Raw genomic sequence first — 64550 nt, forward strand, 5'->3', positions numbered from 1 at the left:
ATTATCCCTGACAGGCAAAGAGGCTGCTCAAATCAAGTCCCAGGCCTGCACCCATGCTGGTTCCACGCGGACTCTTTATCCCAATCTGACGTTAACTCAGCAAGCTGCAAATCCGGCCTTAATCGGGGCCTCGTTAGAGCGCCCCTCGAGCATCGGCTCAGGGAGCGCTTCCAGTAAATTGTCCTCTGGAGAAAAACAAGGGAGAGCGGAAAACAGAGGCCCTCTTAAAGGTGGTCAGACTTTGAACGTTTCTATCCTCAGTAATTGACCCTGATTAGAGTGGAGTCTCTGGGTGATGGTGCACCCATGGGCCCTCTGGATTTCACAGATTTGAAGTTATTTTAATAATACATAATATAGATGTTTATCTTTCATTTTTACTTACTACTGTCATGGTGAAAGGTTTGAGAAACAAGGAACAGGGCCCAACTGATGTGGGACTTTCGAGGCAGATGTGTGAAATAAACACGAACCAAAAGCAAATTTGAAGCTATAAAATACTGGCTCACATTGATCTTTTAGCCAAAGACATTTGGGCAGTGATGTTTGTGTGGAGGAAGAAGGTTGAGCACCAATGTTTTGCCTTTAAGGGTCTTGCTGATCCTGAATTGTGTTGTATAAAGGATGTCACCTCATGGGCTCGGGGACGCTTCAGAAGACTCTTCATCTTACTGTACGCAGAGTGCAGTCAAACAGTTCATACAGTCTAAACGCCTCAGTGGGAATCATAACTTCATTTTACAGATTATAACCTGATGCCACATACGTCTCAGCTCCCCTCCGTCCCCCCAGACAGACCCACAGAGATGTGGTCCGTCCTGTCTCTCGTCTGTGTCCCCCCTCTGTGTTCCCTCCTCTGTGTCCTCTGTGTCCCCCCTCTGTGTCCCCCCCTCTGTCTCCCTCCTCTGTGTCCCCTCTCTGTGTCCCTCCTGTGTCCCCTCTCTGTGTCCCCTTCTGTGTCCCCTCTCTGTGTCCCCCCCTCTGTCTCCCTCCTCTGTGTCCCCTTCTGTGTCCCCTCTCTGTGTCCCCCCCTCTGTCTCCCTCCTCTGTGTCCCCTCCTGTGTCCCCTCTCTGTGTCCCTCCTGTGTCCCCTCTCTGTGTCCCTCCTCTGTCTCCCCCCTCTGTGCCCCCCCCTCTGTGTTCTCTCTCTGTTCTGCTGTTGTTTCTCTGCTGTCTTGCGTGTCTGAGGACACTGCCATGTCAGCAGTGTTTCCACGCTGATCCCTGAGTGTCCACACTGAGCTGAGTGCAGCTGAGTGAGCGTTTTGACACACACACACACACACACACACACACACACACACACACACACACACACACACACACACACACACACACGTGTCACAGGAGGTCTACCTTGACCCTCTCATAAAGGGATCACAGGCCTGGTTACACTGATGGAAGAAGTGCAGGTTTGTGCTTATCACACTTTGTCAGCATTGAATCATTGAAATTAAATTTAAAATGAAATCCTAATATTATAATGATTTACTGATTACTTGTATTGTGTTCATGAACATTTTGCTAAGCCAAATATATTTTAGGTGTGTATTATTATTATTATTATTATTTGAATATATCAGAGCAGTCTGGCATCTAAACCCTCTTGTGAGCGACGGGTCGTTTCTTTAAGGTTTCTGACAGCTTGTCAAGTCAGCCATCAGTTCCCATTCAGGTTTTCTCAGCAATGTTTAATCTGTTATATTCATTTAAACACCGACACAGAAGCCACTTCAATAATTATCATTCATTATTACGTGTCACAAACAGAACAAAGTTTAGATTCAAAGACACCTGCCTTCCACCACTGGATGGCGCTGTTACACAAGATGTTGAATTTATTGCTGCATACGAGGGTAAGAACTTGAAAACGGGACATTATACTAAATAATAATTTCCACTACGGGAAAATTTGTGTACTTGTATTCTGTGGATTTCTTTGTATTTTTCATATTTTAAACTGTAAAACATGACCAAGTCATTGACACTGACTTCAAACTGAATAATGGCTGTCGAGTGAATTGGTTTTGTCGCATATGCAAATATATGTTGTCATATATTTTTAATATTTGCACAAATGGCTTCTGTGGTGTTCCAGTCCGCCCCTTCCTTCTTGTACTTGTTGTCATGTGTAAATTTCTGATAAGAACATAACTTATTAAAGCAATTTATTAGCTTTGTGAGTAAAATATTAGGTTTACATTCAGCATTACAATTCCAAGTTGTGAAATTATAATTACAGGATATTTCAGGGGATAATTTTAACATTCTAACGGATACTTTTGTGTTTTCTGGTGGTAAATCAGATGAGAAATTTGATAAACGCGAGTCAATCTTCTCATCTGAAAGTCGGACAAACCTGAAAACAAACTGGGAGACTGTAAACCACACATCAAGTTTATTTGCACGAATTTGCAAAAGACTATTTTCTTCTCTGACAGTCAAATAAGCACACTGTACAGTACACACTTCACACTGAGTCAATAACCAAGGCAAAGCACGCGAGAGCACAAGTTATCGCGCGCTCTTGACTCAAAACAAACATGACTGGAGTCCAGGATGCCGATGCAGAGCAATTTGCGCTCAAAGCTAAGAAAAAGGAGCAAAAACATCGCAGAGTTTGAGTCGTGTCCTCGGTGTCACTTGTCCAGTGCTGTCCAACACCACGAACGTATTCACTCGTCCCTTTTCTTCTTAGTTTGCTTATTTAACGACATGTTTCTCTCTAATCATCGCTTTGGGTTTTATATTTTGTGTAACTTGCTGCCTAATTCTGCCATCAGGAAATCAGCTTTTGAACAAGTGAAGACGTGCTTCTGCTGTGTGTCCTGCTGAAATACTGTGTGTCTTATCACACTTAGTAAATAAAACTCAGCTGAGCACTAACTCACTTTGGGTGTGTCTCAACCAGTCCTGAAAACGAAAGCTAACTCACTATGGTTTCGATCACAAACCAGGTGGTGATCTAGAATTTTCAGCAGTTTCAATCAGTTTCAGAAGTGTTGGTGATCTCCAGCGCGGTGATCGATCCGATTTCCAGCATCGATCTGTTCTTCTTGTCTGGAGACAATAAACCACAGGAACAACATGTCAGCAGCGAGGTACAAACTTTTGAGCCTATCAATCGCATTTATTTATTTATTTTCATTTATTTAAAGCTTCATTTCACACTCTCATAAGTGATCCTAATGAGTTTATATGTATTGTTTGTAGCATCAGATGAATGTCGAAGGAGGTAGCAGATATTATATTATATTGTTATAATATAATATTGTTATATTGTTGGATTATGTCATCTTCGCTGTAAAATCATTTGAGTTTAAAATATATTTGTAGTGTGAACTATTGTTATATAATATTCTAATATGTAGAATGTTGTCTCATGATGGCAAGAAGCAAGTTCTCTGAAACTCATTCAGGCGAATTACGGAAGTCCTCGAGTTTTCTTGTGCCCAGATACGATCAGCCTACTGCAGTGTTGAACAAGATATCACCTGAGAAAACTCAGATGGTCGGAAGAGACGACGAGCGGGTGGGAAAACCTTCTGCAGCTGATAAAAGAAATACAGCAGGCAGCTGAGAAATTTTTAAATTTAAAGTCCTGATTGCGCTGTAAACTACCAAAACTTCTGTGGTCACAGCTGTGACGATCTGGTTTTGTGCTTTTGTGGAGAAGGACTTTGTGCTGAAGTAAAGGAGAAGAAAATGTTTGGCGTTGATAGGACACATACAGGTGCTGACACACGTCGCCGTCAGCGTTAGTGATCGGGCTGAAGGTCGGTGGTCCCAGGGTTTCTACAGAACTGCGCTTACGCTGATTAAGCCTTATGTTTAAGCACACCATGTGTGATTTGGCGACATCTTCTGGTCAAACGGTGTCAATGCAATAAGAAATAAGCGATATACCCTGAATCATGTGAAACGGTGTCAAGTGATTGCAGTGAGCCATTTTTAAATCTCTTCATCCTGCTGATCTTCTCACAACCTCTTGTATCTCCTTGTCTTTTCAGTCATTTTGGTCGGCACTCACTGCATACCACGTAAAATATTACAGGGAAACGTCAAAGAAAGCCTGAGATGCAGATCATAAAAGTCGAGACTTTCTGCTGTTTTAAACTGTTTAACTGTTGTTTTGGGCCTTGAAATCTCAATAATTATGTCATGTGATTTTTGTGTTTCAGAAAGGAGCTACGGAAGGCCTTGCGCCGCTACGCCACAGATACCCTCATATATGTTGACACAGTGAGAGGATTCTGTGAGAGGATGTCTAAATGGATGCTTGGGAGGGAGTCAGAGTTGCACATGATGATGGACATCAAGGACAGGACAGACAACATCGACCTAAACATCAGCCATGTTACCCAGTCAGAGAACAAAGGTAAGGCCATGGGAGAATATATGAAGAGCAAGGTGAGCCAGGTGACTGCAGACAGCAGGCGAGCAGAGCTGGAGGGGGAGCTGGCTGCTGTCGTGAAGGACACCTTGAGAGGTCTGGAGGAGCTCGACCGCTTCCTGGATGCAGTGGAGAAGCTGGCAGTCACCTCACTTCCTGTGTTCATGGAGGAGAACCAGGCATTGCATCTACCGGAAGGGATCAGCCGTGAAAATGTTCAGGTTGTCATCACTGCTGCTCGACGAATCTGCCCCCTCCTCCTCGAGTTCAAAAGAGATGCAAGCGGCTTCTTCTGTCCCAGACTTCAGAATGTAGAAGTGCTGGCATATCAGCTGGACAAATACATACAGACCACTCAGATAATCTGCAACAAGCTGGAGAAAAGGTAACAGACACTTGTATTTACTTTCTAAAACAGATGTTTATTTTACAAAATGTGCATAAATGTTTCTTTTGCAGCTCTTTCAGTGACTTTTGCTCAAAGATGAATATGGAAAGTGAGGTAGACCTCGATGTGGATTTGTCTGAAGATGTTGTACAAACGATGCTTCATCATATTAATCAGCTTGATGATATCAGGTAAGCTTTGCTCTTTTTGGCCACAAACGTCATGACTTGATCTTCAAAAATCTGTCCAAATATTTCACTTTTCGGTGGAATTCTATGAACTTTGATACCAAAATCTTTTGGATGAATCCCAATGATTTTTCATCTGGTGCCACCATCAGGTTCAGTTTTTCTGCAATATCTCAGCTTCCGCTAGATGGACCAGAGGAAGATCTCAGAGGATAAATCCTAATCACTTTGGTGATCTCCTGGTCCATCAGATCAAAATTATATTTATTTCAATATTATCTTTAGGTTTACTTTTTGTTTTTTTTTGGTAATTAGCAAAAGTTAGCATGCTAACACTAACTAACTAGCTGAGATGATGACCATGGTAAATATTAAACCTGTCAGCTAAAGGAAATGGGAGGCAGCCTCGATCTTGTCTTTCTTTTAATGTAATTATTATTATTGGGGTTTTTTTTCATGGCTTCCCGTAGCCTCTAAATGTGTCCTTAAAAGCTTTCTTAATTTCGTCTTTCCTCTTTATCAGGATGAACCAGAACTTTCGGCTGGTGTCCTTGTTCCAAGAGGACTCGAGTTCGAGCTTCATCAGTGAATTCAGCGAGCGTCAGCCCAGGATGCTGCAGTTTCTGAAAGACATGGAGGAGTGTGCTGTTCAGCTAGACAAGATGAATAAAGGGGCAAAGATCTCCAGTGTGGCAGGCAGCTCAGTGGGGGTAGTTGGAGGTGTGCTTTCCATTGTTGGTTTGGCATTAATCCCTGTAACAGCAGGAGTGTCTCTGGCTCTGATGATGACCGGGTTTGGCCTGGGAATAACCAGTGGAGTCAACAGTGTTGTTACTACTGCCACAGAGATTGGAGTAAACCGAACACAACAGAAGAAAGCCAGTGAAGCCTTCCAGAGCTTCATGGAGGATGTGCAGATTCTGCAGGACTGTCTGGAAGAGGCCACCAACAAGGAAATAAACCAGATGGAGCTCGTTCTGGGCGTAGGCAAGCTGGTTTGTAAAACGGCTGCAATTGGAAAAACTATTGATTCTCTTGCTGATGCTGTCTCTGCTGTTAAGGTGTTAAAAAGTGAGGAGCTGGTTGCAAGTGCTGGCAAAGTGGTGGCCCAGGAAGGTAAAGCATTACGTAACGTCCCCAGACTGGCCTCAGACATCCCAGATGTTGGTCAGGTAGCACTCAAAGGGCCTCTTGCATTCAGCAAGTCAGCTAGAGCAGGTTTCATTGCAGTCAATGCTCTTTTCATTGGCATGGACATCTTCTTCATCTGTAAAGACAGCATCAGTCTGCACAAAGGCAGCGAGACTGTAGTCTCACAGTTCATCAGAGCCAGAGCTGCACTCTGGAGCTCAGAGATGGACTCATGGCAGAAGATCCATGACTCCCTGTGTGAAGGTCTTCAGACAAAAGGGAAAAACCAAGCCGTCCTGGACAAGCAATTTTATTCTGAGATGCAGATGAAGAAACATGAAGAAACTGAAACAGAAACTGACACAGAAACAGAAACAGAAAGTCCACCTGATGAAGTGGATGAAAAACCAGAAGAAAAACAATTTTGTGTGATTCAGTAGAGCTCAGTGAGCAGATTACTGTGGGGCTTTTTGCTAACTTTGACAAAGTGATCAGATATGAAATCATTTCATTTGATCTATGTATGAGAAATCCTAATATAATAATAAATATACTTACCACATTATTTCAGCATTGAGTCATTAAAATGTACATTTCTTAATAATGTAATGATTTCCTGATTTCTATTGTATTCATGAACCCTTTGCTAAGCCTGTTCCCAAACCAAATGTTTTATAGATGTTATTAAGATTTTATATGATAAATTGATAACTTAATCAATCTGCAAACTTTGTTGTCTGTGTTTGATATTTTTGTTAATACATTTTGCTCTTTTCATACATTATACAGCAGAATTCCGTTTTCCTAACACAGTGCTGATTGTAGCATCTGAATAACTCTGACTGGTGTTTTCACTGGACTCACCTGCTCTGCTCTCCAGTTGTCAAGAGAGCAGCTCAGTGGTTTTAGTAAAGTGAAAGCAGTGATGGAGAGTATTTCAGTACATTTCCTCCAGCACTGCACTTAAGTACAATTTTGAGGTACTTTATTTGAGTTTTACCATTTTATACTACTTCATTCTTCTACTTCACTGCAACTTGGAGGCAGATATTTCGTTATTTTACTCGACTACATTTATTTGACAGGATTAGTAGGTCGTGTAGCGTTAGTTTATTAATAGAAGATATTATCAATGAACAAATCATGATGTAATATCATACATCAAAATTAAACTACTGAAGACTCAGGATAAATTTACAAGCCACTCAGCAGAACAATCAGAATAAGTGATATGAAGAAGGTCTAGCATAAACTGCTTTTAAATGTTTTCATAATTTAAAGAGATGAACTCATTAATGCATCACTGGTAATCAATAAACAACAATAATTTAATATAACATACATCAGCACACTCTACAGTTCCCTGTTAGAAGACGTGAACCACTATCCCAGCCCGTGTGAAACCCACATACAGTGAAAAGTGTGACCAAAAGTGTCCATTTAATAAAAAAACAAAGAAACAAACAAAAAATAAATTAAGAAAGTGTGGTGATACGAGGTTACTGCTTGATAGCAACAACATTCAACTAAGCAACCCCTGACTTACTCCTCTCCCCTGGCAGGGGATGCTAGTTTAACCAGTTGGATCACTTCCTGATTCATCCAAATTGCTGTTTTTACATTATAAAAATTAGATTACTTAAATATTCTTTAATTAAAAAAACTGGTTTGTTCAACGGTTTGCTAAAGCAGCAGAGAGCTGGACGTTGCACTTCAGGTTTTATTATTTGCAAATGTTAACCTTTAGTTTACATTTAATTTCAGTTTTAGTTCATGTTTGTTTTGCAACCTTCATGTGTGGGCGTGTGGCAAACAGGTATTTTCTCAGGTAACTTTTCTATAACATAGCGAGTTTGTACCAACATCCTCCATGCAGGCAATGAACAAGACACAAAAAACTGACCAAACTGAGTTTTGGTCAGCCCTTTTAGTCATGTTGCTCAAGTTAAAAAGTTAAAAATCTCCAAGATTATCACATCGTACCAGCTTTTTAGAAATTGCAAATGTTAAACAAAACTAAAAGCGAAATTTAATCTGAAGATCATTTTAGCCGATACGTGTTGGCATATGGCAAAGAGGTATTCACTAATGAAACTGGGCATATCTTCAACATAACAACCTTATGTCAACAGACCAACCCGCATTCATCACACAAGAAAGTTAAAGTACGCCTGAGTGAGGGTGAATGCCTCCAGGTGTGTAACCACGCAGGTAGTTTCAGTTCAGTCCCTGATCACATGCAAACCTGTGAACTATCTTCCCCTGAAAACTGATGATTTTGATGCCTGTTTGCATGAAAATGCGACCCATTAAGGTGTCCTCAGGAGCACCTGAAGGTCAGTCTGAACCGAAGACTCTTAACACCATGGTCTGGTTGAATACTCCATTCTGACTGGCTGCAGGATGTCAGTTAATTCCTGATAATACATACCTACCAAGCATGTGCAGAGAAACTGTCTGAAACACATTGTAAATTAGTGTACGACTGCGGATGCCTCAACATTAGAGGAGTCAGACTGGGACGGCACGGTGGTGCACATTTTAGCACTGTCACCTCATGGCAAGAGGGTTCTGGGATCCTGGTCCTGGCCTGGACCTTTCTGTGTGGAGTTTGCACGGTCTGCCTGTCCGGCTTCCTCTTGCAGTCCCAAAGTCATGCACGTTCGGTTCTGTGGCTGCTCTGCATTGTCCCCAGGTGTGAAAGTGTGGGTGTCTGTCTTTGTGCCTTTGTCCTTTGACTGACCTGAGTGAACCTCTCACCTGTAGTCAGCTGGGACAGGCTTCAGTCCCCCCGTGACCCTGTCGGATAAAGTGCTATAGAAAACGAATGGATGGACTTACCACCACTGATCAATAGCTGTTCACACAGGCTGACTGACTTTCTTAAATTCACTGTTACACTTTGCAGTTACTTGTCCATAGCTAATATTTAAAATATAACCCACAACAAAATGAAAGTGAAAATAGACGTAGCCACCCAAGGTCATCACAACATGAAAGAAGAAGCGCTTACATAAAAGACATAGCAGACATATCAGAATGAAAATAATATGATCTCTGAGTGAAATCTCTGTTGGCAGGGGCAGCGATAAGAAACGGTCGAGGTGTTCACTAAATATGTGGTTAAGCCTGTTTGTTAAACAAACGAGACCATCATAAACATGAAAAGTGTTACCACACAGTCTCACTTTTCTCACGGTTTTTCAGTCTGTGTTAAAATTTCACAACAAACAAATATCGATGTTAAAAGGATTTTAATATCTTGACTTAAGTTTGTTTTTTATTCAACTAATAAAGAACAAACCACCAAGAAGTTATGTTTAATGAAAGCTATAACTTGTGATAATTTAACTGTAGCTTATAAAGATTTTGTTTCTCTGTATGTAATTTTTGAAATCTCCTCTACAAACTTGTAGATTTGTTAGATTTGTGTCCAGATGACACAATGAAAATTTAATGCATTCAATGTATGATTTATTTTTTATGTTTGGGGCAAAAGTTTTAACTATGTGTGTTGAGAAATTATTTATTTTCCCTGTATTCTTTAAGGTACCAAGCAGCACTTCCAGCACAGCAGGCAGCTGGTTTTTCCCAGTTAACGAGCTGTGAAAAGCAGCTGTAGCCTCCCTGCTCAGCAGCAGACTGACACACCTGTGTAAGACGTATGCTGGCTTCTGAATGAGTTTTGGTGTCACCAAAACCCTGATTCCAACAAGATGGGATGCTGTGTAAAACACACATAAAAAGAAAGAAGAAAGTGAGACTTTGCTGATCACTGACGCACATTCAATTGAAACAGTACAAAGAGAGTATATTTTTATATATTTAATGTTTGACCTCATCAACTTCATGGATTTACGTATGCTTATTTTGAATTTGACAGCAGTGACACAGCATATGGGACTGGGGCAACAAAAGACTAGCAAAGTTTTGTACTGATCAAAAACCACCAGTCTGGAATATTCCACAGGTAAACAGGTTAATTGGTAACAGGTGATATGATCAGGTATGAAAGAGGCATCTTTGAAAGGCTCTGTCGTTTGTAACACATGAGCGTATAAATGATGTTGCTGCGTGGTTCAGGAACAAAAGAAACGACACCCGATCTTCTGTCACCCTTCAGCTCCAAAGTTCTTGGCATGACAGGGTGTGGTTTAATGTTTAAAAGGCATGAAAACAAAACCAAGCCTCCCTGAATGAATTGCACAGACTTATGTTACGAGGTTCATCGTCCAGCGATATTTGATAGCAGTTTCATAGTCTGATCATTTTTTTTCTGTCACACCCTCAGTCACAGGCAAGCTGTATCAAGTGGAGACATACAGATGTCAGGTCAAAGGTAAAGTTTGAATATTTTTACAATTGTTTGGTTCAATTTATATTTAAATGTTATATAATTTATACTGATTTCCACTAATATTATTATTATTGAGTCAAGTTACTGTTTCAAATCTCAAGTGCAAGTGGGTGTAAAGTCCGTTAATTGTACATCATGTCCCATGGTGTCCTGTTCAACAAACAGTGGCAGAATGTGCACATTAAAGCTCAAAGGTCCAAGAACTGAACCCTGTGGGACTCCTGAGACTTGTTAGACAAAGTTAAAGTGAAATTTAGACTGAAATATTTTACGATGATCCATCACCTGTTGAAATTTCCATGTTTCCTGTTGTAATCACTTTTGCTATGGCCAAAAGCAACTGTTCAGTGGATTACTTTAATTTGTTTTGACAAGTCAGTGAGAGATGATAGATTTTAATCTACAGACGATGTTGTTGTACCTGACAGAAAGAAGCTACAAGAGGCCTTGTGCCGCTACACCACAGATACCCTCACTTACATTAAGATAGTGAGCGGATTCTGTCAGAGGATCTCTAAATGGATAGTTGCAAGGGAGACAGAGTTGACCAACATGAAGAACATTAAAGAAAATGCTGACAAAATTAAGCTAAACATCAGCCATGTTACCCAGTCAGAGAACAAAGGTAAGGCCATGGGGGAATTTTTGAAGAGCAAGGTGACCCAGGTGACTGCAGACAGCAGGCGAGCAAAGCTGGAGGGGGAGCTGGCTGCTGTGCTGGCGGACACTCTGGGAGGTCTGAAGAAACTTGACTGCTTCCTGGATGCAGTGGAGAAGTTGGCAGTCACCTCACTTCCTGTGTTCATGGAGGAGAACCAGGCGTTACATCTATCAGAAGGGATCAGCCTTAAACAAGTTTGGTCTGCCATCAGTGCTGCGCGAGAAATCTGCCCCCTCCTCCTCGAGTTCAAAAGAGATGCAAACGTCTTCTTCCTTGCCAGACTTCAGAATGTAGAAGTGCTGGCATATCAGCTGGCCAAATACATACAGACCACTCAGATAATCTGCGACAAGCTGGAGAAAAGGTATTTCGTACTTATTATTATTATGTTATTTGTACACTGGAGCCTGAGCTGTTAAATGTGAATTTGCAAATAATAAATAATTAATTTAACATATTTACATGCACATAGCATTTACGCACATAATGTGCTAACATACAGCACACTGTGAGCAATTTTTCCATTTTTAGGCAATGTTTCCAGAGAATAACTTCGGAAACTAAGGTAGACCTCGATGTGGATTTGTCTGAAGGTGATGTACAAAGAATTCTCTGTCACATTAATCAGCTGCAGGAAATCAGGTAGGCACTATCAATATGCACTATTGATTTGTGTTTTGTTTTTTATTATCATTATTACATCTATTTATACACTTACTAGCTTTATTAGACAATTGTATGCACATACAGCTTTGCCACGAATTCTATTTTGATAAAAATGCTAAATTTTTGTTTTGTGTTGACACTGTCGGAAAGGTGAGAATTCTACTTAATGTTTATTACTGAGGTGTTGTAATACACATTATTACTGAGGTGTTGGTGTTTTACTGGATTGCAGTCTGAGTGTTTCTAATGTGTTTCTCTTCTCATGCTTGTAAATATGATAAGCAAACACAGCAGTCCAAACCATCATCTGCTATTACAGCCCAAAAACTGAATGATAAAAAATGTTCAAAAAACCTAAATGTTGCCTCAATAAGCACACATAACTTTTACAATCAGAACCATCCATCCATCCATTTTCCTCAGCTTGGGATGTGATTCCTCCAGTGAGTTCTGATTATACCCCAGGGTGTCCTTCCAGTTGGATGTGTCCTGAAAAGCTCCAAAGGGTTGACTACTTTCAGAGAGAAGGAGCAGCAGCTCCACTCCAAACACTCCCCAGATGTCCTCCTCACCCTCCGCCCACCCTACAAAGGAAACTCATTTCTGTCCCACTTATCCATAGTTTCTTTTACTTTCGGTAACCGAGAACTCATGACCATATGTGAAGGTAGCTGGTAAATTGATAGTTTTGCTTTGTGGCTCTGCTCCCTCTTAGCCACAAATGTCTGGTACAGCAGCAACTGCAGCCCTTCTGGTCTCCTGGTACATGTCTGCTGCTTTAGAAGATCCCTGAGCCAGCCAAGCCCAAAAGACCTTCTTCTTCAGCTTGACCTTCCTTCCTTCACCATCAATGTCCACCTGTGGGTTCTTGGATTGCCACCATAACGAGCAGTCATGACCTTTTGACCACAGTTCTTGACAGCCACCTCTACAAAGGAGACTTTCGGTGTGGCTAACTCAGACTCCGTGTTCCTGACCTCCCCAGGATATGTAAAAAAAATCTTCCACAGGTGAGAGTTGAAAACCTTGCCAATGAGGCTTTTGCTAGATGTTCCCAGTTGACCCTCTCTACCCACCACCACCATCTGATTCAACTCACCACCAAGTTGTGATCATTTCAAAATTCTGCTCCTCTCGTCACCTCAAGTCACTATAGGTGGAACCCTTTCCAAGACACCACACAGAGACTTCAGGAAGGGCACCCTGGGCAATTCCACCTCCTCTTCAGGAGTCTGGTTCCAAAACCAGTGCTGTGTGTAGAGCTGAACTCAACTATATCTAGCTGGTTCCACTCTACCTCCTGCACCAGCTCCAGTTCCTTCCTTCACAGAGGATAGTTTCCACATTTACAAGACCAGCCTGTCATGCCAGGAGTCAGCATGTCCAGGCTCCTGTTTTTGCCTGCCACCCAGCATACAATTCACCTGACCCCAGCACCTCTCCCTGCAGGAAGTAGGTCCACAGGGCTGCGGACCTGAGCTCAGACATCTGTAGAGTAAAGCTACTGCTCCTTTGTGCCAAAAGGAGTCAGATGAGGTGGCTTGGGCATCTAATTAATATCATCCTGGGTGCCTTCCTTTGGAAGTTTTTCCGGAGATCCAGGGAAGCCCTGACAGACCCAGAACTCGCTCGAAGGATTGCATGTCCCATCTGGCCTGGGAAGGCTGTGGGATCCCCCTCGAGGAACTTGACAACTTTTGTTTGACTGGAAGATGCCTGCAGATATGGCGGCTAGTAGCTCCTTCAAACTTGCTATGTTTTTTTAATCAGTTATTTTTATTTATTTATCATGTTTATTTGCTTATTGGCTTTATTGTTTAACATGTATTGGTACAACTTTAATCCTTTGTGATATAATAAGTGTTAATTAGCAGATTCATTTTTTTTCCACTTTGTCAGGATGAACCAGCACTTCCGGATGGTGTTCTCATTCCAGAAGGTTTCATGTTCTGTCTTCATCAATCAGTTCAGTGAGTGTCGATCCAGGATGCTGCAGTTTCTAAAAGACATGGAGGAGTGTGCTGTTCGGCTAGACAGGATGAATAAAGGGGCAAAGATCTCCAGTGTGGCAGGCAGCTCAGTGGGGGCAGTTGGAGGTGTGCTTTCCATTGTTGGTTTGGCATTAATCCCTGTAACAGCAGGACTGTCTCTAGGTCTGACGATGACTGGTGTAGGGCTAGGAATAACCAGTGGAGTCAACAGTGCTGTCACTACTGCCACAGAGATTGGAGTAAACCGAAAACAACAGAAGAAAGCCAGTGAAGCCTTCCAGAGCTTCATGGAGGATGTGCAGGCTCTGCAGGACTGTCTGGAGGAGGTGACCAGTCAAACAAAAACCAAAATAGGGGGGAGTGATACAGCTCCTGGTGCTGCCGGAAAAGGCATTGGTGCATTCGCTAAATCTGTCTCTGCTGCTAAGCTGTTGAAAAGTGAAGTGCTCGCTCTCAGCAAGTCAGCCAGAGCAGGTTTCGTTGCAGTCAATGCTCTTTTCGTTGGCATGGACATCTTCTTCATCTGTAAAGACAGCATCAGTCTGTCCAAAGGCAGTGAGGCTGAAGTCTCACAGTTCATCAGAGCCAGAGCTGCACTCTGGAGCTCAGAGATGGACTCATGGCAGAAGATCCATGACTCCCTGTGTGAAGGTCAGCAGACATCAGAGGAAAACAAAGCCGTCCTGGACAAGCACTTTTATCCTGGGATCGAGAAGATCTGAGACATGTGACTTTTTGCACTGATTAATGTGAATAAACCACAAATCCTGTCTTGGTAATCATAATAAATCATTGATGAACATGAAACATTAATTAATTTGTCCAATCAGCATAGCCATCTAGTTGGCTATATCGATCTGTTGGTCTCTTTATGTGGCGTGGATCTGCTCAGCAATTAATTTATGTGAAGAATGGAACCAGGAGTAAAAGGGCATTAAATTTCATGATCTCTGTGATTATCCTGAAAAGTAGCCTGTAGATGCCTTCAAGACTAATAAGGATCCAATATTGTCAGCTTGTTGGGTCTTAAGCTATTTTAACTCTTTTATGGGCAGTAAGTCTGATTTATTTCTTGATTCAGTTTATCAGAGCACATGTCAATACGAAGCTTTTCACAATACAAAATGCTTTATGTGTCATTCAGTAATCCATTCCATAAGAGTAATTGCAAGCAAAAAGAAAAATGAAAAACAAAAACATGGGATTTAGAAGGACCATTTTCAACCTTATCTAATGAGTCACTGTGTGTTTAACAGTTATTGTATTATTATTATTAGGATCAGAGCACATTACTTTGATCAGATTGTATTTACATAATGCTTGTTTCCTCTTCTGCCTCATTCATTTGACTGAGAAACTAAACCACATCAGTACTGAAATGTTTGCTTCATACAATGACGACTAATTTTTGTTTTGTTTGTGGTGTCAATGGAGGTACCTGCTTGATCTGTCTTTCAGAATCAGAATTCCTTTATTTATCCCTGGAGGGAAATTCTTTCCACTGTTTTAATTTTGTAATTCTAATAAACTTTCTTGTTTTCACTGATTTTGCTATCTTAAGCGCTTCACTTCTTTCTTGTATTTACTGTTGTCTTGTCCTGGATTCTTTCCTGGTCCTGGCAGGATTTTTTAATTTTTTGCCTGTTTTAAATTGCTTTTTTTGTTTGGATCCTTGCTTGCACTGGGGCATACTAAGCCTTATTTTGTAAATCAGTCTTTGATCTGCATTAGTTCTGCTTCTATCATCTACGTTTGGGTCCAGTTCGTTGTTGCTTCATCCATATGAGCTGTGACAGATTCAGTAATACATGCTTTAACATACAATGACTGTATATGAGAATAAAATTATTTTGCCGGAGCTTTAATTCTGTTATGTAATCTTGCTTCATTAACAGCCTTAAAACATGTATTTAGCTCATTTCTGAATCATTGTAATGGTGGTAGAGCTGTATCACAGCAAGTAAATCCAAATAAATGTAAACTCTGAGCATATGTGTAAGCATTTACAGTAATAAACAGACTTCAAGTAATCTTTAGTAAAAATGTGGTGTGTTCATGATGCTTTCATGTTTCAAAGCCCATAGTTTTGAATTCAGAGTTAATGTAGGAGAAGTTATTGAAGGGGCAGGATAATGGAGACCTTCATTCACATTCATTAAATGGCTCAATGTTAAGATTCATTGTCACAACACAACACGTTTGCACAAAGGCAAATGACATGAAGTCAAATTGAAGTAAATATTTGTTATTCACAGATCAGTTAAATTATGTTAAATCTATTCAGCAAATGTGCTTAATCAATTATGTCAAAGGTGCAAACTGTTTAAAGGTTCACTCCCTCATTTAGCTTTTGTCTTGTGTGATTGTTGGCTTTAAATATTCAAACAGTATTTTAGGGTTTTAAAAAGAGGTCAGACATGCTTTCTTTTAATTTGTGGTTATCTTGAGAATTTTTTTTAACAAGCATTAACATATGCTGAGCTCCAAACACACTGCACAGCTGAGGCTGCTGCCTCACTAAATTAACTGTTTGGTTGTAATCCAAAGCCCTGGACACGTTTAAATTTAGACCAGAACATGACGCGATACGTACAGTGCATCCGGAAAGTATTCACACTGCTTTGCTTTTTGCACATTTTGTTATGTTACAGTCTCACTTCAAAATGGATCAAATTTCTCAAAATTCTACCCAAAATACCTCATAATGACAAAGTGAAACAAGTTTGCTTGAATTTTTTGCAAAGTTATTACAAATGAAAAACAAAAAATGTAACATGAACATAAGTATTCACACTGTTTGCCATGACACTCAAAATTGAGCTCAGGTGCCTCCTGTTTCCACTGATCATCCTTCAGAGGTTTCTACAACTTGAGTTGAGCCCACCTGTGGTAGATTCAGCTGATTGGGCATGAGTTGGAAAGGCACACCTGAGTCTATATAAGCCCTCACAGTTGACAGCGCGTGTCAGACCACAAGCTAAGCCATGAAGTCAAAGGGTTTGTCTCTAGACCTCTGAGTCGATCTGTCGAGGCACAGATCTGGGGAAGGGAACAGAAAGATTAAAAGTCCCAAAGAGCACAGTGGCCTCCATAATAAAAAAGTTTGGAACCTCCAGGATTCTTGTGGGCCCAACTAAACTGAGTGATCGGGGTAGAAGGGCCTTAGTCAGGGGGGTGACCAAGAACCCAGTGGTCACTGACTGAGCTCCAGTGTTGCTCTGGGGGAGGGGAGAACCTTCAAGAAGGACAGCCATTTCTGCAGCACTCCACCAAACAGGCCTATATGGTAGAGTGGCCAGGTGGAAGCCGCTCCTCAGTAAAATGCATATGAAAGTTTGCCAAAAGGCGCCTGAAGGACTCTCAGACCACAAGAAACAAAATTCTCTGGTCTGATGAAACAAAGATTGAACTTTTTGTCATGAATAACAAGCATCATGTCTAGAAGAAACCAGTCACTGCTCATCACCTGGCCAATACCATTCCTACTGTGAAGCATGGTGGTGGTAGCACCATGCTGTGGGGATGTTTTGTGGCAGCAGGAACTGGGAGACCAGTAAGGGTCCAGGGATGACTGCAGCAATGTACAGAGACATCCTTGCTGACAACCTGCTCCAGAGCGCACTGGACCTCAGACTGGGGCAAAGGTTTATCTTCCAACAGGACAACAACCCTAAGCATACAGCCAACATCACAAAGTAGTGGCTTCAGGACAACACTGTGAATGTCCTTGAGTGGCCCAGCCAGAGCCCAGACTTTAACCCTATTGAGCATCTCTGGTGAGATCTGAAAATGGCTTTGCACTGACGCTCCCCATCCAGACTGATGGAGCTTCAGAGGTTCTGCATTGAAGAGTGGAGAAACTGCCCAAAAATAAGAGTGCCAAGCTTATAGGATCAGACTCTCAAAAGACTTGAGGCTGTAATTGCTGCCAAAGGGGCTTCAACGAAGTATTGATCACAGGGTGTGAATACTTATGTGTGTTATATTTTTGTTTTTCTATTTTTAATAAATTTGCAAAAAAATCAAGCAAACTTGTTTCATTTTGTCAGTATGGGGTATTTTGTGTAGAATTTTGAGGAAAAAAAATAATTCAATTAATTTTGGAATGAGACCGTAACATAACAAAATGTGCAAAAAGCGAAGCGGTGTGAATACTGTTCAGATGCACTGTATGTTACACAGGTTATATTCTGTAGTTCCAATTTACTATGTTCCGGTATTCAACAAACGCCTCACAGCCACGCTATTGGTTAGTGTTTTCTGTGCCGCTGCTGTGTTGTGCACCCGGCTTCCGGAAAGCACACAGGTGAGGCAGGTATGTGAAGCAGAAGCTCAATTAGGTCTGGGAAAAGTGAAATTAAACATTTGTAACTTCTCATTCCCAGTATGCACAACTGAGTGTAGCTAACGACTTTACCAGAGAGAGAAACTGTCAACAGGTGAGTTAGTCACCTGAAGTTAGCTGGTTACCATCAAGATTCTGTTGCGCTAGAGTTTAAGTGCGTGTAATTTTACTGCGAGAAACACGGCAAAGCTAATCCTGTCAGGATGTAACATTTCGTGTGAGGTGAAGGCTCAGGTTTGGTTGTTGCAACGAGCTGTTTTAGCTCTTTTTTTATTTTTACTTATTTATTGACTGGCAACCGTGAAACAAACGAGTTATTTAAAATGAATAACCTTAAAGGAAATAAGGATGTGTAAAGGGACAAAAAGTCATCACTGTGATGTCACTCAGTGATTGGTTAACACCACAAATCATAGTTTATCAACACTGAGTAATTTGAATCCGCGAAGTAACCAAACATAAAGTAGCATAAATGGAAATTTTTTAATACGTACTTAAATGCAGTAAATTGTACTTAGTTACATTCCATCACTGGTTATTTTAATTTTTTAAAAAAAAGAAGGAATATTTTGACACTCAGACTTAAATTATTACATCAGTTTCACATATCAGTTGTTGGGTCCTTGCTTACCAATGATCATTATCAGCCCTGAAAAAACACAACTTTTGTGCTTTTGTCATTGAGTCTATTCAGGTCTGTGACTGGAAAAATCACAGAAAAATATTCCTAATTCGTGATTTTACAAATTTCTTCCAAAAATCAATGATTGGTCCACAAACATAAATGAAGCGTGTCAGAGTGCTAAGACTGTTTCCCTGAGGTTTGTCAGCATTTTCAAATATGACAAAGAGACACATTTCAGATCCATAAAATACTATGAATTAGGTTTTGTTTGTTTGAAAATTAAATTCTACTAAAGAATTAATTATTTGTCAGTGTTTAAAATGAAATTTTCTCCTAACGAGCTTCGGTTTCTGTTGAAGAACAGTGGAAACTAAGTGAAATCCCTGCTGAAAATATACATTTCAAAACAGGAAGAAAAACTCAAAGTCAACTATGAGTTCCTGCCAAAGACGAAGCTGAATGGAGATTTGTGAGCCACGTTAGGACTTCTGTCCCAGTAAAGGAAAATGAACACACATAAATTCGGTTGGCCAATCTTGTCTTTATTCAATGTCAAAAGGAATTAAATTGTGTTTCTTTGTGTGTTGGTGAAGGCTGCTTTGGTCTCCGGAGCCGACGCCGCACATCAGTTCTCTTCATCTAGAATGAGAAGGAAACAGTTTTCTATGAGGAAACAGAACAGGGTCAGCATGGAAGCAGGTCCTCCAAGTCATCGGACACTTCAGTGAGCTCCGGCGAGACCAGACCGTTCAGCCGAGTTATCCTGATAACTTAAAAACCTTCTTCTCAGAACAGACAACAAGGATCCACAGAATGCAGGGACATGTCGCTTTACAAAGTCTGGATGAAAGTGAATTAGGGCAAAAGTAATAGACAACTCGTGATTGCACCGTAGCTGTACATTAAGTTTCTCTCTGTGTGGAGTAAAAGTCCTGGTAACAGCCAAATCTCACCTTCCTCCTCCTCATCCTCTTCATCTTCCTCTTCCTCCTCCTCTTCATCAGAGCTGAAGGTCCCATCAGGCAGACTGTACACCCGAATCACTTGCTGTTGACACAGAATGTCGACCCATCAGCTCTATTTTCTACCCCAGCCTTTAAATCGGGACGTCCCTCTGAACGTCCTGACTGGACTCGGACTGTGACGGCTCACCTTGTTTGGGTCCTTGAGGATCAGGTACTTGCCCTCGTCCAGCTTGCGGCAGATATCGATGACGCAGCGGAGGATTCCCCACGCGTTCTCCATGCTCAGGTTGATCTGGCTGGCGAACTCGTTGGGTTTGAACTGCTGGGTGCCCAGGATGACGTGACGAGCAGAGTCCTTCACGTGGTACCGAGACACGTACCTGAGGAAGACACAGCGATGCAGACTAGTCAGTCCAAGCTGTCCAAATGATGTGAAAAATGTGTTGGCGTTAAAAACAGATTAGCCTGTGTGTTTGGTCCTCCTGCCCAGCACACACAGGTGTGTGTGTGTGTGTTCCTCACCCCAGTTTCAGGTATTCTGATCCAGCCAGCATGGCGCAGCAGGTCCAGCGGGCCAGTTTGTAGCTGTTGTTCTTCAGCTCGGTGGCCAGGACGGCTCCCCTCTGGGAGTCCAGCTTCTGACGCCAGTCCACCCCGTTACAATACTGAAGAATAAACAGAGAAACAGATGCTTTTCAACATGACAGAAACACTGACTGAACTGTACAGCTGCAACTCATGAATATTTCCATCAATTAACCTGCCGGTTATTTCAATGATTAATCATTTAGTCTTCAAATGCCAAAATTGTGAAAAATGAATTTTAGGTGTTTCGGTGCAAGTTCAATGAAGATAAACTACTGAGAAATGATTGTGTTTTTAGACCTGCAAATGAAGCTCATGACTCTGCACACAAAAACTCTGAAGATGAAACCACCAAAGCAGTTCTCTTCCTCTTACCCTGGAGTCCCACTCATTCAGGGTCTTGATGTTAATGAAGGACACTTCTCCATTGGCGCCGGTCATCACTCCGTCGTGCTCACAGCGGACGATCAGGTCGATGTCTTCCCCGAGCTTCCAGTGACGGTACCTGAAACAGAAAAACAAGCCATCATCCTGAGAGGAAGCGGTGAAAACACCCAGTGACACCAACACGCCTCATGTCCATCCAGCAGTTTTACTAATGATGCAACAGGACAGTAAACACAGCTGGAGGCTTCAGTGTCTCACCTGTAGGCTACAGAGGCCACCTCACTCTTGTCCATATCCTCCTCCACGAATGGGTTGGAGTTAGGAAACTTGTGCCGCTCTCCGCCCTGAGCAAAATCAAGCGAAGACATGACACACCATTCTAACATTTCTCATGTATGACAGTATTTGTGTTAAGAGCTGAGCTGCTGGAGGTTGTAGCTGACATGATCTAGTCTACAAGGACCGCACAGCTTTTGCTATTTAACTTGCTCCCTGTTGTAGCGCCCTCTGTGGTTGGCTGATGTAAGCTCGCTGTGGCAGGAGAACCTGCAGCTGAGGCCTCTGCAGTAACTAATGGCAGATGGACATCTATGTTGTAGACGAATTGAAAACCATACCTTCAGGATTTCTAACTGCACTGGTCTACCTTGATATACCGTACGGGCCTATGAGCAGGTTTGAGGGTGTGTGTCGTTACCATGCGTAGACACTGCTGGCTGAAGTTGTGGTTGATGTACGTGGCCTCCATCGCCAGGTTACGAGGAGAGTTGAAGGAGTTGCCCTCATCCTGTGGCGGCTCGTTGGCGGTCTCGCTCACGGTTAGCAAATCTGAGAGGTGCAGTTACAGAACGTTACAGCAGTCAGCGTTCAAGCAACACAACAGGAATGTGACTCGTAAAGCTGCTGCACTGATAAAGACTATGAGCCAAACTGAAGGAATCTCTTTGTGGAAGCAGCTCCTGGTGTCCTTTTAAAGCCTCACCAAAGTCAGAATTGTCTCTCTTGTCGAAGAACAGCTTGTTGCCCACTCTCTGCACGATGATGTCCCAGGAGTTGACTGAGCGTGTGCAGCACATCAGGGTGGCCAAGATGGCATCAGTGGCAAAGACGTTACCCTGAGTCTTAGCCAGCTGGAAAGAGAACAAAAAACCTTGAAGACAGAACAACAAACCTGTGAGCGTCCACTGAGCAGCTCATTCGCGACTAACCTTGCGGATGACGGGATCGTCGGTGGTAGTGACGGTGTGGAAGATCCTCTTGATGCTTTTCAGTTGCTTTTCATTGCGGGTGGTGATCCGGTCAAAAGCTTTGTCGTAGTACTCCAAAGCGCCGCAGCACTCACTGCAGGAAACCAGAAAGAAAAGTTCAACTTTTCTGTATTTCCACCCAGAACAAGTTTAATGACTGAAGAGCTGCTTCCACTTCACTCACATGTCAACAGGGTCAGCCACCTCCATGTATCTCATCTTCATCAGTCTGGGGAAGTCCATCTCCTCCTTCACCTCCCAGTCGCTCCTCACCTCCACAGAGGAGTCTCTGGGCTTCAGCTGAGCCTGGGGGGGACAACAGACGAGGACATCCAAGTTACCAAAAACCCTCACAGACACAAGAACACAAAGACTGTCTTCACACTGGAAAGTTTGACAACCTTTGTGCTCCATATTTGAAAATCCTTTTTATTTTAAAAAATCTTTTTTAAAATCCTGGGATCAAAAACAACAGACCGTTTGTCTTGTGTGCTCAGTTTAAAGCTGAAACTTAGTTATTTCCATTACTTATTCATCTACCAACTAGTTTCTCAATTAAACATTTGGTCTGTAAAAGGTCAGAAGATACTAAAAAATGTTTGAACAGATCACGCCGACAGCCTAAAACATGTTTATTCGGTGATGCTGATTTTAATTTTCTGATGTTGCAGCTCTAATGCGGTCATTCAGGTGAATTAGCTGATCAATACCTGAGATTTCTGGTCCCACTTCTGACGGACACCAAACTGCTTCTGGAACTTCTTCTGCAGGCGCATGCGATCCCTGAAAAGACACGAACTCGAGGTCAAAGTGAAGCTCACGAGCAGGTTGTCAACACGAACTCGGCTGAAACGGGACGTCTCTTTACCTCTCCTTTTGCTTGGCGCTCTTCGGGAGCGTCTGCATGTTGAACTGAGTCAGGTTCCTGCGGTCCTTGTCCCTGCGCAGGTTCCTCTGTTGAAACATCAACACGTTCCAGGATGAGCTAAAATCTAATCTGCAACACCAACATTTCATATCAGCTGACGCGCTGAAATGGGATTCGGGGGGTCTTTGGTACCTGAGCAAACCTCATGCGGTTCCTCTGGTAGGCCGTCTTCTGCGTCTTGGCCGTGTCCACCAGCTGGAAGCTCGTCTCATCCTCCTCGTGAAAGTAGGCGTACTGGCTGCCGCCTCCAAACTGAGAGGAATATTTATCTGAAGACAAAATGATCAGCAGTGATCAGCGTTTCTTGTATTTGAACAACTGACGAGGGTTCACAGATTTCAACGCGTCCATGAACAGTGAAGGGAGTTAATCTGTGCAAAGTCATATCGAAACTGTGTTATCATGCAGACAGCTGAAGTAAAAACACTTTAGGTGAAGGCGCGTCCGGGCTGACGGCCGTCCTACTCACTTGTGTATCTCTTGTCTTGATAAGTCGCTCCAGTCCAGTCAGCAACCTGACGACGGAGAACACAAGACGTGAGGAAAACTGTGGCAAACAAACTGACACCGGTTTGGTTCTTTCAGTAGAAACAATGTGATAAAACAAACCTTCCCCAGACGGTCTCCTTTGCTGAAGGGCTGGTAGGGCATGTCTTTGAACTTCTCTGGGACCGCACATGGACCCCATCCGGACGGGTTGTCCTGGATCACAGGGGCATTGAACTTGGCCATGGCCTGCAGCCAGAGTGAAAAGGACTTTGTGTTATTAAATGTCACCTAGAAAACAATCAGACAACCTTCACACAACATATGGTCCTAAATGACATTGCATGTATCCCACACATTAACAGGGTCTCAGCCAATCAGCAGCACTGATTTCTACAGCAATGCACTGAAACAAGCAGGCACTGATCAGCTTGCGCAGTGGGCTAGTCATCATTGACCCCTGAGCTGGTACAAATCCACAGAAAAGTTCAGCTTTGAATCTGGGACTGAACATCATCATCAATGTCATTCTCATTATTGATTAAGCAGTTGATGGCTTTACTGATAAAACGAATTTATCTACAAATAATGTACGTTTTTAGAGAGCCTAAAGTGACGCTTCATTTTATATGACTTCACCGGTAGTAAGTGTTGATTAATTGTAACTGTTGGGCAGATTACTACTTTTTAATCACTGATTGATGTGTCAGTGAATAAAGCAGATGACGGCTGGGACTGTGCTGATCAAACCTTTAAAAACGGCTTCGTTAACTGTACTAACAGAAGCGACGCCACTCCCTCCTGATCACACTGAAATAAGTAAATATGACACCATCTTCATATTTGAGTTTACACCTGAATGTGTGTGTTCTTCGCCAAGTTTCGAAGTAGATCAACAAGCTCACTATAAAAGACATTATTATGTTTGTTCAGGTTTGAAAGCATCTTTGTCGAGCAGCAGCACCAGCTGACATCAGCGCAGTGTTAACTTCACTTGTACAGTCACATGCTAACAAGCTAAGCTAATTTCCAAGATAATCTCGACTGGGGGAACCAAAGTGATTTAGCAGAACCAGGCTACTGTGTGATACCGACTAGGAAGAACCGAGCTTTCTTCTGAATCATCTTCAGGAAAATGTTTTTTTTATTTTTTAACAGGTTTGGCTCAGTCAGTTAACGGTGGCTACTGCTAACGCTATTAGTCATCTTGCCAGGTGGCCGTGTTAGCATGGCTAAGCTAACTGGGTGGCAATCAATATACATGCACACAGGACTCGATACGATTCAACTTCAAACACAACTGAAAACGTTTAGTTCTCGTACGTCCGGACATACTTCACTGCAATCTTACCGTAAACGACGTGACACCGAATCAGGCCTTTTAATCCAACCGGTCCTCAAACGGCACAAATTTCCGACCGAGCGCCGGTGTGAAAGGAAGTCGCGAGCTGCCGTAAAGCGGAAAAGGGTTCCTGTCGTATTATAGCTGTAACTGTCATAAAGTTGCAGGCAACCCGTAGCTGAACTATGTTAGCTATACCTATACAATAAAATATGACTGAGTGTATATATACTACATATATATATATATAGGCGGATATAATCACAGCAGTCGTAGTTTGAAAGTTTTGTTGTGAAATGTGTTCGCAGTAGTTAGTGTCATGAGCATATCAATCCTGGTCTGGACTATGTTCTTGTGGCCGAAATGCGCAACTACGTCGCTTTCTGTTGTGCATTTTAATTTCACATTTTAACCGGAAGTAGCATACTATGCTATTGTGTAAAATTACTGGTGTCATACAGTTGTATTTACTCACCGCCAGGGGGCAGAAATAGACGCATTTTATCGAAGTCAAACAATCATAATACAGAGGTAAAAGATAACAGAAACGCTGCAGTGCTGTCAGTAAATGTTCTTCTTTCTAACTAAAGACAGCTAAATTAGGCATTAGGCCCGTATTCAATTATTAATTCAATTATTAGAGTCCGAGCATTTAAGTGAATCTGGATTTGCTAGCAAGAAGGCTGACCACCAAGTTAACAGTAATGTTGCAGTTCCTGTTTATCACCACTGGAGGGCAGTCGACACTCGTGATTCAGATTACACAGTCAACATCACCAACGTCAAGTCAAAATACCATACTGTCATTTCCAGGATAAACTTTCAATTTAAAGCAATAAAACACTTATCAAATCAGCAGTTATGCCTTTTCATCCTTTATATTTATTTTCTATTTCTTATTCCTACTTTACTTATTCAAATTATCTGTATTTCTTGCTGTCTATTCATATACAATCTAGAGATTTTGTTTTAAAAACAAGAAAATTATTTCAAGCATGCATATTTCAGGTATTATATAGAAGACAAGAAAACAAAACTGAAAAAAATAAAATTGCACAATCCAAACAGATAATAAATAAATAAATATCCTATTAAATCTGGAGGACTGGAGTTTGTTTTGTAAACCAATTTTTGGATCCAGTTAATTGTGTTTTTCACGCACTGCCAAGGTCCGAAAATCAGATTAATATAATAATAAGTTTATTTAATATCTGTAAAGCATGTCTGTCTGTGGTGATGCATTTCAGTTACATGCAGTGCAGATGTTCCTCATGGGATTCAGTCACAGCAGCAGCAGCAGTTTGCCATGTGATGAGTGATGCTCTCATCTTTGCACATCTGGTCTTTTCAACATCTGCATTCATCCACACATCATTTAATCAGAGAGAGACTTCGTTCTTAGTTATTTCTTTGTTCTTTGCAGGATTTATTCTTGCAGTAGAGTATTTTTGCAGTGTGGTATTGGTACTTTTACTTCAGTAAAGTATCTAAGCATTTTTTCCACCACATGTTGCGACACACCATGCAGAGGGTGAGCTCTGGCCTCTTCAGAGTTCACCTGGCAGCTGCGCTCTGAGTCACGTTGGCGTTGACAGCAGACTCAAACTCATGAATCTTGGTGCAGTTATGGCTGATTATTTCTATGGACAGCAAGGATGTTTTGTTTACTTCCTTCCTGGACTACAGTTAGTTGTACTTTATGCTTCTACTGGATTTTATTTTTGTGAGGCCTAACGTTTTTCTGTGGACGGTCTCAGTCCAAGGTTACAGCCCGTGTCCAGGATCAAAATGTCAGCATGACTTCATTACTTGGCACAGGTTCGTGGTCCTCAGAGGATGAATCCCACTGACTTTGTACCAACCAAAAACTGTCTCAGCGAAATCAGTTGCAGCAGTTTGTCAGCAGCTCAATCAAAGAAGACTTTTTAGTGAGTTTGTTTGTGATGTTTGCACTGATTACTACTGAAGTGAAGCTTCCTGTGTGTGTGTGTGTGTGTGTTGGCCTTCACACCTTTTCATGCTGCTGTTAATATGAGAGATATTATTGTATTGTTTACTGAACTGAGTCACTATCAGTCTCTTTGACAAACACTTCATGTTGCATTCATCTCCAGCTCTGAAGCTTTTTGAAAAAAACCTTTTTTCCTCCTTTTAATGAATATTTAAGAAGCCTACATTTAAACAGTTTTAGTAGGTTTCCACCATCCTGTAACTGATCAGGTTCATGTTGTGAGCTGTCATGGGGGTCGCGACCCTCATGTTGGTGACCACTGAGCTAAAGTCTTTTCAGCATGGATATTTTGCACACAAATCAGTTCTGTTCACTGTTTTTACACTCATAAACTGCTGTTTAGTGAAATTATTTTCCCGTTTATTTTTTCTGTTTCTTTAACGTGAATGAGACGGTTAATTCAAGCTAAGATACTTGAAATTAATGATTTATTGAGGGTAATTAAGAGCAAAGTCACCAGTTTCACTGAAAGACATTTTAATTTTTTTTCATACCTCAAATCTAAATGATCTATTCAGCGACATGTTGGGACAAAACACTGACGCTGCAGCAGCACTTTGAGAACAAACCAAACAAACAAATCTGCGCCGACTTGCATTAAGCTGAATTATGATGCACATTTAGCCCCGATGGTTTGAATTCATCCCAGACAATTTGATGAGATGTAAAATGCATTTTACTGCGTAATCTCCTCTGGAAAATTGGTCCTGCACTTAAATCAACACTGAGGCTAAAGTGATGTTCCTGATTTTTAGCAAAGTAATGAAGGCTCCCACTCAGTCAGCCTCACCAGTGGGATCATTTTACTGCTCTTCATGCATCCCGATTAGGCTGTGCAAGCGAACATGCATTATTCTGTATGCATGATTTGAATGTGTTAAATGAGCCAGTTTGACTGAGACATTCAACCCGAAAGGGAAGCTTTAGGATCCTGCGAGGACCTTGTTGTGTTCTTGAGCTGGTGACAGTGTTTGCACAGAGTTTCCATGGCTGCTCTGTGCCAAAAAAGAAAAAAAGAAATAAAGAAAGCGAATAACAGGCTGTTAGAGTTGAGTCCTGTCCATATTGTACGTGGGAGAGAGAGCCTGTAGGCAGAGAATCACACTGAGTCATAGCGAAGCCACAAGCCGAGCCTTCAACTGACTATCACCTCAGCATGCACAGTGAGCGCAGGTGGGTTATCACTGAGGGGAGTCTGGGATCACACAGGCAGGAAGCTCAAGCCAACAGTATTTATAGACGAACACACACTTGCACAAACACTAGTAAACACAGAGAGAAGCAAACACACACAGCCCTTCACAGCTCTGAACGAATCTCCGCTCTCATCAAAGTGCAACCCTCCAGGCGCCGGGCAAATAACGTATCAGCCAGGCAAATCCCTTTTTAATGTGCCTTTAATGATGGCTTCGTGCTCCTCGGAGGATCTGTGCAGGAGGATGCACGTGGGCGTGAGGGAGCTGAAGACCAGCCGAGACCAGCAGCCGCGGCAGCAGCAGAAGCTTCGTTTCACAGCCAGATGAAACCATCAGAGTGTGTGGTGTGTTGGCGCTCATGAATGAACGACTTTCTGATGAATGATGGAAGAGTTTCTAACCTGATGTGTGGGACTGTAGCATCACCCACCGTGCGACATCATGCTCTCATCTAATAACTGTGGCACTGTCACATCTCCTCATATCTCATATCAGAGTCGCTGGTTATGTTTCAGTGAGTGGAAACAGAGCTGAACACGCAGCCTCGTATGGAAAAGGCTGTCGGTCATGTTAGTGACGAAACCAGGCAGGCGCTTTTCTTCAGCAGCTGCTGTTTATTAGACTGAAGCGACAAGAAATTTGCAACAAGTTTGCTGAGTCTGACTTGGCACAAACCTCAGAGAAGAAAAGTAAGAGATGTTTTGGATAAGAGTGTTCTTGCATGAGGCCGGTTGTTACATTCTTTTTAAAACATAACTAAGCAGCAGTATATAAACATAGCAGGCGAAGGTTCTGCACACGTGGGATTCCTATCTAACATAAAGTCGTCGTCGTGCCGTCAGCGTTTAGCTGACGTGTATATGGTTGCAGTGAATGCTGACTAAAGCTTAAATACAAGTCAAATTCAAACAAATGGTCGTCACATTATGAAATAAACAACAAGCACAACGATCAGTAAGATACATGTGATAAATTTAAATAAAGGCACAACTCTGTACATCCAGCCATGCATATGTACACAGTATAAATACATTCTGTACGCTTGTACACAACTCCTCCAAATGCTAAAGAAACTTTGAGTCCATTGATCAAAAATAGCAGAAAAAGGCCCGTCTCAGTTCTCTTAAGTGTTCAGTATGTTTGTTTGTTTTTTTTAATGGATTTTGTGCTCCGTTACAAACATCTCCGTGCTGTGGACTCGAGGCAGGCTACCCTGTGTTGTAATACTGAGTTCATTTCAAGTAACATACAAGCCATATTTTACATTATAAGTAACTTATCTCCAGTGAGGTGCTCTGCTCCAGCTTTTCCTCTGGCAGAGTTTTAATGTTCCCGTTTTTGGTTCCATTGAGCAGCAACGGTACAGTCAGAGTGGACCCGTTGACTTGATCCTTCCCCTTCGCGTCCCCAGACTTGTCCTTCCTGTCCGGGGACGATGGCTCTGTAGCTCCTGGAGTCGCCCCCCTTTCTGAGAACAGCGGCTGTGAGCTCTGTGGCTGGAAGCTGCTGTTGCCATTTTGGGCGATTCTGTAGATCTCAGTCATTTCTGAGACGTCTTCCTCCTCCTCGTCCTCTTCATCCCTGATTGCCCGTCTCAGGCTCTCCCTGGGCATGAGCGCCGTCCTCCCCTCCTCCTGCTGCTGCTGGCGCTCCATGGGCTCGTGGTTTTCCACCCTCCTCGTGGAGCGGCACAGGGCTTTCCGGAAACCCCTCTTGAAGTTGTCCGACAGGAAGCCGTAGACGATGGGGTTGGCGCAGCTGTTAGCATAGCCGAGCACTACGACAAAATAGTAAAGACCGTTGTAATCTGTGGGCAGGGACACCAGCAGGTTGATGATGTTGAGGGCGTAGAAAGGCAGCCAGCAGAAGACAAACACGGCAACGACGATCACAACCATGCGTGTCACTTTTCTCTCCGACTTCCTTCGCTTGGTTGAGGTGGCGTGGACCTTTTTGCCCGAGCTGCGGATCTTGAAGACGATGAGAAGGTAGCAGAGGCAGATGATCAGAAGGGGGCAGAAGAATCCGACGGTGGATGTGTAAATGATGAACGCCGCCCGCCAGATGTTAGCCGGCTGGGGCCAAGCAATGTTGCAGGTACCTCCCGCCTTCTGGATGTTGGCAAAGATGACCACAGGCAGAACAACAAGAAACGACAGAGCCCAGACAGTGCCATTCACCACTTTGGCCACCTGAGGGCGCCGCCACTTTGAAGAGCGAATGGGGTGGACTACAGCGAGGTAGCGATCGATGCTCATTACGGTCAGGCAGAAGATGCTGGTGAACTGGTTGATGGAGTCGACAGTCATGACCAGACGGCACATGAAGGAGCCAAACGGCCACAGCTGGAGGGTGTTCTGAACCGCCAGGAAAGGCAGCCCCAGCATGAAGAGCTCATCAGCGATGGCCAAGTTGAGGATGTAGATGTTGGTCACTGATTCTATCTTTGAGTAGTGCAACACAATGTGAATCACCAGAGTGTTTCCGCCCAGGCCGATGATGCAGACGATTATGTATATGAGTGGGATGAGGACTCCTTCCACGCTGGGACCCGAGGAGGCATCTGGGCCAGTGGAGTTGGTGGAGTTGAACAGCGTCTCATTCAGACTGCTGTCGTTGAACATGAGCAGGAAAAGGGGGAGGCCAGGCGAGGGGCTGGCTAAGCTCCCGTTCTCCCACATTTCATCCATCGTCTCCGGCCCGCGAAGCGAGGCGACACCCGCGACGAGCTCTTTGTCCTTCTGGTGTCTCAGCTCTCACCCATCTGTTCTGTTGGAGGAGAAAAAGTCAGTTAGTTACCTCGCAGAACAGCTGACATTTTCTAGATCCCAGATCAGTCAGAGACCGGAGCTCTGTTGCCATGCAGAGACACATTACGTTAGACAGTTCACTTCCTGCAAATACAGACGGTGAGCTTAGCTGGCAGAAACGTGACAAGTGTGCGAGATTTCATCAGTGCCTCCATTTCCTCCAGAACCTCAGAGTTTTCAGTGTCTGCAGGAATATTTTTATAATGCTAATGAGCTCAAATATTCAGTGAGGATAAGACATCAGGGAACACACACACACCAATCACTCTCCAAGACATTTTCAAGCAGTCCACCAACAGGGTTTCATCTCAGCCACGTATGAGATGTGCTTTGTGTAACGCACATATAAACATTAGTTCATCCCTCTGTCAGTTAAATCTTTTAAACACCCGGACGACAAACAGAGCAGCAGGGAGGATTTATGACGGCTGCAGGTTCCACAAATCTCTTGTTTTGTTCTAAGCATGTAAAGTGAGATATGCATGTAATTTACATACTAAGACATGCATGTTCTGAGTGGTTTGTCTTTGAATCTTTGAGAGCTTTAACAGTGTGAACCGCCTGTTTGTTTTTAATATCAGGTTAAAGTTTGCACACAGCAATGCAGACACTCCCTCAATCCAAGACAATTTTATCTCTCAGACAATAAAGAAACCTTATAAACACTTTCGCTGAAGAGACTGAAATAAGATAAGATAAGATAAGATAATCCTTTATTAGTCCCATAACTGGGAAATTGCAGTGTTACAGCGGCCAACAGAATATAGAGGATGCAAAGATAAGAAGGATGTGTATTCAAAAAGAATAAATACACAGAAAAGCAGGTACCTGCAGCTGTATAATACAGAAAAGAAAAAGACTGTTTACACTAGAATGAAACGAAATGAACCACAACTTTGTTTTCCTAAAGACATGAGAAATTGTGTTTACTTGCAGGGCTTATGTGCTGCTGACAGTTTACTGTCTTTATTGGAAAAACTGCATGTTTACATGTTTTGGCATTTAAAAACAGCAGATATGTTGTCATGAAATATCCAAGGTGTTTGTGTCACGCCAAGTCATTTACCTGATTATAAATTACTCTGAGATGACACAGTTGTGCTGACTTTTAAAACATGTAATTGTTAATAACATAAAACTTGGCCAAGGTTAAACAACAAATCGCATGTCATTTATGCAGAGGTCAGTATTTTAAGTGTAAGAATGGCTGACATGCCAGAAAACATAAACAGAAATGTTCACTACTGCAACAGACCCTAAATAAGTTGTCAGTAGTCAAAAGGCAAGATAATTTATTTATTTTTCCATTTGTCCCATGTGGTCCCTTTCCCATGCATCCCAGATGAACAGCAGTGGTGGGGAAGTAATTAGAAGTTATCTTGCAACAGTGCTCATGAGGGTAATGATGTCTGAAACACAAGCACCGATTCAGTGATTTGTATGTTTAGTGATAAGCTTTCCAACTTACAGGATGCATGATGCATGGAGTGTGTATTCTGAAGACATGGATGTGCTTTACAAATCTGCATGTACAGTTGCGCGTTTTGTCATATTTAAGGTACGAATTTGTCGAGTCAGTTTGGATCTTTGCACTCTGAAACTGATGTGAGAACAAAGCCAAAACAATCATAAAACCCTGCATTGTTCGATCCCGGTGAGCATCAACGCGTTTGCAATGACAAACAAGCGGGTAATGATAACAGTCGCAGCAGAAAAGAGCAAAGAGAGACACAGGACGCAGATAAAATAATGAAAAGCAGATGGGATGGACGTGGATGTGAAATGATGAGTCAGACAGGAAACAATTAAAGCCGAGTGAGGATGGATGTTTGCAGCTAAATTGATTTGACCAAAGCAGTTATATTCAGTCCTATTGATACAGCAGGCAAATTAAACAAATGTGTTCCCACACATGGGCGATGCTGATAATTGACATTTCATTAGCAGCCCAGCAGCACTCTGGTTAACATGAACAGAGAGGGAGAGGAGAGTCAGCTGCAGGATACTGAATGGAGGGGAGACTCTAAGGAGACTCACGCTTGCTAAACATCATACTGACCGACTACTGCAGCAACAGCTGCGACACCCACTCACTAATTCACACAGTCAGTCATTTTGAAATGAAAAAGAAAGTCGAGCCTTCATTCAAGTTAGCCAATCGTGTTCCCCAGAACAAAAAGTCTTTTATCTGAAAAACCATGAGTTTAGTGCTAATTAAGAAATGTTAGCATGCTAAAAGCTAAACTAAGACGGTGAACATGGTGTGCATTAGACAAGCTTCACATCAGCATGTTAGCATCATCACTGTTAGCGGTGTTACTATTTAGCTCAGTGCTGTGCCTAAGCTAATCGCTAGCAGGTTGGTTGGTTTGCTAACGAAGGGATGTGAGTGTTTTAGCTGTTTCTGTGTCACTAAATGTGACAGAAGTGTGAAAGATGGTGAATATGTTGGTTTCAGTGATTTTACATAGAGATTTGTGAAATTAACACCTAAAATATTTGTACAACTGGACAGTTTTCAATTCGGCTACATTTTCAGTCATGCTAGCAGAACGGCTTCAGCGGCTGGTCACTCCATCTCTTTGGAACAGAAAGACATCTTGACTCTTAAAGAGACATTCATAGTTTACAGTGTTTACGGTATCAATCTTTTTCCTAAAATGTTTAGCTACATTTCCTCAGCCATGGTGAAGATGCAGTCGCTTCCCCAAACATTTCCAGGACGCGTCATCAACACTGAAGCAAGAAAACATTCACGAAACACGTAACTTATTAACACTCTGAAGTGTGAAGTGTAAAGTGATATGGTCCACCATATAGGAAGCTTTCCTCTTCATTTCACTCTCCACTGAACACGACTGCACCCCAGTAAATGTCATTTCACAATAAGAGCATCGTGAGCTCAATATCAGAAGAAAGACACAAAAGAAATGTTTCTGCCCGTCTCTTTTTGTTCAGGCTGCTTCCAGAAAAACAGCGGTGAGAAAAACACAGATGTGCCCTGAGCTCACTGATAGAGTTCATCAAACAAACTGACTGAAGGCTTATTGTCATTTCAATGACGACAGCTGCAGAGTCAAGGGAAAAAAAAGCATTCATTCTCTCTGCTTTACTGGAGTCCAATTTAAAAAATACATCACAAAAAATGACCTGAAACAGCGAAATAAGAAAAATCGACAAATGCGCTGCATGTCTTTTCATCAGACCAGGGTACTTGGGTTTTTTTTTCTTATTTCGGCACATTGTCACATGAATCATTTTTCAATACCTCCGGTTCTTTGTGATTATGAACATTTCACATCCAATTTGGCGATCTGGGTTACCATGGAAACCAGAGAAAGAGAAAACCTGGAGATCAGTGTCGTAAATCAAACAGAAACAAATAACCTGCAACACATGGCAGGACAACAAGAAAAGCTTCTCTTCTCAATAACAGCGCAGGTCGAGCCTCCACCTCCAGCCTCCACCTCCAGCCTCCACCTCCAGCCTCCACCTCGAGCCTCATGCAGCCGTTGAAGGAATATTTCATCATAACGAGACGACGGACCCACGGATGAGCACTGAGCTGAGCTGATGTCACACTTTAGTTAAATATCAATTATTGACCAAATATGGCAACAAACAGCAGAAGTTTCCCTTTCACAGTTCCCATTCACGTATTCCCATCCTCCTGGTTTTTTTGTCTTTTCTTTGAAATTTGATCATTAAAAAGAATCTGAAAATCTGAATATTCAGACTTATCTGAGGTGGAAAAGCTGGTGTGTTGATAATTTTGACGCTATTGATGTTTTCTGTCATTTCACAGGCTAAACGTTCGATTAGCCGAGAAAACAAGATTAATGCAGATCAATGACAATGAAAATAACAGATAGATGCCAACAAAAGCAGAAATATTAAGTTATAAAATTAGTTTCTTTATCTTGAAATTGATCTCTTGCCAACCTCGACTGCAGTGCGGCTGTGACATCAATTCTGCGATGCCTCAGAGAGAACTTTCTGTCAACCTCGTCGTGACGTTTCATATCTGCATTGTATCTGCTGTGTCTCATCCCGCCTCACTAAGCTTCAGACCCTTTCGGGCCCAGCTGAGGTTCTGACCTGCTGCCGTCTCCTCGTCTGTCCCTCCTGTCTTTAAGGGGGGCGTTTGTGCACAGATCATTCAGTGCAGGTCATGTGACCAAAGCAGCCATTTAATCTGAATGCTGACAGTCAGGGTGATTGAAAACCCTCTGCATTGATTTGACTGTAAAGACTGTGAGGCTAAAGACAGAACACTTTGTGTCAACGGCCTCTGATAAACGAGGACATCTGGGCTAAAATGACATACGAGCTGTACTTGACTCTTTTGATGTTGCCCGCTGCTTTTGATTGGCCGTACGGAGGACTCGTCTCTCGTGGTCATGCTGTAACCGCTGACACATTTGTGTGACATGCTTTTTGCCACTTTGTTCATCCACCGATTCACTGTGGACAAAATTATATTTTGTTAAAGTCTCACTCGAGCTTTTGTGACTGTGGCTGACAGATTCATTTAATCTAATGTTTTATACGCATCTGGAACATCTGTAGACCAACTCACAGAGATTATGTTCATATACCAGTAATATGAGCGAGCAGACAGACTGGAAGGAAAGCAGTGCCTGCTGGATTGTGTTGGCTTGTAACATAATGAGCAAATGCTGCTGGTGAATGTGACTGGCAAGTCACAGCAAATCAACAAAATAAAATAAAAACTGGCAACATGTTTAATTTGTTTCCTGAATCAGCTTGGCTGGCGAAGTGTGTGTGTGTGTGTGTGTGTGTGTGTGTGTGTGTGTGTTGACTCTGGACTCCAGGAATAATTTACAGGCAAAAGGAAACGGACATAAGCAGACATCTAAAGATGGATAAAAATAAATCTTATGTGCCATAATGTGAATACAAGCAGGTGAAGAAACACGTCAAGTTGTTTCTATTCAGCGTCAACAAAAGCATAACAGGTTGATGAATGAATGAATGAATGAATGTAAGAGGTGGCTTCATGTCTGTGGAGCAGGTGTTCGTGTACGGTGAATGTGCACATGCGTGTGTTTTTAGTTTTTATTTTTGTTTTAATTTTGATTTTTTTGTGTGTCTTTGATAGGAGCTGCATAACTAAACTTACGTGTAAAAACATTGCAGTGATTGCTGTCAGCACAATGTAATCAGTAAAACAACTTAGTGGTGTGAAGCATTAGTGGCAGTTTATCAATTTTAATTGTGTCACGGTTCATTCTAACAATCTATCAAACTAATCACACTACAGTTTCTTTGTTTTGTTTTACCAGAAGTGGCGTCATGCGCTGAAACGGCCTGCGGCCATCAGAGCCGCTGAAGGTGAAAGCTGTTTGAAAGCTGCCTTATCAGAAACACGGAGGTCTGCTGCGTGTTCTCTGTTCTCCTGTGAGCTGGAGTTTCTCACACTGAGTTCTGATCTTACTGGCATAATTACACAAACGCCGTAATGTTCCACGGGTCAAACAAACTCATTTTCAGCCCACAGTAATGAGCTGTAGTGAGGGAGATTGAAAAGGGAAATGAGGAGAATAAACGATAGTCAGTTCAATTCTGTTTATTTATATAACGCCAGTTCACAACAAAAGTTATCTCATGGTGCTTTCCAATTAGAGCAGGTCGAGACCAAACTCTTTAATTAAGTCAGCAGTCAGCATCCAGAATTTAAAATCCCCCCTCCTAAAACAACACCTGTTTTTTCTTTCAGACAAAGTAGATTTATCACTGGCTTCCAGCTGAGCATCTTCTGATTTTTCACCACTAAAATTAAACGTCCAACAACCCACCACGTTTGAACAAACCACTGAAGCTGTTGTGATCAGGCTAAATGCAAAAATCTGTGCTGAGTCACTCATGTTTGTCTCGCTCGGTTATCAAGTCTTTGATATTAACGGAAGTCACATATCAAAAGATATTCTCACTTATTTCCCATCTTTATCTTATAACGCATTCATATTCTGCCGGCTCATGGAACTTAATGTTACTTCCAAGCGTAAACAAAGTGTGTGTGGTCTCGTACTGCACAGTAAGTGAGCAACAGTCATTTGTGTGAAGAAATCTAATCTTCAAGCACTCAACAAGCTTCTTCCACTCTCACACAGCAGCTGGAAGGAAAACAGAACGCAGATGAATGTGACGCTTCACTCAGTCACGACTCGCCTTCACACGCAAAGTTTTTGCTATTTCAGTGAAGCTGCGACGTACATGAAAACTCACTTTTGACCTTCACTTTTCATTATTTACTGGAAAGATTTTCTTTGTCTTTTATCTGTAACGTCCCTGTTGATGTTAGAAGCTTTTTTTGCTTTCTTTGCTCATTAAGTGCTGCGTGAATAAAGTGGCGGCATGTTATGAGCAGGAAGTAACTGCATGAATTGACTCAGTGCGACGTCAGCCAGCAGGTGCATGCGGTCGCTGATGAGCTGAAGGTGATTGCAGGTGAGGTGATGTCTCACGCAGGTTCGACTGACGCTCGCTGCAGGAGCGGAAATGTCAACGTCTTTAGCTGCCGGGCGCCGCTGCGCCGCCGGGCGGAGCATCCATCACAAAGGTCAGAGCACGAAAGGGCAGAGGCGCATCATCCTGACAGCCATGCAGCGTTCAGGCTCACACAGACGGGCAAAAGGCTTGTTTACAGTACAGATCTGACGTACTGCAAGTTGTACCTTTTTTCAGTTTTTCAATATAAAGCATGAAAACTTGATGCTTTGTTATAAATACGACAAAATGTTTAGTTTATCAGTTCATTAGTCGAATGAATGAAAATTAAAATTCGCCGACAGTTTATGGTTCGAGCTGCTCACATGTGAGGATCTTGTTGCTTTTCTTCTTCTCTTGACTGAAGCAACTTTCAGTAACATGACCAGAGAATTAGAGCCAGTAATGGAGGGAAACACAGTAACTTGTGTACGATTAGTGACATGAGTGGAGGATTTAGCAGCTAAAGATATCTGAGTTAGTAGAGACCACAAACAGAGCAATTAGGAGCGTTAACTACATTATCAGTGACGATGACACCCAGTCCTAATGTTATGGCATCCTGCAGTTCTGCATGTGGTTTGTCCATGCGGTGTTGCCGTACCCCAGCAGAGACTCGACTGCAGTTCAGTAAATGTATCGAAGTGTGTAATGAAATCTGGGCCTGTGTGGGCTCCACCAGGACATTCATTTTCTAATTAGTTGTTTTTTCTTGGTTGGGGAGGGGGGGGCTCCTCCCAGCAGAGTTTGCCCCCACCCCACCCCAGTCTCGACTCCATGGTTACAGTCTTGCTTCAGATAAATGATAATGTTGCTCCATAGTGCACCATTGTGTAAATAAGCAACTGTTTGCTGATGATAAGTCAGCGTTGAGTTTGCAGCTTGTTTCCGCTGCCACAAAGTTATTGCAGGTTTAATTGCTGGCTGCACTCAGCGATGAAGACGAGCAGAACTTCTGCCAACTTTCATGTGACTCATGGTGGACGCACACTGTTTGTGTAAGTGTAAAAGTTGGGGGTGGACAGCATGTGGACATTTTTCTCTGCTTTGTGTGGATGCCGTCTGAGAGGTCAAAGGCCTTCTTTCACGTTTCTTCTCCCTCATCATAAAGCCAATCAAACTGGCCTGATTGAGAGCTCAGTTCTGCCTGACTCAGAGTGGATGTGGAAACGCAGGTCAGGGTCGCGTAAAGGACGTTGGCGGAGCTGTTTGAATAGCATATTTGTTTTGGTTTCTTTTGTTTTTTTCCCACCTTGAAAGCCAAGAGTGAATGTTTAGCGGCTTGTCAAGTGGTTAACTAAACAGTCCTGAGCGGACGTGGGCGGAGGAGAAAGGGGTTTGCCAATGGAGAACGAAGGTTATGACCACGCTTTGTTAAAATAAACACTTGGAATAGCTGTTTAGCAAACATGACATAAGATACGGCCTTTATGTTAGCCTTTAACTGTACAACACACCGAGTATTTTTCCACCAGGCGGCTGCGGGAAATACCGTAAATCAAACGTCAACGGAATTAACGGGTTAATTAACAGCTTTGAAGAAAGGCAGATTAAACCTCGCAGTAACCATAGCAACCATATAGATGCTTGACACTACATTAACATTCTAGTCTCGCTTTAAAACTGATGATTTAAGCAGTGTGTTTGTCTTTGGAGATTGTGCAAACATGTACTCTGAAGTGTCCTCACTTTAATGAAGAAACCACTGGGATGTTATGCACTTCGCGGTCAGGGGAGTCATGGCGTCCAGCGTTGTGCCGGTGACGTACGGTACGCAGGGGTGAACCGGAAGCAAAGTCACGCGCTTTGTTATCCTCCCAGAGTGTTAAGCTGGAGGCAACATCAAGCCGAGAACGTGATGCCATTCTTTCATTTTTACAGAGAATAAATCAAAAAATGTATTTATCACATGGCATCAGAATTAAGACCTGGAGAAGATAAAATACAACAGGAACTAAAAGTTGAGTCTCTGTCAACCAAACTGTGGCAGGAATAAGATCAACGCACAGGTACACGAACACCTGGTGAGCCCCGAAGCTCCCAGCCTTGATCCAGTACTCTGGAGTCCACAGGCTGCAGTTACAGGAAGTGCTGAGAGCTGCAGGTCAGCCTGAGGCCTGTTTTTAAACTGTCTCAGCAGCTTATTGATATCAATCTGCGTGATTCTTTATCGATTTCCTTATTGATTCCTGATTCAATATTTGTGTCAGATTGTCAGCGTCAGTGCATCCGTTTTATTATGTGAACACAGCGTGGAGACAGATTAGAGAAAGCTAAGAAGGAGGCCATCTGTAGCTCTGGTCTGATGAAATGTGCTGCATTCGCTTTCCTTCGGGAAAAAGGAAAATGTGATCTAAACATCAGGATATGAGATTCATTAAAAAATAAAATGATTCCATGAATGAGAGGCTTTTGAACTTCTTTGAAGTTCTACAGCATCTTTTAGGGAGCCTTTTCTCCATTAAAACAGATAAATAAATAATATTAAATCTGTAGTGACACCATGGACGAAGCTCACAGAGATGACAAACCCATGAAGGCATCATTCCATTTCACTCCTCATTAACTACACAGGCTGCACTACACAGTACACTCAGGCAACATCATGAGCACCATTTTAAAAGATAATCGACAATACTTCAAATCATTTCCAGTGAAAAGAGAAGATCAGCAGCGACAGAACCACAGACGTGTTCACATGTTCTGTTGTTTGAACATCCTGCAACTGAAGCTTATCATTTCCATGCTTTTTGATTATTGTTTAAATGTTTTTGCCACTCAATTATTTAATTAATCAAAGCAACTGCAAAAATGTATTCTTATTATACCCGGTTTTTATGATAAAATTTGCTGCACTTTCTGTCATCAGTTGGTCAGTTTGTGCTGGCAGACGCCGCCGCCGCGTTTCACACCGTGTGCCAACTTTCACACGTCAACATGAACATAAGCTCAGCGGCATCACAGTGTTTTCACACATTCGTTTCAAAGTTAACTAATCGTGGGTTCAGATAAACAACACCCTCAACAACAACAACAACAACAATTCTGCCGCCATCTTGGCTGAAGTATAAACAGCATCGTGACTGGACGGGTACTGTGGTGAGTTCACAGTCAGTCAGTTAAATGTTCTCGATTTTCTCCCAACACTGAGCCGTGGGTAGTTCATAAAGTGACAATAAAGCTCTGCATTATGTTTTAAGAGTTTTACAACTTGGTAAGAACTGAATAAACAGTAAATACTGGTCTAAATCGAGCTAAGCAATAGATTAATCAATTGTCAAAAATGAATTCCGATAATCGATTCATTATCATTTTTCTAGCTAAAATTCCAAACAGAAATTCTAAATTGTGAGATTTTTTCTATATTTCTGTTTTAAATTGCTGTAATCTGAATAACTCTTCAGATTACTTTGAGGTTAACCAAGAAGAAAAAGCCCTGCAGGTATTCATCACCTCTGACACACGATATGGCAGCTTCGTGTTTTCACAATCAATTAATGTTGAGATTATTTATCTTGATTAATTCAGAATTATTCAGTATAAAAAACATCATAGTAGTGAAAAATGTGATGATATTTAGTCGACAGCGACCTCAAACAAAGCTGAAATTTTTTAACATTTCTGCATGAAGAAGAAACAAAACATAAATTATTCCAGCAAACAGAGCAGGCCCACATTAATCGCCTGATTAATCTACTTCTTATTTCAGCTCTGGAGTTGATTTCTTGTCAAACCACCCACAGTTGTTGCCATCACAACATGCGTTTCCATGCGTCTCCATGTGTGATTATTTATTTATTTATTTATTTATTATTTATGTGTGTGGGACGAGCTTGTCTAAACATATACCGTATATGTGCACAAGAGAGCTGCACACACGCTTTGAGTGTTTGTGCGGTGTGTGTGTGTGTGTGGGCTGAGGGTCACAACTGCTCCTGAATCAGTTCTGACCGGAACGAAGCCGCAGTCAGAGCGGCTCAGCATGTTGCTGAGTGCACGTTTTAAAGACTTTTCTAACCTTCGCACTTCCATGAATCTGTGAATGTTTTTTCTCTTTCGGGAGCTAATTTACGCTAGTTCAGTTTTTGCTTGGGTGATGTTAAACTGGTCGTTAGCCTAACCTGCCTTACTATAATATGTAATACGTCGCTTTCAGCATTGAAAATTACTCAACTTTTATATTGAATATATTTTGTTGTGCACTGACACAAACCGCTGAGTCCTTTATAAACCAACAGTAAAGTCAGTCGTGAGAACTGGACTGATGTGGGCTCTCCTGGTCTAACTGAGGGCTGATTCAGCAAGTCCTGTCGAGACATAAATCCTTTAATCCTTAGTATATTCTCAAAGCGACTGGAAGCTGATTTTGTAATTATCTTAATGTGGATGTTAAAATCACAATCCACCTATTCTTTGGGGGAGGGGGGTGGAGAAGGCTTCTCCTCTGGCTCGGTGAGTCAGGGAGATTTAATAAACCCAGAGAATCCACACACAGCCTGAAATCCAATTCTGACAACAATTTAACACGTCTACTCATGTCACAATAAACGCCTGAGTTACTCTGAGCACCAACGTTGAGCTAACGAGGTCAGACCTTTTTCACTTTGAACGCAGTGTGAAATGACGCCGTCGGATTAACGCTCACCTGATTTAAGAGGCGTCAGATCGGCTAAGTATCTTCTCAAAACAGTTAAAATCAGTACAATATTCTTCCTGCCAACAGATAAACAGCTCTGCTCATGCATTATCGGATATCACAAAAGAGGCAGCATTTTCTAATAAAACATATTTACTGTCTGTACAGTAAATATGTGGCTAAATGCAACGGCTGTTAGCTTAGCTTAGCATAAAGACTGGAAACGGGGGGAAACAGCTAGCCTGAATCTGTCCAAAGGAAACAGAGTTCATTAACAAACATGTACGCAGGTGACACGTAACGTCTCGTTTATTGAATGTGTACAAAAACAAAGCAGTATAAACAACACGTTGTGATTTACACGTTGGACTCTTCCTCGACTCTGAGCAGTTGCTAGGCAACCAGCGGAAGGCCCAGGAAGCTAACGATCTAACCTGTGAATTAGATAATTTGTTACCTTTAAAAACAGCGTCAGGCTAGCTGCCCCTCATTGTTTCCTGTTTTTATGCTAAGCTAGCCAGCCGATTTCTATAACCTCGACAGTCACGTCTTCTCGTCTGGATCTTTTCTCTTCTTCAAAGTCCTGAAAGTCCAAATGCAACAACCTTTGAGAAAAGATGACATTGTTTTCCGGCAGTGTTGCTGCTTCTCTCCACTTAACTGTGAAAAGTAACGACTGAATAAAACCACACAGAACATTTACACAAACAGCTTCAACAGCCACTGCAGCCCAGTCACCAGAATAAATGTTGGCGTTATGCTCAAACTTTGCTTCTCTTACTTTGTGGCAGCCTGCAGTGCTGTTTATCCACCCAGATATTTTTGGTGTGAGCTGCAGGGTTTTGGAGGTATCGGCTGTGGAGACGTCTGCCTTCTCTTCAGTGTAATGGGACTAGATAAGGTCGGGTTTAGGCAATAAAAACATTCGGTTAGGGTTGGGCTAAGATTGTGTTTACACAGCTGGAAACTCTCCTAAAATCATCTTTAAAACATCCACCACAGAGACGGTGACGAAGGCCACCTGGTTGGTCAGTGATGTCACATATTTCATGTCTGAAAAAGACAAAAGACGACCGCTCAGCCTGTTTCAGTCCCTTTTTTATTCCTAAACGCTGCTTCATTCTTTGACAAGGCACCAGATTGTGAGACTTGACTGCCTTTCAGCCTCGTTCACCTTTTAAAGGGCAATTTTGTCTGAAATTATGCTGTTTGTCGTGCTGATTAACTTCCCGCCTGTGGTGACTGTGTGTGTGTGTGTGTGTGTGTGTGTGTGTGTGTGTGTGTGTGTGTCTGATTCACTCTGTAGATGGACAGATGATGGTAGGGTTTATCTTTCAGTGAATTCATAACAATCCCATCCTCCAGGGCTGCACACTGATTAGCGTGTGAATCTTTCCTCTCTTTTTTTTGTAGTTTACATGTGAAAAGTAAAAATACCATCACGATGCAGCATTTAAAACAAAAGTGGCTTCCTGCGGAGGAGAAATAATGATTTCTGACAGAGCAAATCATGTAAGCTGGTAATCAAAGTCACACTGTCATAAACACAGTGAGGGTGGGGGTCGGGCTTATCCCTTATTTTGAGATAATAATGGTCATATTTTATTTTATTTTATTATTTTACTATTTTACTATCAAGTCCCCATATTTATCATAATGTTTCTGACACTAACTGCAGCTGCAGGCAGATATGATATCGATACTGTTATATAAACAGAGATGTAATAACATAAAATATGTCTTCATACACAAACATACACAAATTTGGCAGTTTTTTACTCATGTTTGACAGTGAGGAGAGTTTTATCAATCAGTCAGTCTCCCTTAATGCAGCACACATTACTTTAAACGTGTGCTTTAACCATAGATGTTCTAACAATGACAAAATCCTTTAAAGTACATTAATTAAGTAGTTATTAAAGGAAATTAAATGATATCTACAATAATCAACTCAGTTGTTGACTGCTTGTTTTATAACAAAGATCAGGACAGCGGAAACTTTAAAATTCACCTTCAAACCCCCTCATTTCTCAGTTCAGAGGGTCCATTAGGGGGCTAATGGACTTTGGCTTTCAAGTAGCCTACAGAGACGCAAGAAGGAGAAAAACAACTTCAAAAAGACCTCCGACAAACATGAAATAAATGCAAAAAAGACCACAAAGAGATGAGGGGGACAACCAAGACTCAAATGGACCACAAAGAGTCTGCAGGGTTGGACTGGTTTCATGTCTGTCTGTGGTGGATCATAATTACAAATGGCAGCAACACTTGAAATTATTTGTTATTACAATATGTGCAGTTGTTTATTTATAGCCCTGTTTATTTATTACAGTGAACAAATAGTCTATCAAAATGTAGTTTACTGTAAAATAAAGTCATTTTTACTATTTAAAAAATAAAAAAACAGACTCGGCCCCCCTTCCTGCCTCATCAGCTCTGATCTTCAGTCGGCCCCCCCACTGAAATGTTTCCACACACGCCCCTGGACTCTAATTAAAATCATTTGTTGTTTCGGTTCGTGGATGTCAAAGCGATGGGAGGTGAGATGAGACGCGCGGCGGCTCGAAGGTCCGCAGCAGACACTGACTGCTGTCTCATTTCACACTAACGTCCAGCGGGCTCAATGCGCTCCATAAACACCACTGAACCATGTGGAGGAAAAAACACACAAAGTGCTCCTTCAACTTACCTTTAAGGTGAGACTTTTTCAGGCCAGCCCGGTCCCGGCCGGTGTGATTTAGGTTCTAACGATGAAACAACGCGAGAAGAGCGGCCGCGCTTCGTTTATTCCCCGTCGGGACGTGTTTTATTCTCATCCTCAGCCGTGAAAACCGTCCGCGCCTGCTGAGCTTTTTCCTGCGTGTGTTCGCGCACCGACTGATGCACCCAAAGTCACCAGCGCCACATGAGAACTGCGCGCAGGTCTCAGCGGCTCTCGCCTGTAACCAGGTAACAGCCCAGCCTGCCGCTCGGAGTCAAGTAGGAGGTGTTAAAATCCTATGGTGTGTGTGTGTGTGTGTGTGTGTGTGTGTGTGTTCTCCTGTACCAAGCCTGAAGAACCATTAAAAGCTGGAGTGGTTCCAATTACATCATTTATGTCACTATAAAGACAGTTTTATACTCATGTAAAGTTTTATATAACAGGCCCAGTATTAATGGACTGCAGTGTTATTCTCTGTACTGTACAGTTCACAGTTAGTGGCAGGATCCGCCACTCCTCTGCTGGATTCAGATTGCTTTCATGAGGAATTCGCAGGAAATTAGTTAGTGTTTAATTTGCACTGGAGTGCCAGATTTTTTTAGATATCGCTGGCTAAAACTAATCTGTAGTAAATTTTACTTACATCAGGATATACTTCAAGTGTCAAGAGTAAAAGTACAGGTTAACTTCAGAAAAACGTTGTAGCATCATGTTGGAGCTGAAGCTTATTTAAGCTACTTTATATTCTGTAGTAATACATCATCATTTATTAGTTGATTTACTTATAACAGTGTGAATCTTCTACCTACCTGTAACTAAAGCTTTAAAATAATGTAATGCGGGAAAAAAAGTACAATATTTGTCTCCAAACTGTAAGAGCAGAAATGGAGATACTGAACTCTGTACTGAAGCACAGTGCTTTGTTTCACAGGTTATCAATAAAACAACAAAAGGCTAAACAAGTCAAATATAAAGATCAGAAAGTACGTGAAATGATTCTAAACATTTGATCAGCCTCACTGTTTTCTGTACACGAGGAGGGCTGAGCTCCCGCTAACGCTAACCAAACATTTCCTGCAGCTGCTGCTTCACATTAAAAGCACGGCGGCTTTTACTGTGAAACAGTCCTCAGGAATCACCAAATGAGCTTCACGTCTGCCTTTTGGCTGAATGTGTGATGGCAGCACGAACATCGAGGTTAGTTTTCCTCCACAGGGACCTGAAGTGACCCAGTTTGCTGCCGCCTCCTGGTTCGCACGCAGCTGGAGGTTTCCTCCATGCACACTTTCAAAAGGCAGACTTCTCAACTCGAAGAAGAGAGATCTGTGGAGTGTCGACGGTCACTCCTCCTTCCTCTTCTTCTTTGTGCTTTTATCTCTACAGAGGACTTGGCCTTTTGAGGTGGAGTGTAGTTAAACAGCTCACATCTCCAGTGGACAAAGAGACGACAGCTTTTATTTTGTCAGGTGTGTTTTTCATAAAATGTCAGCTCGTCCCTTTAATCTCGTGGCGTCTGTTGACTTATCACATTTCCACATGCAGCACATAGAAGACTTTTTTCCATCTGAAGCTGTGATGTGTTAGTTGGCCTGCAGAGTGACAGAACCACAGAATGTAGTATAGATGTAGTATTTTCTACTACTTTGTACTGCATCTTGTTTTATGGTCTTCCTGTGCTGTGGTGATCCTAAATTCTGCTTTGGGGATTAATAAAGCTTGATGTTAATGTAATAACTTTCAATGAGTGTAAAGTTTACAGACTCCTGAGATCAATAAAGTTTAATCTAAAAAAAAAAAATCAATAAATGTATAATAGAATAGCAGAATCTCATGATGATAACTGGAAGGTTAAATTAACTCACCAAGTGGTTTTTAAAACATCAGAAAAATAATAACGCAAAACCAGAGGAGCACAGAGCCAATGAATGACAGAAAAAACCTACGTTAAATAAAAGTTAATAAAAGTTGTCAGTTTTAGCCGGACACTGATGACAGAAAGGGAAAATAATTTATTAAACGTCCTCCCGTCTGCTCTTGAAAAGCAATAAAGACACACACAGACGTTTAAAGCGTCCGTGCGGTCGCCGACAGTCTGGTCAAAGTTTTTTATTGCAGTTTTATTCTGTTGATTTGCTCGGCCGTCGATCGGGCCGATTGAGTCTCGTAAAGCAGATGCGTCTCTCGCATCTTCCTGTCAGATGTACGGCTTGTGCAGCCAATCAATAAGCTCATCACGTGCCTCCATTAACAGACAGCTGTCTTTTTTCCCGGCGGGGCTGTAAAGGAGGCCTTCACCGTCGTTAAAATGGCCGCCACAACAGGGACGATCAGCCCATCTGTTGCTCGCTGGTCAGCAGACGAAGACTCGTTCCACAGTTCAAGAGAAACCTTCTCTTTGTGCATACAGATATTATCGGATGTTCCCTGAGCCGATGAAGAATTAGGAAGGCGGACATTCAGGGGATGTCAGAGCCCTCACACGTCGGAGGAGCGTCGCCATGAGGCACCACATCTTTAAAATCCCCACACAGCAGTGAGACGACACAGAGGAATGTAACCCGACCTGATGAAAATGAAACTGGTCGATTGACCAAAAGGAGGCAAAAGGAGCCCGAAACTTCACATGCAAAAAATTCTAAACAAAAATGAAATGTGGACAGTAAAAAGTTTTAAAATTCTAACACGTCTGTTTCTTTGTGTGAGCACAGACTGAAAGTAGAAAATCAGCGAAGGACGATGGAAGATGTGACTGGATGAGGGTCTCTCACATTTTGCACCTCTAAAATTAAAAGAATCGAAAGTCTCCTTTGAGGTTTAAAATCCTTTACAATTTCACTTGATGATTTGGTGACACCTGGGGTTGCCGCGGTAACAGGAGCCAAACAACGCGAGTGAGCAGGGAGGAGTGAGGCTGGTTGCCTTGATGAGGAGCTGCAGGGCTACTTATTGCAGAGGATGACCTCGTCTTTTGTTGTACGCAGACTTAAAAGCTTTAATGTCAATTTCAGCCCATCAGGTAAATGGCGAAATCCACCACTCACAATGAAGTGTACGTCATGGAGAGTTAATCACCTTCCTCTCCTTACTGAATTCACTCCTGCATACAGCGCAGTATGCACACCTACTTATCAAGGCCGACCATAAATCGCATATACAGACCTTAAAGATCATAAGAACCATTTCACTGCTTTACACTTTAAATCAGTCAGAACTTGCATCACTGCACAAACACAATGTGACATTAAAGAGTGAAGAACTGACGACAGCTCAAATCGAAATCTCAGCTTCTCGGACAAAGATTTGTTGTCTGTCGGCCTGGGATGTGAACGTTTTGGATCTTTTGCCTTTTGCAGAGAACAGGTTATTATGCAGTAAGTTCAACCAGCTAATGAAAGCCTCCACAAAGAGAGAGACGACCACTCGACATGACGCCGAGGAGCCTCTTCATCTTACTGCATGAAGTCCTGCCAACAGTAAATCCCGCCTGGTCATTATTTACTTGCTCTTATTCATTTGCTCCCGAATGCAAAGCGAGGGTCTTGGAGAGCATTTGAAGATCTGCAGTTAAACAACGAGCTCACAGGCCTGCAGGATGTCATGAGCTGGCTGAGGTCGTATTACACCGCGTGCTACGATCCCACGCTGCTTAACGTGTTGTTTCGACCTTTGCTGACAAACGAGCAGCATGGAAGGCGGTTCAATATTGTTCATTAACATACAGTTTAATGATACAAAGCTGGTTGAAAACTGTCAAAGTTTCCTTTTAGGGCTTTTAAAAACTCAGGATGTGTGAATCACATATTAACTTTCAGCTGGATCTGCCAGCTTAAATCAAGGTTTTTTTTTCCACCTGGTTATTCATTCTTGCTTCAACAGAAGGTGTCGTTATTATGGCTTCTTGCATTACACTTTTAATCATAGTGGGAGTGGCACGAGACCTCAGGGAGTGGACTCCTGCAGCGTCACAAAGGTCATCAGCAGTGTCCGGCGTCCTTCCTGCCATCATTACAAATAACATCGCAGCAAACGGGCAAACCGGATCCCTGAAGGAAAAACAGCAAAGGTTTAAATTAAAACATTTTCATCCTGCATGTCAGATTCTTTGTTTCCACGGCTGGTTCATCACCAGCTGTAGCGTTTGCCTAATTAAACCGGCATCCTCAGAAAAGAGAGACTGTCATGCCGGCTGTACGGGAGAGATTATTAAATCTAACGGCAGGCAGTCGAGGACTCATCAGATACGAGCGCTCGTCCTGACAGCACATAAAGCGTCACGTCTCGGAGAGGGAGAGGCTCTTTGACTTTTAGCTATTTAGCCATTTGTTACAGCGCTGCATGAACTTTGGCGAGTCACATGTGAATATTGGGGTGTGGGGGCGAACGCCGAGCCCAAACAACAAGAGGATCTTCCTAATGAGATCTCTGCTTTCTCTCTTTTAGCTGTCTAATGGGCTTCAAGGCCTTGGCAATCCATCAGCTAGTCTGGTGTGTGATGCAAACTGGCAGAAAACAGGAAGGTAAAAGTTTTAGCAGAGCTGTTTTGTGAGGGTGAAAAGAAAAATGTGCATTTGCTGAGGTTCTTCTGGGTGGAAGATGTGTTCTTGGAGCAGATCTTTGTTATATCTGTTAAATGTCTCTTTGCATCCCAACAACGATCAATAAATCAAATGCTCTGGCAGAAGTAAATGAAAAATTGGTGTCTGTATCACACCTTCGCTTCAGCCTAAAGAAACGAGGTGATTCTGAGTCCGTCTCTGACAGGTTCGCTTTGCTCAGAAACCAGACGTCATGTTGACGTCTCATTTGGCACAAACTGCTCGATCTGCTCGCTGACAAATGGACCACCATGTTGGAGGTCTGTTTGTCATGTAACACCCGAAAACGAAACTGCCACAATCTGTTAAGTTTGCCTTCGCTGATGTTTGTGAATGTCTGTTTCTCTGTCCGATGTGTGTGAGGCGTTTTCTCTCTCTGCGTGCACAGAATCTGTGAAAATTCATTTCCCGAAAGGGACAATAAACTAACCAACTCACTAACATCTAAAGTGCCTCCGAGGGGATTAGACACTCATTGTTCTCACAGACCAGCTGTGATTTGGATTGATTATATGACCATACTGCTTAGTGCTGGTAAGTTAAACAAGGAAGAAAAAAGGGTCATTATGGAGACAGGTGGTTCCACCCTCGAGCTGAAACAAGATAACCTACGGGGAAAACAATGAAATAATCCAAACTGTTTGCTGTGCAGCAGACGCCGATCGCATGCAAACACATCTGCAACGTGCAGCACACACACCGAGAAGAAATGTCATCGTGTCTGTGTGCCACAAAGACTGCAGTACTTTGTGTATTTTGGCAGAGTACTTTTAAATCTCCATGGGATTTCTATTGATTTTTGTCACGGCTGAGGCTTTATGTCTTCCGCAAGAACTGATGAAGCAATGACATTTTCTATCCAAAAGGTCGAAGGTCAGCTTCACTGTGACATCATGATGTTTTCTGTTGTCAGTCAGCAGCAGAACTGAGGAACTGAAGGGCAGACTGGGACCATATTTCACGTGTGATCAGATACTGAACTGGTGACACTGATCTTGGTGGTTCACCTTGAAACTGGTTCTGCAGTGATACCTTCAGGGTCCTCCATGCCTTTCCAGTGTCTGAACTCAGGGTGCTGTCAGCAGTTTCTGTATCTCAGAAACATTCAAACGCAGAAGCACAGTAAAAGAGCATGAAATAGCGATGAAACGCGTTGGCGTCGTCTGCACAGGAACACGAACTGTGCTTTACTTGCTGTAAGTTAAAGACGGAAAATTTTATATCCGTGTGCTCAAATTTTAAAGATCAAATGTCATCAAACAGAGAAAATCTTTTTCATAAGATTATTAATTTAAAGGATTTCTAACCAAAGTGCTTCTGCTCCAACCTAACCACAGAAGGTATTGGAGTGACTATGGCTACGATGTCCACCTCGGTGACCCCAGTCCACTTTAAAAATGTTGTTCCTCATCCAGTCAGATAAATGTGGTGCATGCAAGGAAGGCTGCCGCACTGCGAGTCCTGCAAAATGAGAACATTCACGTCCATGTAGACAACCCTCCTGACGCAGTGCCTGACCAGCTGCGTGGAGGCGAGTAAGAAGCTAACGTTTTAGTTTTGCTGGTACTGATCCACATCAGAGATCAGCACGCAGTCCTTTGTGACCCCCTCGTACGTACAGTAATTATAAATAGCATCATGCGTATTTTTTAGAGTCCGCTCGTTCATCGCAGATCCTCCCACACACAAGCAGTCGAAGCTGGAGCTCGTGTGTTTGTGTGTTCGGGCTGCTTATCGCTCGCTCCTCTGTGTGAAAAGTAAAGTCGTTTCCCGTGGCGGGAACCAGGTGAGCGCTCTGTTTTCAGGCTGTCACCTTCACGGCGACGCAACTCAGTTACGTTTCATTCCAGGTGGAAACTTTTTGCTCTTTTGGCAGCTCACAACAGTTCAACATCTGGAAAACACAAACAGGAGCTTGACAGAGAAAAGCAAGTTGAAGCGGGCAGCAGCAATCCTGGAGCTGTAATCCAGCTCGGCTTGTATCAGAGTTTGTGTGTGTGTGTGTGTGTGTGTGTGTGTGTGTGTGTGTGTGTGTGTGTGTGTGTGTGTGTGTGTGTGTGTGTGTGTGTGTGGAGCTACATTTTTCATGTGTTTACAGTTTACTGTCCCTATGGACTCCCATTAATCACCGTTTCCAGCAGTGTAAATACACTAAAAGACTGATGATTGCCGTTTAAATAATTGAAACCCTCATGTTTTCCCTGCTCGGTGTTAAACAGTTGCTGTGTAAATTTGCTCTCCAAATGAGCAACACAATATTTACTTGCATGTTTTGCTCAGACGGGGCAGCACTTTCTCATTCGCTGCCAGAAGCGAAGCAGCGAGAAACTCTCAGCGGACGCCAGCCACGTTTTGTTCGGTGGGAGAGGGTGATTACAGCCGAGTCTGTGCATTAATTATGTCCAGTTGTGCCCAAAATGAGCTTCTTGTTTAATGGCGAGATGATCATGTGTGCAGCATGAGGGGATCACGTCGCCGTCTTCTCGGCCTCAAAACTGTCAGGGACTCACATTCTTCCTGTTATGCTCCTGCTGTTGTGCTGCTGGTTATCATGACCCGATTAACAATGCAGAGGTGGAATAACTGGACCTTTTCTGATCTACCGGTAGGCAAAGCGAGTGCGATGGCTTTGCTTTGTTAACATCCTGTGAAAAATGAGATCAGATGAAGTTTAACTTTACTGTCAGTAAAACATCCCGCTGACCTGTAAAGTAAATAAAGGACAATGCTATGCTTCCAACTTTGTGGCAACAGTTTGTTGAAGGCCCTTTTCTATTCCAGCATGACTGTGCCCCAGTGCACAAAGCAAAGAGTTTGGTGTGGAAGAACTTGACTGGCCCACACAGAGTCCTGACCTCAACCCCATCCAACACCTTTGGGATGAACTGGAACGGAGATTGTGAGCCAGGCCTTTTGGTCCAACATCAGTGTGTGACCTCACAAATGCTCTACTGCATGAATGGGCACAAATTCCCATGTCTCAGTACTTGTCTATATAGTTTACATGTATACTAGCATATATATGTATTATATGTATTCCTCTCAGGAAGCTCAGGTTTGTACTTTTGTCCTTATTGTGAAAGAAGCAGATATTTTCCAACAAAGGAGTTCACCTTTTGATTCACGAGTTCATGCCCTCCAAGCCATAGAAACTGCGTCACATAACACACGTCTGTGGGGAAAATGTTACAAATCAAAATATTAATGTTTAATTTGCAATAAATTTGTGGGACTTGTGAGAGAGAGAGAGACAAAAGATGCCATGCTGAGATACCATGAAGTTTAGTCCCCATGGAAAAAAAGCTTTAGATGGATGCTGGATCCTACATTTCCCATAATGCAACTGTTTTTGGTTACCCTGTCGCTGCGTGGTAAACTCCCATGTGTCAAAATGCGCCTTTGCAGACAGTAACAAAGTTTTGGGTTTGTAGTCAGAAGCTCCTCGTACAGCAGGCCGAGGACAAACATTCAACAAGCCCAGCAGAAAGTCCTCGTTCGCATGATCTTGACATACTTTTCTACCTTTGAATCCATCCAAACACTGTACAAATAAAACTCAGTGATTCAGCTAAACAACTGAAGAGCTGTTCTGGGTTATTCAACAGTCCCCTCTGGAAATTAGCGTTTTGTAACAGGCCAGACATTGAACAGCGATTGTAAAGAGACCCTGAAACCCGCGGCACAAATGTGGCGAGGTTATTTCTGTCTGAGTGAAAACATTCAGTCAAAGAATCTCTTGAACGACATTCACTCCCGAGCTCATCGCCGAACAAAAGGCCGACCGTCATCACGGACGTATTCATGACTCTCACAAAGGTACGCTGATTGTCTTCATCCAACCTTGAGCTCTGGAAGACCACTTTTACCACATAAAAGCATTCTTAAGAACAAGGCAGTAACTATGAGATGTACTGTCCCTCCATATATATCGATAAATAAATCTAAATTGCTGTGCTGTGACAGGTAACCACCCACAGCTGTCTGAATCATAACACAACTTACTTCTGATTCTGGTGTTTTGGTACACTTCAGGTCTGCGTGTGGTTTGTTTTGTTAGTTTCAAATGTATGAAAAAGTGGAAAACCAGAATGTAATCATGTGATCATCGCCGGTGTTGTCTCCATGGTTACGGCTCATCGGTTATGTACACCAGATGACAGGCTGTTGTTGTTGATGATGATGTTTATACTTTGGCAGGTTGGTAACCGTGGAGACGGACAAAGGAGACGCTGTGGTCAAAATATGAGCAAATCACAGAAATGAAAATAACAAATTTTAGTCATGCAAGCAGTGAGCTAAAATATCTCAAATGTTGCTGGATTAGTTACCAGAAATTTTGCATGGACATTCATGGCCCCCAGGGGATGAATTTGATGAGGTTGACATTTGTGGTTTTAATTTTTTTATGATCCTCTAACGTTTCATCTCGAGCCACCATCAAGTCAGAATTATAATTTCCCAAGGTTTTGCTTACTTGACTTATTTCTATACTCATAACCACGACTGACTCTTTTCACATCAGACATTTTAACGCTTCATAGCAGGAAAAGCAAAAGCAGAACTAATAAAATGAACGAATTACAATCATCAATTTGAGTGAGTAAACCTGTGCTTTCTCTGCTGTGACATGTCAGGATCTCCACAGTGTATAAGCTCTGTTAACAAACTGGTTAAACGTAAGCAATCTGTGCTCATCCTCTCGCTCAGTCAGCTGCAGTTAGCTTCCAGTGTTTGAGTTATGCTGAAGTGTTGTCACGCTCACCTTGGCACCCTCAGGTGATTTACTGAAGCATTTAGCAAACCGACGCAGACACGAGGAGAACGTGCAAACTGAGAAGGCCGAGAAAGAGTGCAGTGAGGCTAACGACGGAGAATCACGCGCTGCTTTTTGTTTTAGTCTTCAGAAACAGCAGGGAGGCCTGCAGCGTGCGGGAGGCAGACAAAACGCTTTCTGATTGACGGGCTGCTCCAACACCGCAGACTGAATCAGGTCATCGTGCACAACGTGCGCATAAAAAGACAACATGAGTCCTCTGCACCGCCTGCAATCTGCATCTGGAACCTGAAGGGCTGACGAGGTGACGTTTGCGTTACGCCTTTCTGATTGCTATGACAACGCAATAAGGAGCTGAAGAGGAGCTCTACAAACCAAAGCTTCACCTGAGGGAACGCGTCAGGCTGCTGGCATGTGGCACCGAGAAGCGGGAAGGCGGGATGCTATTGTCGCAGCCTAATAACAAATCAAAACACTTAGCAGACTTGTTTTTGCAAGCGGGGAGATTCTAAACGCCACAAATTGGGATAGATAGCACCTCAATAATAATTTATCACGGACAATTTTCCCTCTCCTCCGTCTCAGCTTGTGCACCTGTGATTTATGTTCGGAGTTAGTGCTTTTTTGTTTCCTCTTCTGACTTCCTGCTGATGTGTGTCTCCGTCAGCTCAACAGCTGCTGAGGCCCACTTCTGAAGCAATTATGTTTGCTTTGACTGATGTGAGGCTCACAGAGAGAAGAGCAGCATACTAATCAGTTTAAGTGTCTTAAGTGAGTGTCCAACCCCTAAACTTGTCCCAGTACTTTCACCCACCCAGGCTGCCTGCTTTATCTTCACTTTGGAGCTCTTTGTGTTTCTGTGTGGTCACTGTTTGTCTCTTTGGTCATTTTGTGTATGTGGTTCACAGTTGTTTGATTGTTTTCCAACAAGAGCTATGAAATAAGTCAGCTAATCCATTCACGTTCATTCATGTTATTACAAACTGTCCTCCCAAATATGCAGTTTTGGGAACAACAGATTCCTCATTACGGACAAAACGAAGCGATGATAGAAGAGGAATGGGTGAGCTGAGGACGAGTCGTCGGGTTTGTTTGTTCGGGTTGGCCTGCTCGTGTCTGTACTGACAAGAAGTCAGAGAAAAGACAAAGCACGATTTGACTCGAACAGCATCATCCTGTAGGATTTCAATAAATACTTACAGAATAAAACATACTTTTATAGATTATTTTAGTTTGGTGCCATTTCTCCTTTGTGAACAAATGAAATGTTACTGTTTTCACACCTCCAGTCTGATAAAATTATGCTATAGAGATCTTAATTATTCCTATTTAGGGTGTGAAACATGCAAAGAGAAGTCACTAAACTGAACGAAGTGCGATACATTTTAACATAGAAAGTTGTGAATGATTTCGGGGAACTAAGAACAAACAGTGACCTTTGGTTCAGCTGGTCTCTGCATGAAACACACACACACTCACAAGCAGCTTAAAATACTCACAGATCTTTAGTCATGAAGTCATTGCACTAAACTAACTGCCCACACTTGTATCATGCAAAATCTATTCAAAGTTTTTATCTATTCTTTAAACTTTTACCTCCTAACTTGCTCGCTCTGTACATGGACAAAAGTACTGGGACAGCTGACCATCACACCAACAGGGACTTTAATGACGTCTCATTCTAAACACACAGACAGCTTTGCAGCTCTAACAGCTTCCACTCTTCTGTGAAGGCTTTCCACAACATGTTGGAGTGTTTCTGTGGGAATTTGTGCCCATTCATGCAGTAGAGCATTTGTGAGGTCACACACTGATGTTGGACCAAAAGGCCTGGCTCACAATCTCCGTTCCAGTTCATCCCAAAGGTGTTGGATGGGGTTGAGGTCAGGGCTCTGTGTGGGCCAGTCAAGTTCTTCCACACCAAACTCATCCAACCATGTCTTTATGGAGCTTTGCTTTGTGCACTGGGGCACAGTCATGCTGGAATAGAAAAGGACCTTCAACAAACTGTTGCCACAAAGTTGGAAGCATAGCATTGTCCAAAATGTCTTGGTGTGCTGAAGCATTAAGATTTCCCTTCACTGGAAGTCAGGGGCCGAGCCCAAACCCTGAGAAACAGGTCCATCCCACACCTGGATTCAATAATAAAGAGGTGTGTCCCAATACCTTTGTCTATATAGTGTATATTCAAACGTAGAATACAGTAATGATGATTTGTACCTCGTACGTGATGTGTTAACAGACGCGCAGGCCCACTAGGTGGGGCCTCATATTCAGAAATGGAAGAAGCACCTCTGTGTTCAGGTTTTGTTATTTGGTCCCTGTAGAGTACAAGTTATGTGTTACCAGTATCGTAGTACTTTGTCATCACTGTACTAACCAAATTATCAGTTCACTGTAGTAAACACTGCAAAATTATATATGATACCATCACTTGTCCTGTTGAAGAAAATTAAAAGTTTGTGCATATTGTGTATTTTTTATTCTATTCTTTGCTGGGGTTTTATAGTAGAGTTGCTTTTGCAGTATCTGTAACAACAGGTGTGTTGTAATAAAAGTAGTAGCTGTGTTGCATTGTTGCAGGGTATGAATGACAATCCTGTTTCTTAAAGGAATGACCACACACACACACACACACGAACAGACTGCATGTCAACATTTCGCCGTGGACGTCATCCGTGTGTTGTAAGAGGCTGTTGGGTGAACTCGGAGTCTCTTCGGTGTCTCAGCATGGCAGCGCCGGCCCATTTTTCACTCAGTCGACTCTCAGTCGTGTGTTTCCTGCACAGCCGTCAAACGCTCTGCACCGTCAACAACATGTCCATACGCAGAAAAGACAGCTTCCTCTGGGGCAAAGGTAAGCCTTTATTCCTTCTGAGCCTCAATTTATATTCGTATGGCAACACTAGCAGCATCTGATTTTGAGCAGTAGTTTGTTGTGAGATGATAAAGTGTTTTGTAGGACAAATCGTTTGTGTGGTTTGATCTGTTGAACCGGCAGTTTAGACTTTTTAGATGACAGATTTTTCAGATATGTTGATTAAAATGAGCTTCTTGTACATTTTTTCTTTATGTGGAATTGTTTTTAAAGAAATACTCATATTGTACATTTGACTCTTCTGTCACACCACTTCTGCACTGTGACACACAACAGCTTGTTTACCCAAATCTGAAACTTAACTCGTTACTTGTTATGCTGCAAATCATCCTCTTGGATGCATTCATCCACAAATTGATGTGAATTGTCCTCTAATGGCTACAATGCACTTAAAATCAACCCAGTTCATTAAAAAGAGGAAGAGCAGCTGCTATTTTAAGCCCCTTTTTTCCGCTCATTCATCGACCACTTCTCTAAGTGGTGAGGGCTGAAGTTGTGGTACATGCCGGGCTGTGAGAGCGAGCGTAGGTGTGAGGGAGGTTGTCGAGATAGTCGACAGCAGCGCTCGTCTGCTTACTGCTGTGCTGCCTGCCTGAACTCTGCTTGTGTCGGTGCTGAGGCTTGTTGTCGCCCCACAGCTCCGGCGAGACTCCCCCCAGGAGTGAGCAGGCAGGGCGAAGCCATGAGGACTCACAGGTTTGAGCCGCTGGATGACACTCAGGTACTGTGGTGAATACGTCCCTCCAAGGTCCTACAATGACATAAAATAAACAAGCAAATATAATTCCTCATTATTCTCTTCCATGCACCCACACCTGGCAGCCTTGGCAGAGCTTTTTCACAGCACACAAAGGCTTTTCATTCACACACTTTGAATTGAGATTTCAAGGATAAATAATTTCTGACTGCGCCGGGCGAAACTGGCCCTGAGTCATGTTCAAGTGTGTGTGATGTCACAGCAAACCTTGGTCCCGAGCTAACGCCGCCGCTCTTCCTCTCAACTCCCTCCCGCAGAGGCCGAGATTGGAGATCAGTGACGTCAGAGCAGAAATCCACAGCGCTGAAAAGAAGGAGCAGAAGTGAGTATCGAGCAGATTCTCAGAGCTGCTCTTCCGTGAGTCAGCGCAGCCTCTTCCTCTTATTTAAGTCGAGCCAGTTTGGACTCCCACACAGTTTGTAATGATCAGTTTGGTGGAGTCATGCCAGCAGCTTTGTTGTGAGTTTATTTGCCTGAATCAGAAGTCACAGCAGGCTCCACCAGATGCTGCCTCCGCAGTACTTGAACCTGCTGTTCAAACCTTTCGACCTGATGTTTTCAAACCTTTTTCATGGAAAAGCATCTCATGCTGTGGGTCCCAACCTTTGTTGCATGAATTCGAGGACTCCTGCCAGGCAGCCATTTATTTAAACCGATTATCCACCACTTCAGCCTAAATACTTCAACTGTTAGTTACAAAAGTCAGCATTTCAGTGTCACTTTTCACTACTGCAATTGTTTCAACCACACATCCATAACCTTCATCTAACTTGCAGTGTTCAGGTGTTTTAGTTGCCATGGCGACTGTAATATGGCAACTAATTTTCTTTCAAATGACTAATCGGCTAACCAGCAAATTGTCGCAGCTTTAGTGTGAATGTCCAACCCCATATTTTGACTTCCTGTTGCTTTGTGACGATAAACTTGCTTTACTGGCACGACGACTACAGTTTCTCAGCATTAGCACCACCAACCTCAAATCCTCAAAACCCACCACATAACAAAGCACACCCTCACAATTGTTCTGAGGAGTTTCTTTTCGTGACTGACAGAAAATGAATTGAAGACTATATTCATATTTTGATAGCAGATCAATTATAAAATCTAAAGTCAGAATAATGTGAAGAAAGACACAGTTTATGGTACAGAGTATACAAGTGCTCTTGAGAAGAAACTTTCTTTCTTCTCAAGGTTTATGATATCAACAATAAAACATAAAATCTGTAAACTTATTTGTCACTGAAAACATAACTGTGGTCTTAATGGTTGCTGTGTTGGCTTTTACTTGTCCTTGCAGTAAAAATGTTGCGAGGAACAGGAGATTCTTACGTGGGAAAAAGAAATTCAACATGGACCCCAAAAAGGTGAGACAGACAATTAATTTATGTATAAACAGAAAGTCGAGGGTTTCGTTATTACAGGTGAAGGTATCAGATGTTGTGGGCGGGACTTTACTGTCGTCTGATCATTCAGCAGAGTTCAGTATGACCTGCGACACCAACTGACCAAGAAACAACACGTTAGTTTGGTTACCTGAAGCCTGGAATGGAACTGAGTACAAATCTTTTCCTTTATATCTGACACTTTTGGTTACTTTGTGAGCACTTCCTCCACCCGCCTGTCTGAACACAAAGCACACAGCACTTTCACAGAAAAAAGCTCTGCTCTTTGGTCCTGATGTGCTGCCTCCCATTCGAGTCGGTTCATTTGGAAACACGCTGTGAGTCCCAGTTAAAGGACCAGGAGGTGAAGTTTTCACTCACTTTAGTTCCTCTGAATCTGAAGGTCAAGAAAGAGACGAGCGGATGTGGATTTGAGTGGTGTGTGTGCGTGTGTGTGTGTGTGTGTGTGTGTGTGTGTGTGTGTGTGCGCGCGTTTGATGTGCAGAAGTGCAAACTGTGCAGAGACACAGATGACTGCATAGCGAGAAAACCACATCCTGTTCCCTGAAGTGGAGCAGAAGCGCCACTTCACCACAGCAGCCTTCGTCTTTCGGCTCCTTCCTCTCCGAGTCCCTCGGCCCTGCAGCCGCTCTGCGCTCGGGCCTGAGGACGTATACGAGTGGGAGGACGAGAAGTTTTAAGACTTCTCCGGGTCACGGGTGTTTTCAAGTGCAATTGATCTGAAGGACTACTCAGCAGGAGTGGTCATATCTTGAATATTTGCCTGTGTGCACACTTTGAGATTCAGAGATAAGAGCGTGTGGCGCTACCTCCTCCTCTGCACTGCTCATTAACGACAGCAGTGACTCAAAACGAGAAGAACTAAACTTTCTTCATGTGTGATATGACTTGCTTACCAAACTCCAGAGGTTAGCAGAATTCAAACAAAAGTTTTGACTAAAATGTTACGCAAGACATGACATCAAACACCTTTAGATTGAATGAACATTAGAGCTCTGATTTGCCACATTGCAGCTCCCGGTTTCCGAACACTTTTCCCACAAATCTGACTTCCTCTCCCGCTCCCGTCTCGCTTCAGGGTGTCCATTACCTGGTTGAAAACAACCTGCTGGAATGGCGAGCAGACACAGTGGCGGAGTTTCTCTACAAAGAGGAGGGACTGAACAAAACTGCCATCGGCAACTTCCTGGGAGAAAGGTAGAGTACTGCGCGCACACACACACACACACACACACACACACACACACACACACACACACACACACACACACACACACACAGGAGGTCTGGATTTTAACATGCAGTTCCGGCTGATTGTTTTCTTGATTCTTCCGCAGAGAGCAGATGCACCTGGAGATACTGAAAGCCTTTGTGGGCCTGCATGAATTCTCAGACCTGAATCTGGTGCAGGCACTGAGGTTCGTGTCACAAAATAACTTCTGCGTGCAAGCAAGTGTGAAAGTGGTCTTTCTTCTTGTTTATCTGAAGATGTAGAAATCCTCCTCCTCCTCCTCCTTCTTAACTCGGCATGCGTCTGACATTGGCGCTTTGTGTTTTTGCACCTCTGCCACTTTGCAGGCAGTTTCTGTGGAGCTTTCGTCTCCCGGGAGAAGCTCAGAAGATCGACAGGATGATGGAGGCGTTCGCAGCTCGCTACTGTGACTGTAACCCAGGGGTCTTCCAGTCCACAGGTACCAACACAAAGAGGCTTTGTCTCGCCTGACTCACTTCTTCAGGCAACCAAATTAAAATGTTTCATAAATGAGTAAAACTCGTTTCAGTGAAAAATCCTCAGTGACTTCACTGATCAGACAAAACAGATTAGCACAAACTTGTGACTTTCAGTGGGCCAGCGATGCTCAGCTGAGGGAAGTAATCAGTGACTGTGTGTGTTTGTGACAGACACATGCTACATCCTGTCTTTTGCCATCATCATGCTCAACACGAGCCTCCACAACCCCAACGTGAAAGACAAACCCAGTCTGCAGCGATTCGTGTCCATGAACCGAGGGATCAACAACGGAGACGACCTGCCCGACGAGCTGCTCACGGTCTGCTGCGTCACTCTCCACAACACAAAACTCACAACATTCATCACACACGTTATCTAAAGGGAGAACATAGAGGGGATCGTGTCACTCAAAGGAAATCTGACATTTCATTTATCTCTGGTTGTTCTGGGGATTTTTATTCTCTTATTATCTGCAGTCATCTGGATTTTCAGTTTCCACTTACACAGTGAAACCTCGTCATACTGGGATCTTTTGTTTTTGACATTTTACTGCTGCTGTGGGGCAACTTCTGAGTAAAATGTTCAACGCTGGGCTTCCCGGTTTACATTAAAATAAGCTGGTCATCTCTTCTGTCCTGAAATGTCTTGCAGAAACTGTATGCGAGCATCCGCAGCGAGCCCTTCAAAATCCCAGAGGATGATGGGAACGACCTCACGCTGACGTTTTTCAACCCTGACAGAGAAGGCTGGCTCCTTAAAATGGGTGAGAAGACAACAAAAAGAAGTCGTAATGCTTTTAGAAGAGATTCCAACCAATCAGAGGGTCATTTTGCTTTTATTTTGTCAAAGGTGGGCGAGTCAAAACCTGGAAGAGACGCTGGTTCATTCTGACAGACAGCTGCCTGTACTACTTCGAATACACCACAGTGAGCTCCTGCCTTTCTGCTGCTAGAAAACAAATTCTGGAAATGCCAAATGGTCTTAAGTAGGTTGAAAGCTTCAATCTGTCTTTAATATCCGTGTCTCCGTCCAGGATAAAGACCCAATCGGGATTATTCCTCTGGAGAATGTGTGTGTCAGGAGTCTACAGGACACAGCCAAGCCGGTAAAGCATCGTTTACTCTCTGAAGCACAGCATCTTCTCTCACAGCAGCTGCTGAATGAGTTTCCAGCACGAAATCAGTGAGTCACGAGGCCATCAGTGATGGTGCTACATGCTTGTCTGTGTGTGTTTGAACAGTACTGTCTGGAGTTATATAACCCCAAGGGACAAAAGATCAAGGCCTGCAAGACGGAGAACAAAGGCAGAGTGGTGCAGGGCAAACACCAGTCCTACAGGCTCAGTGCAGCCAGCGCAGAAGAACGGGACAGCTGGATCGACGCCATCAGGTGAGGCGCCGCCGAGGGCACGCGGGAGGCCAGGAGCCCTCGTGTTTGCGATCACGAGGAGTTCAAACGAGCAGATCATCTGACCTTCGCAGAAGCTGATCGGTTTCTGTCCTGGGACCAGCTGGTTGACACAGCTCAGAGCCAAAAGCAGAACAAACTGTTGGGGTTTCTGCATACTAAAACAAAACCAAAAAATTATGTTAAGTGGTGTTAGTTTTGTGGAGGCTCAGTCACAAACCAAAGGACTGGACGATCACCAAAATCCTCATAACTGATCCTGATCTTAACACAAAATACCAAACATTTGCACTCTCAGGTTCAAAGTTTGTCACTTTGGGTTCTGGGAGGTTTCATTTTCAACTGTTTTCTGACTCTTTCTGATTTACATCAACTGATTACACTAATAAAAAAAAAATAATCAACAGATTCATCAATAATGAAAACAGTCATTAGTCATGGCCCTAAGTTAGCTGCAGTCCAGAGGAGTGAGTCAGTCAGGCGACAAAAATGAAACAAACCTCCACTGTTACTCTCGATGATCTTGATTTCAGTCTGAGTCTTCTTCTCCACCTTCAGGGCGAGTGTCACCAAGAACCCTTTTTGTGATCTGGTGTCTCAACGAAAGAGGAAGGTCATCAGCAACACGATGTCGTAGGAGAGAAACACGAGACGTCAGTGGGAACAACATCGAAATGAGTTTGGATCCTGCACGTGTTTTTATATACGAGCCATCCTGTGACTTTGTGTCAGAAACTGTTTGGGAAAACGGACTGAAGTTCACAGAAATGTACAAACGGAGAAGTAACGGGTGAGAAAAGTGAGCTATTTTTGGCTTGCAGTCTGAACTCTCGCATTACTTCTGCAAACTGCATGCACTACTGCACTGACTTCAGGGGCTGACAAACATCTGCTGCAGGGGCGGGTCCAGAGGGGGAGCCCCCCCCCCCCCCCCCACCCCCCCACACACACACACCAGAGTCAGGAACTGATATGGAAGTTGATTTGTCAGTACAGTATAGTATAGTATAGTAATACTGATACGGGCAGACTCTGGCCAGAAAACTCAAAAGAGATGCAAAGTGACCACAGGGAGGTGCAAAACAAGGTCAGAGAAACTCAAAACTATTAGAGACGATAAACCACTACAAAAAGACCCAAAAGGAAAAAATGACAACAGACACACACAAAATATATTTAAAGAGACCTCAAACCGATGCGTTCAGGTTTGTGTCTCGCTCCCATGTAGGAGGACTGAGGGACATTTTGGACGTCTCTGTCCAGGGGCCATTTGTCTCATAATCTGTTCATAGCTGTGAGCTGCTTTTATTTTTCATATTTGAATTAGTTATTCACTTAATAGGACTGAATAATCAAGATAAATATTAATAACGCATGGTATTGTTTCCAAGAATCAAGAGCCTGCAGAGTTCAAGTGTTAAACTCTTGAGAAGAGTCTGTAAGCACTTTGTTAACCCCCATCTGAGTGGTTTTACTGGTGACTCTTTGGAGATAATATGGTTAATATAAATACATATGTGTACATATAAATGAGTTCCACAGGGGATTAGTGGTGTGCTAACCGGGAGTTTTCCTCTTTTTCAAATAAAGTGAAAAAAAGCTTTAAAATTAACTTATGAATACTTAGAAATTGTACAGTATATTTTATTTAGCTCAAAATGTTTTTAAACTACTGTATAATTTTAATGACTTTATATGACAAACTACTTGTAAAATAAATTTCTGACCGTGTTCGTGTGGCCGTTTGTCCAGCAGGTGGAGCTACGGTTTCACTTTCATCGGGGGGGGCTCAGGTTCAAACATTAACACATCAACATCAAACATTAACTTTTCTTGTGACACACTTAATCACATTTTCACTGCAGTGAGAAGTTAGACTGCTTCATTATCTCATCTTTCAGCATTGACATAATCAGATCATAAGAAGGTGTCTGAGGCGTCAAGGCTTTTCCTGTGCACTTCCTGCCGTGTGAGTGTGTGTCAGTCGTGGTTTCCTGGAAGCAGGTACACACCAGAAAATATTTTTCCAAACACACTTCCTCTCAGTATGTTCTACCAACAAGTTAGGGTCTGAATCACCTGTGGAGCATAAAGTTCTCAGGCTTCTTTCTGCAGGATTAGAGGATCAGCTTTAGGCCTCACTGCTGTTTGTGGAAAGATAATCAACATTTATTTTCCCTTCCATTAAGTATGTCAGGTACGCGTTCATACCTGCTCTCATCAGACTTGACAACAGCTGTTGAAATCATACAGCCAGTCAGAATAGATTAGGTCTGATATTCTTCATTTTTCTGATTAACAGCATCTGTAAATTAATTTAAAAACATGTTACTCTGGCTCTGATGCAGCCCTCCTCTCGACGTCTGCAGCCGCCACTCAATGTCCCGCCCACACCGCGACCTGATTGGTTACACGTCGCAAGTAACAGCCTGTCAACGCTAATCAGAGTAATCAG

General features: G+C 42.8%; 5 protein-coding genes across 11 annotated transcripts; 3 read left to right on the forward strand and 2 right to left on the reverse strand.

Annotated features, from left to right (window-relative positions):
• Positions 1-2524: 2524 nt before the first annotated feature.
• On the forward strand, positions 2525-6829 carry apol (apolipoprotein L). 3 transcript variants are annotated; one of them, XM_046416055.1, is made up of 5 exons: positions 2526-2671; positions 2958-3101; positions 4182-4778; positions 4853-4972; positions 5493-6829. In XM_046416055.1, the coding sequence occupies exons 2-5, from the start codon at positions 3088-3090 to the stop codon at positions 6538-6540; spliced, it is 1779 nt and encodes a 592-aa protein (XP_046272011.1). In that variant the 5' UTR covers positions 2526-2671; positions 2958-3087; the 3' UTR covers positions 6541-6829. The 3 variants fall into 3 exon arrangements, with proteins under 3 accessions (XP_046272009.1, XP_046272011.1, XP_046272010.1); XM_046416054.1 differs by having other exon boundaries at positions 2528-2671; positions 2784-3101; XM_046416053.1 differs by having other exon boundaries at positions 2525-3101.
• Positions 6830-9750: 2921 nt separating this feature from the next.
• LOC124073666 lies at positions 9751-15805 on the forward strand. 4 transcript variants are annotated; one of them, XM_046416059.1, is made up of 6 exons: positions 9757-9857; positions 9984-10070; positions 10392-10439; positions 10886-11482; positions 11650-11760; positions 13684-15805. In XM_046416059.1, the coding sequence occupies exons 3-6, from the start codon at positions 10426-10428 to the stop codon at positions 14495-14497; spliced, it is 1536 nt and encodes a 511-aa protein (XP_046272015.1). In that variant the 5' UTR covers positions 9757-9857; positions 9984-10070; positions 10392-10425; the 3' UTR covers positions 14498-15805. The 4 variants fall into 4 exon arrangements, with proteins under 4 accessions (XP_046272013.1, XP_046272015.1, XP_046272016.1 ...); XM_046416060.1 differs by lacking the exons at positions 9757-9857; positions 9984-10070 and adding an exon at positions 10142-10247 and having other exon boundaries at positions 13684-13754; positions 13938-15805; XM_046416057.1 differs by lacking the exon at positions 9984-10070 and having other exon boundaries at positions 9751-9857.
• A 3461-nt stretch (positions 15806-19266) lies between these two features.
• Positions 19267-24850, reverse strand: eif3d (eukaryotic translation initiation factor 3, subunit D). Of its 2 annotated transcripts, none has more exons than XM_046415888.1 (16): positions 24695-24850; positions 23467-23592; positions 23327-23372; positions 22990-23126; positions 22798-22883; positions 22640-22712; positions 22114-22235; positions 21891-22023; positions 21665-21812; positions 21380-21510; positions 20941-21026; positions 20671-20800; positions 20233-20375; positions 19898-20090; positions 19699-19792; positions 19267-19384 (listed from the first exon to the last, which is right to left on the reverse strand). In XM_046415888.1, exons 2-16 carry the CDS (start codon positions 23587-23589, stop codon positions 19371-19373), a joined length of 1659 nt encoding a protein of 552 aa, XP_046271844.1. In that variant the 5' UTR covers positions 23590-23592; positions 24695-24850; the 3' UTR covers positions 19267-19370. The 2 variants fall into 2 exon arrangements, with proteins under 2 accessions (XP_046271844.1, XP_046271845.1); XM_046415889.1 differs by having other exon boundaries at positions 24679-24701.
• A 3640-nt stretch (positions 24851-28490) lies between these two features.
• sstr3 (somatostatin receptor 3) lies at positions 28491-44977 on the reverse strand. The gene is made up of 2 exons (XM_046415890.1): positions 44538-44977; positions 28491-30661 (listed from the first exon to the last, which is right to left on the reverse strand). Exon 2 carries the CDS (start codon positions 30580-30582, stop codon positions 29158-29160), a length of 1425 nt encoding a protein of 474 aa, XP_046271846.1. The 5' UTR covers positions 30583-30661; positions 44538-44977; the 3' UTR covers positions 28491-29157.
• Positions 44978-56615: 11638 nt separating this feature from the next.
• cyth4a (cytohesin 4a) lies at positions 56616-63826 on the forward strand. The gene is made up of 13 exons (XM_046414577.1): positions 56616-56775; positions 57435-57517; positions 57811-57875; positions 58851-58917; positions 60035-60153; positions 60294-60374; positions 60535-60647; positions 60859-61007; positions 61340-61451; positions 61538-61614; positions 61722-61793; positions 61929-62077; positions 62654-63826. The coding sequence occupies exons 1-13, from the start codon at positions 56649-56651 to the stop codon at positions 62730-62732; spliced, it is 1293 nt and encodes a 430-aa protein (XP_046270533.1). The 5' UTR covers positions 56616-56648; the 3' UTR covers positions 62733-63826.
• Positions 63827-64550: the final 724 nt, after the last annotated feature.

Source organism: Scatophagus argus, chromosome 16 (genome assembly GCF_020382885.2).
Source record: "Scatophagus argus isolate fScaArg1 chromosome 16, fScaArg1.pri, whole genome shotgun sequence".
NCBI classification, from domain to species: Eukaryota; Metazoa; Chordata; class Actinopteri; family Scatophagidae; genus Scatophagus; species Scatophagus argus.

What these genes read in the sequence shown, in the direction of transcription:
- apol (XM_046416053.1), top strand. An exon ending in TGCAACAAGCTGGAGAAAAG is followed by an intron (nt 4,779 to 4,852) that starts GTAACAGACACT and finishes TTTCTTTTGCAG; the next exon opens with CTCTTTCAGTGACTTTTGCT. An exon ending in AATCAGCTTGATGATATCAG is followed by an intron (nt 4,973 to 5,492) that starts GTAAGCTTTGCT and finishes CCTCTTTATCAG; the next exon opens with GATGAACCAGAACTTTCGGC.
- LOC124073666 (XM_046416056.1), top strand. Translation starts at nt 10,162, where the DNA reads ATGATGTTGCTGCGTGGTTCAGGAACAAAAGAAACGACACCCGATCTT. An exon ending in ATACAGATGTCAGGTCAAAG is followed by an intron (nt 10,440 to 10,885) that starts GTAAAGTTTGAA and finishes TGTACCTGACAG; the next exon opens with AAAGAAGCTACAAGAGGCCT. An exon ending in AATCAGCTGCAGGAAATCAG is followed by an intron (nt 11,761 to 13,683) that starts GTAGGCACTATC and finishes CCACTTTGTCAG; the next exon opens with GATGAACCAGCACTTCCGGA.
- eif3d (XM_046415888.1), bottom strand. Translation starts at nt 23,589, where the DNA reads ATGGCCAAGTTCAATGCCCCTGTGATCCAGGACAACCCGTCCGGATGG. An exon ending in ACGATCCCGTCATCCGCAAG is followed by an intron (nt 21,813 to 21,890) that starts GTTAGTCGCGAA and finishes TTCTCTTTCCAG; the next exon opens with CTGGCTAAGACTCAGGGTAA. An exon ending in TCAGAATACCTGAAACTGGG is followed by an intron (nt 20,091 to 20,232) that starts GTGAGGAACACA and finishes TGTCTTCCTCAG; the next exon opens with GTACGTGTCTCGGTACCACG.
- sstr3 (XM_046415890.1), bottom strand. Translation starts at nt 30,582, where the DNA reads ATGGATGAAATGTGGGAGAACGGGAGCTTAGCCAGCCCCTCGCCTGGC.
- cyth4a (XM_046414577.1), top strand. Translation starts at nt 56,649, where the DNA reads ATGGCAGCGCCGGCCCATTTTTCACTCAGTCGACTCTCAGTCGTGTGT. An exon ending in TGCCCGACGAGCTGCTCACG is followed by an intron (nt 61,008 to 61,339) that starts GTCTGCTGCGTC and finishes AATGTCTTGCAG; the next exon opens with AAACTGTATGCGAGCATCCG. An exon ending in AGCTGGATCGACGCCATCAG is followed by an intron (nt 62,078 to 62,653) that starts GTGAGGCGCCGC and finishes CTCCACCTTCAG; the next exon opens with GGCGAGTGTCACCAAGAACC.